The 72,089-nt window shown below is 35.3% G+C and overlaps 1 non-coding gene across 1 annotated transcript; it reads right to left on the bottom strand.

The window, feature by feature from the left end:
* Window positions 1-61,077: 61,077 nt before the first annotated feature.
* LOC129483626 (U6 spliceosomal RNA) lies at window positions 61,078-61,182 on the bottom strand. The gene has a single exon (XR_008658141.1). It is a non-coding gene; the product is annotated as a U6 spliceosomal RNA (small nuclear RNA).
* Window positions 61,183-72,089: the final 10,907 nt, after the last annotated feature.

Below are 72,089 nucleotides of genomic sequence, written 5' to 3'. Positions count from 1 at the left end.
TTCTTGACTTTCATTTGAGTTATGTACACCTGAAAGGTGTATAGTAATGATAATAAAATACTTTATTTGCATAACACCTTTGAGCTTAAAGGACACCAAATGCTTTCATAAACACAATTTCATTACTTCTAATGGAAGCCACAAATATTATCACAGAGGAAACGGAGGGAAGATCAGACAAGCCCCTTATCCACATTATGTCAAGATTTCTTTCATGACTTCTAAATATTATGATTTAACTTATCTCGTTAATTACCCTAATGAAAGAGGAATTTGAGTATATCCTAGAATCTAAGCACATTATTAGAGAATAAATGGTATCTTTTTTAAAAAAACAAAATAGACTTAAATTGCTTGACTCTGTTGGAAATGAAGTTATTGAAAAAAAGTGTAAGAATTTAAATAGCATATTTCCTGGGCAAAACTCATAGTACATGTTTGGTGTAGTATTCACAATTAAAAGAAAAAGCGAAATAAATGTTCTATGTTTATTTTTATTCTGGAAGGAAATTTAATGGTTTAAATAGATTAATATTAGCAGTTAAAGATATTTTATAATATCTCAAATTTTTTTAGTGGCATTTATATATGTAGATAAAAAAATTGTGAAATAATAATAGTCATGTGAATTTTTTTAACACTGGAATCACCAGGAAGTAAAGTTGAAAAACTAAAATTTTAAAGCAGGTTGATAACAGGTTACTAGAGAATAAATGTTACATTCTTCTTTATTATGTTTATTTGGCTATGCCATCAATCAAAGACACTTATGTAAGGTTGTGATGATGTCACTTTCAATAACAGGCTTGACAGGAAAAATCTTTATACATTGACATGACATCAATTTAGGTACTCTCTGATTTTTCAGCCTGTCACTAGAAGAACTTCACATTTCAAAAATTATAGCATTCACCACAGTAAATGCTTTAGTCAAAAGTAAAAGACAACTACCTTCATCTATACTGTTTTGGCATAATCTTATTAAGTACTTATGTTTTGTCACATATTGCTTTTGTGCACATACAATTTGGTGAGGCTGTATATAAAAGACTTTTGACCACTCGTGATGGTTAATATTGAGTGTCAACTTGACTGGATTGAAAGATGCAAAATGTGTTCCTTGCAGGGCTTGCAGTGAGCCAAGATCGCCCCACTGCACTCTAGCCTGGGCAACAGAGCAAGACTCCATCTCAAAAAAAAAAAAAAACAAAAAAAGGGTTCCTTGGTGTGTCTGTGAGGGTGTTGCCAAAGGAGATTAACATTTGTGTCAGTGGACTGGGAGAGGCAGACCCACCCTCCACCCAGGTGGACACCATCTAATCAGCTGCCAGTGTGGCTAGAATAAAGTAGGCAGAACATGGAAGGATTAAACTTGCCGAGTCTTCTGGCTTTCATCTTTCTCCTGTGCTAGATGCTTCCTGCCCCTGAACAACAAACTCTAAGTTCTTCAGCTTTTGGACTATTGGACTTACACCAGTGGTTTACCAGGGCCTCTGAGGTTTTTGGCCAAGACTGAAGACTGCACTGTTGGCTTCCCTACTTTTGAGGTTTTGGGACTCGGACTGATCCACCACTGGCTTCCTTGCTCCTCAGCTTGCAGAGGACCTATCGTGGGACCTCACCTTGTGATCCTATAAGTCAATTCTCCTTAATAAAATCCTTCAGATATACATATATCCTATTAGTTCTGTCCTTCTAGAGAACCCTGACTAATACACCACTCATAAGACAAGCACAACATAACAGACAGAATAAAGTCTCAAAAACATAATCATCATATCCTTGGTAAAATAAAAAATTAATTCAAAATGGCCAGAAAAAAAATGAGAAATTGGATCTGCTAAATCTATGATACTGCTAGAGAATCCATTATTAAATAATACGTAGTTTATATATTATTCTTCCTAACTGAAATTTGTACCTCTCTTTGATTACTTTCTTTTATTTTTCCCGTTACAATTTACATTTCTAGGTTTTGTTTTACATTTTTAGTATTTTCATTTATTTAATTTAATTTTTTTCTGTATAGAACCATAAATTTTTCATGTGAAATATGCTATATGAATCCTGTAGGTATACATAAATACTAGCTTTTCAAGGTAATTTGTTAGAGTGTATTTCACACACTGGGAAATATCCAGACTTGTATATTTAATGGCACCATTAAGTGTTTCTGTATGCCATTTAATGAAATTACATTTCACTATGAATGTAAAATGAAGGGTGGAGATCCCACGACATCCTCTGCTGCAAGTCATGTACAATATCCAAAAATTAATTCCATGAATAATTATTAAAAGTTTACTTTGATTTGCATTTCTCTAATAACCAGTAATGATGAGCTTTTTTTCATATGTTTATTGGCCGCTATTTCCTAGGTTTTCTTCTATGGTTTTTATGGTTTGGAGTTTTACATTTAAGTCTTCTTTTTTTTTTTCTTTTGAGACGGAGTCTTGCTCTGTCCCCCAGGCTGGAGTGCTGTGGCGCGATCTCGGCCCACTGCAAGCTCCACCTCCCAGGTTCAAGCCATTCTCCTGCCTCAGTCTCCCAAGTAGCTGGGACTACAGGCGCCCGCCAACACGCTCGGCTAATTTTTTGTATTTTTAGTAGAGACGGGGTTTCACCGGGTTAGCCAGGATGGTCTCTATCTCCTGACCTCGTGATCCGCCCGCCTCAGCCTCCCAAAGTGCTGGGATTGCAGACTTGAGCCACTGTGCCCAGCCTACATTTAAGTCTTTACTCCATCTTGAGTTAATTTTTGTATAAGGTGTGAGGAAGGGGTCCAGTCTCAGTTTTCTGCATATGGCTAGCCAGTTTTCCCAGCGCCATTTATTAAATAGGGAATTATTTCCCCATTGTTTATTCTTGTCAGGCTTGTTGAAGATCAGATGGTTGTAGATGTGTGGTGTTATTTCTGAGGTCTCTGTTCTGTTCCATTTATCTACATGTCTGTTTTGGTACCAGTATCATGCTGTTTTGGTTACTGTAGCATTTTTTTAACAGTGAATTCCAGAAAAGGAGTTAGGTTTTATTATTGTAGGTTAGAAGTCTTAATTGGATATCCTCTGTATTTTTTGATAAGTTCTTATTTTAAGTGACGATGTAACAGGATCTGGGATGTAATGTGAGGTCTTTGTCAAAATAGAAAGCATGTATCATAGATTTCTAAATAGTCCAGCAAAGCAGCTAAGATATGCAAGAAACTTGCCCAGCAACAACTGTGTAATTTTTGCTAACCATATGGTATTCTTTCTCCAATTGCCCTTCCTATTTTGTATTCCAAATGATTAGCTAATAGTTTATAATTGTTTATGTTAAGTATTCATTTCTTGGTCTAAAAATCTTAGTAACTTAGAATTTGATAATGTTACCGGCGGGAGAACAAAAAAGAAATATATATTAATTTTCTCTTTGCTTTATGTCTGTTTTAAATAATTTTTGAATGCAAAATCTGCCCTTGATGATTAGTTGCTTTGTATTAAGAGTGCTTTAGTGGTCTTTTATTAAGCTTTATTAAAAATGGTCTTTTGGACTCTTTAATAAATTTTTTTTTCTGATTTCCTAATGAGGTCTTCCCATGTAGCCAATCGTTTTCCAAAAGGCCTGATTTAGTAGTCACCCACTTCTCTGAATAATTATTCAATTTAGCCAGGTGCAGTGGCTCACGCCTGTAATCCCAGCACTTTGGGAGGCCGAGGCATGTGGATCACCTGAGGTCAGCAGTTTGAGACCAGGCTGGCCAACATGGCAAAACCTTGTCTCTACTAAAATACAAAAATTAGCAGGGTGTGGTAGTGCTCGCCCGTAGTCTCAGCTTCTGAGGAGGCTGAGGCAGAAGAACTGTTTGAACCTGGGAGGCGGAGCTTGCAGTGAGCCAAGATCGTACCACTGCACTCCAGCCTGGGTGACAGAGCAAGACTCTGTCTCAAAAAAAAAAAAAAAAAAAATCAGTTTACATGTGTGTGCTTTATATAAGCTTTGTAGAAAAAAATTAAATAACATTTATTTCTGACAGCCTTTTATACTCAATGATTTAAAAATAAAAGAAAAAATTATGAATTTATTTTACATTAGTTTATAGCAAGCCATGTAGTATTACATTGTTAATATTTCACTTCTCCAGTCCCTTTACATAAGAGACGTGCTAAAATAGCTGAGTCATGACTTTAAATAATAAAGAAGATTTCGCTGTTGGATGGTGCCAATTTCGGTAAGACAAATTGGTGAAATTGGAGGATTTACTTGTGGTCAGCCTTTGTTTTTTATTTATACTGATTCTGTATTCTCATTTTTGATGTTTGGTTCCTATTAATAAAGATCACTAATAATTTTATCTTTTGATCTTTTGTGGAAATAATTGAAGAACAACCAAATAAGAACAGGCAAAAGCTATTTTTGAAAGTTTGTCATAGCAAGGGAGTCATTACCCTCATCTGCACTTTGGCAGAGACCCAAAGATAGACAAAAGAGTGGAAAAGCTTTATAGTGGAAAAACGGAAAGCTTCAAGCGTGCCCTGATTGGAGGCTGTTAGCGTGGGGGAGCTGTAGGCAGTCTAACTAGAGGCAGGGCATCCCCTGTGATTGATTAGGAGTGTATATTTGGCTTCCTCTGTCCTGTCTGATATTTGAAGTAGAGACAAAAATTTGGGAAGCTGTCAGTTATGAATCAATTCCTAGAAATTTTAGGCTTATTGTTACAGGGGTTATTGTTTCTTTTCCTAAAATATTTGCTAGAGATAGTTGTTTTACTTCCTGAAAGTTTAACTAGTGGATATTAAATAGTTCAGCTTAGTAGATAATAGTTTGCCTTTCCGGGCTGGTTATTCTAGATGACAAGTTGATTTCTTGGGCTGCAGATTTGTGAGTCAAATTTCTATTTTTTTATATATGGCCATTGTCCATTGGTTTATCTAGTCTCAGTTTTCATAGGTAAACTTAAGACATTATTGCCTAAAAGTTTATGTTAATTCTGGGTTGATGAGCAAAGTAATGGTGATAGATAAGTACACCTTTTTTAATCTGTTTTTTATTATTATTATTATACTTTAAGTTCTGGGATACACGTGCAGAACGTGCAGGTTTGTTACATAGGTCTACACATTCTGTGGTGGTTTGCTGCACCCGTCAACCCGTCATCTACATTAGGTATTTCTCCCATGCTATTCCTCCCATAGCTCCCCACCCCCTGACAGGCCCTGGTGTGTGATGTTCCCTTCCCTGTGTCCATGTGTTCTCATTGTTCAACTCACACCTATGAGTACGCCAAGGGTTAATTAAGAAAATAGCATTGATCTAAAATGCATTTGCTATCTTTTTGTGTTTGTCATATATTATAGAAATATTTGTTATCACTTGAATATCTATTGTCAAACTCCTGTTTTTCAAGACAAGACTTTTAAACAGTCTAACTCATTTTGATCGGATTTGCAAGAAAAAAAATGGGCTTTCGACTTTGGGAAATTTCTAGTCACTTCAGCTGATGGTCTGTAAAGGGAAGGTAGCATTCATTGATGAATAACCATGTTTATCTTAGATTTTGGTCTTTTATTCCCGAGGGTGATGTTTAAACTTCTTCAAATTCTGAGGAGAATGAAATGCATTCATACAAATATTTTTGCCATTTATTGAATTTCTTTTATATACTAGACAATTTCCTACCTTTATATATATTTTTGCAATGGCATCTCTAGTGAGCAGTATGGATACACTTATTTTTTCACATAAAGAAAATGAGACTCAGGGAGTCTCTACATTCTGGCAGCTAGGGAGAGGGAATTCAAAGTCCTAACTTCATTATGCTTTACAGTTCCTCAATGATGTAGTTTTATTTTGTCTACAAATTATATGTCTCTTAAAGTGAAACTATAAATTACATGCAACATCGAATGTGAGAGGAACAGAAATTATACTGATCTGGAATAAAGTCTGATCCTTTCTTAAGTCCCTGAACCGCTAATGCCACAACTACTCGGTAATGTAGAATCATTTGGGAGAATAACTTGGACTTAAAATAATGTTAGAAAAATATAATTAAAGAAATAACATAGGAAGTTAAAATAGAAAAGCATGCTTAATTTTTGCAACCCATTATCATAGTTTAATAAAATTTAAGCACTTTTAAAAAAATAAGTAACAGAAAAATTAGAAACAGCCTAAATATACATATTAGGGGAGTGATTCGATAAGAATTATCCATCCATACATTGGGTCATCATGTGTTAATTGAACATTATGTTTTAATTTGTGATATTTAGCAGGGATTTATTAAATAAGACCCGTTAGTGTTTTTGATAGACAAAATAAATAATTTTTAACTCTATCTGCATATTTAAATATTGATTGTTTTATGGTAGCATTATCTAGAATATTGTAGCAATATATTTACCTGATTTTCAGTTGCAAATATAAATAATTTCCATTTTTTTCACTCAATACTCAAGATAAAATGAATGTTCCTTCTTTCAGCTTTGTCATGATTGAGCATTTGTAATTGTTCAGGACATAACGGCTGAGTTGAACCGTTGTGTTCTGGCAGTAGGCACTGTCAGTAGCCCAAGTAAAAAATAGTGTCAGTTGGTATTTTTGTCTTTTTCATCACTCTTGTATGGCAGATGAGTGTTCAACAAGAAGCTCAGCCTACTAGCCTGACAAATGACATATTCATTTCTATCTGGAAATGTTTTGCCATCATGCGTTTATATAAAATACATATAATAACATAATCATTTAAAATGTCTTTAAGTTTAGCATGATCTATTTGCATTTGCTTTGTTTTCACTTTGAATTCAAAATACATATGGTTATTTTTCTTAGATACTCTCATATAGCACATTATACATAACTAAAATTTTCACAGATTCATTCAGGTTGTATGAAAAGGTGTATTTTAACATTTAACTTCTGTCACTGAATCCTGTCTATAAAGAATAGTATAATTCCATTTATACTTTGCATATTCCACTGTTATATTTTACCATTAAAAATTAAAGTTTATAAGACAAACTTCTAAACAATAACATAAAATGCAATAATTTTAAACTTCTCATTTAATATCATATAAATAATCTACTGCAATGATTTCACAATTTGACCAATAGATTCTCCAGAGACTCCTCAAATCCTGCAGACTAGAATTAAGTTGGTCAAAATTACAACATATCAACAATGGGTTGGTATTTATTTGGTTTTTGCTTTCTTCTAAAATGGGTTTAATACTTCAAATTATAATCTATCTTTAAAGAAAAAAATGACTGTGGTAATAATGTTACCACACACAATAAGGGAAAAGTTTCCAGGTTTCTGAGAATGCTTTGTGTTTTTCTTTATTTTCGAGACAAATAGAAGCCCATTTGGGCCTCTTGTCACCTTGTTCTCTAAATTTTAGATGTTTGGGAGACATTCAGTTTCACATACTGTCTTCAGAAAGTGTGTTTCAGAAAAAAATTATAACTAAAAGTATGTCACTTAACACATTGTCTTGTAATATGTTAACTTATGCCCTTATGTCCCGTTAGAACAAGTGTCTCAAAGACAATATCTATGTCCTGCAGATCTTTTATTTTCTCTGGCTCAGAGCCTATAATAATTAGATAAGTTCTTTTTACTGAATATTTAGATGTATCTAAGTATCTGATCTTTTGATCTTATTTTATTATGGGAGAACTTTCCAGCACTACAGTCACTTGATCTTCCTCCTACTTTCAGACCTGCTTTTCCTCCATACTCTTATAGGAACTCTTTGCCTATTATAATTCTAAATTCTGATGTTCCTCCAGGGTTCTGTCCTCTATGCTTTCTGTATATGATGACTCCCTTAACTATATTCCTAGCCCCAGCGTACCCAGAATATTCTGTTCAAAGTAATACACACACACATACATACACATATGTGTGCACACATGCATGCACACACAAGCACATGCACACGTGCACACAAAGTCACACATATATACTCCAATTGGTTTCTTATAGACATCTTATTTATTTAATTATTTATTTAATCAAGAAGAGCTGTTGAGCGCCTACCTCAAGATAGCATGACAATCATCACTCAAAATTAACAAGGCTAAGCCAAAACAAAGTTTTTTATTACTCCTACTCCTACCTACAACATTTTTTTCTTTTTAAAAGTCTTCCCTATTTACATAAATTATTACACCATTCATACCTTGAACACATTTTTAAATTACTTTTTTACCGTAGTTATATACATACAACATAATATTTACCATTTTAACAGTTTCAAGTGTTCAGTTCAGTGGTATCAAAGACATCCGTAATGTTGTGCAGCCATCACCACTAACCATCTCTGTAACTTTTCATCTTGTAAAACTAAAACTCTGTCTTCATTAAGCAATAACTTCTCATGCCCCTCTCCTCTTCTACCCTTGCCTTTGGCAACCATCATTCTACTTTCCGTCTCTATGATTTTGACTACTCTATCTCACACAGTGGAATGATATAGTATTTGTCTTCTTGTGACTGGCTTATACCACTTAGCATAATGATCTCAATGTTTATCTTTGTTGTTGCATATGTTAGAATTGCCTTCCTTTTTAAGATTGAATACTATTTCATTGTATTTATAGTTCATACTCTGTTATGCAATCATCTGTCAACAGACACGAGCTGCTTCCACATTTTAGCTATTGTAAGTAATACTGCTGTGAACATTGGTTGTACAAATAACTCCTCAAGACCTTGCTTTCAATTCTTTTGGGTATATGCACAGAAGTGAAACTATTGGATCATAGACCACATTGTTTCTGATATATGCTCAGGCCTGAATTCTTCTCTGTTTCTTTGGTAGTTCTCATACTATCTGGGACTCTCATCCTTTTGTAATCTATGATCACTCCAACTGTAGTCTCCAGACTAATATCTCTACCTCCACTCTTGTTTTCCAGTTCTCTTTACATAGAGCAATCATAGTATTAAAGCATAAAATAGTAAATTAATTCCATCCTGTCAAAAAAGACAGATGGCAATTAAAACAATCCCGAATTTCTCATAATCTTCTACAATGCAGGTATGAAAATATTTGGCTTCTTAATTTTACATGACCAAATATATGTATATATATTCCTTGCCCAACATACAATTTCATGTATCTCCTAAAAATACAAACAATACAAATGTCTTCCAGGACATTTGCAACTTTTTAAAAAATTTATGGTATTTATTTATTTGTTTTCAGATTGGAAAGTCTCTCAAATGTTCACATGCCTGACATTTCTCTTCATTTAAATGCCATCTCAAATGTCCCTTTTTCATTATGGATTTCTCTCATGATCCTAGGCAGGGGACTCATCTAGTCACTTTCACATTATGCCTAATCATATTACATTTTCTTTTTGTTCTTATCACTATATGAAGTTATCCAATTCATTTGTTTGTTTATAGTAGATTAGAGATAGAGGGCTTGTTTATGGCAAAATGAAGTCATGAAATATCCACCACCTTCTTGTGTCTCCTGTATCACAAAGCCAAGCAGGACAGTACAGTGTCTTTACCTGTTAACTACTACCCCTGGCCTCATGCTCGGGGACTAGGGATTTTATAGTGACTTCAAGATGCAGACATAAAGCGCCAAGATGATGTAAACTTGGTATCCTGGGGTGATAGTGGACCCCACACCATAGCATTACAACAGATTTTTGGTAACCAGAGGCCTTTAGGATTTCCACATGACTGTGAATGTTGGTGTGAATAAATGGCAATAAGCATGAGATTAGATAAATGGAAGAATATAGTCCCAAATGGAAGGAGGCAGAGGCAGCATCCTGAATTGACTGAGTTACCATAAGTGACTTGGGGAGGAAAAAATATCTGGAAATGACTGAGATATATTTGAATTGATTATGTAATAGTATCAACTATAGAAACAAACTTGAATTTCCAGAACTAAGTCTAAATTCATTATAAACAAACAAACTTCCAGTTTGATAGCACAGCAAAATAATTAAAATACATGGTCACTAACTAAGAAGACATGTACCTTTAAAAGCAGCAGAGGATATTGGTCCTTGATCCAGGTGATACTGAAGCACATGGGTCACTGTTAGGAATTTCTAATGGAATAGAACTGAGTGCGAATATTTTTACAAGAACAAAACATGGAAACAATTGACTAAGGTTTTCCATCTTATTAGAATCTGTCTTGATCATATGAGATAGTCACAAATCATGACCAACCAGGCTACACTAAGAAAAAATTGCTTCTGTTATATTAAATTATAAGTGAAAAACTCTTCCAAAAATACTATGATATTTTGTATTAAATATTTCCTTGGCTCTTTAACATTTAATTCAAGCAGAAGGTTTATTTCCAATATGCAATTGGCAATAGAAAAATATGCAGGAACTATATCAAATTATATGTGCAACTATGAACAGAGACAGAATACATATGTAACAAGGGTTTAAATAAGTTTAGCATTTAGCAGGTATAATCGCTGAAGAAAAAGAAAACTAAAAATATTTTGAGGAAAAGAGAATTTATGTCAGCTTATAGTGTTCTCTCTTTTCTTCCTTTCTTTCCTATAGCATTTTAGACTAATGGAAGGCTTAGAATGATTGAGCAAGTTGATGTTTGTGTTAGCTGAAGAAGAGTGCAAGGCAGGGCGAGAGGAGTTAACCAGTGGGTATCTCAATATGAACCTTACCATTAACTTAAATGAATAGTCCAGAACCTTTATCACACTCATAATTCACTTTCATATGGGATATATTTAGTTGTCTCTCCTGGAGAAATGATATTGCACCATACAAGATTAATATAGCTTGGGCCCCGGTGGCCATTATGTTGCCACAGGTTTATGGTTTTTCTACAGTACTTTGATTTATGATACCTTTCCTTTTAATAGAGGTTCATTATTTGTACATTAAGGTTGTAACTTACTCCATCATAGGGGGACTTCTATTAATCAGGGATCCTATGTAGTTCAGGCTGACATTACTGTCCTTTTTGACAGTATTGCTCAAGCTGAGTCATTTGTTAAATGTGCAGGCCCTTTGTGGCTTAAGATTCACTTCAGCAGCTGGGGAAACATTTTCATTCTGATGCAAAATGACTCTTATGTGTCATTTCATATGTCATTTAATCTAGGTGATAGACGCTTCAATTTAACTAACTCAGTATTATCTATTTATTTTATTTTATGAGCTCTCCTTTAAATAATTCAAAAATACAAAGTTACGTTTTATCCCAGGCTTATCATGTCACTTGTTAAGGAAGTAAATAGGCATAAATAGAATAATACTATTCTTTTGCCTTTAGCTCATAGTACTGAAAATCTCTTTTCCACAGATGTTATTTTATCAGAGAAAGACAGAGAGAGAGAGAGAGAGAGAGAGAGAGAGAAAGAGGTATGTTTAAGGTTAGATTCAATATTTATGAGCTTTTTAAAGTTCTGAAATTCCACACACTTTTAATTCATTGTAGGTTTGTAGATATTACAGTTCTATGTAACTTTATATATTTTGTTTCAGAACTCCATATTTCAAAGAGAAAAGAATAATTCTGATGAGATTTATTTGCTAAGGAATATTAATAGTGAATTTTTGATGAAATAATACCACTGTGCAAACTCTACTTAGTGATTTGAGATTTAGGGAGACTTTATTTGAAGTTTGAATTTACATAGTAAGTTCAGGGAATATAATGCTTCATGTCAATATATGAAGGGTAAAATGATAACTAATAAGATGTCTTGGTTCAAGATATATATTAGCAATACATATTTACCATGCAAAATATTTAAGTCCTCATGCTAGAATAGGTATACAGAATTTTCCAGAGGCCGGACAGGCAAATACAGATTAAAGTTATTTAATATTTAACATATTAAGGGTAACCACAACCATAAGGAATTGAAAATTTGACTTTTGGAGTCTTTTAAATTTTATATTGTGTCCTAATTACTGTTTAAAGTTTGAGCACAGCTGCCATTCAAAAGTCTTGTTTTTACTATTTTATTTTACACTTGAAAAATAGAATATATTTTTACTTATAAGTGGGAGCTAAAAAATGTGTACACATGAACATAGAGTATGAAATATAGACCCTGTAGACTCAGAAGGTGGGAGGTGGAGGAGAGGGGCAGATGATGATTTAATGGGTACAGTGTACCTTATTCAGATGATGGGCACACTAAACGTTCTAGAGCCTGTTGACTACATTAGAATTATGCAATAAAAGAAGGAGACACAAACATTTGGGAAGAAATATTGCCAATTTTGGTTACCTAGGTTAAAGTCAATAAATAGAGCTGATAATTAAATATTGCTAAGTACTTGAAAATATCTATTACCTAAGAGGAGATGTAGCAGAAACAAATATCAAAGGATTTATATGACCTAGATTTTGAAATTATTATGATCAGATTACAGAAAAATGAGATGTTAAGAAAGATTATAAAAATTATGTGTGGACTTTTAACAGTTAAATACAGAGCATATTAGAAGTAGTTTAAGAGAGAATCAGTAAGATGTAAGCTGAAGTATATAGAAACTATACTTATAGCAAAAAGGAGATATTATAAAGAGGAATATAAAATAAAATATTAATAGATTTAGAGAACAAAATAAAATTGTCTGAAAACACCTTTAATTAGAGTCTCATAGGAAGAGAAGAGATGGAGTAAAGAATAGGCAAATTATCGAAGAAAATGCTTGCTAATTTTCTGAAACTAGTGAAAAACATAATTCTACATATTGAGAAATCACAATATATAAAAAGAAATGAATAAGAATAAATCTACATTTACTCCATTAATTGTATATTACAGTGTAGCAAAGATTAAAAAGGACATTAAAAACAATTAGAGAGCTATTCCGTGCTCTAGGATGCTTGGGGATATAGATCAAATCGAGAGACATTTTCCAAATGTACACAGTAGCATCACCAGTAGTGATCAAAAAGAACATTTTGCTATGTATATGAACTTTACAAATATAAGATTCACTTTAGCAACAAAAGAATAATTTCATTTTTATGCAAAATGACTTATGTATATTTTAATATGTCAATTTGCATGGTTAACCTATTATGAGTGACTCATCAAGTAATTTGAAAGATCAGGATAGAGAGTACTTTTGTATTTTTTTTTATTTAAAGAAAAATCCTACATAATTTAGTCTAATGGGTGATTAAATTAGGCTGAAACTCCAAAGTGAGGCATATAAAGGGAAAAAAGACTAAGAAAAGTCAAAGGAGTCTGTACATAGGAAAATATCAAGCAGGTTTAGTATATTTGTAATATAAGATCTAGAAGAAAGCATAAGGCAAAAAAATAACTTTTTATTTCCCCTTGAAATTTTATAAAAACTACACATTTATTTATTTTAAAAGATTGTTTTATCTTTTTTTGATCTTTCACACAGGCAGGAGTGCGGTGGCACAAACGCAGCTCATAGCAGCTGCAACTTCCTGGGCTCAAGCAATCTTCCTGCCTCAGCCTCCCAAGTAGATGGAACCACAGGTGTATGCCACACTCACCTAATTTTTAAATTTTTTGTAGACAAGAGGTCTTGCCATGTTGCCCAGGCTGGTCTTGAACTCCTAGGCTCAAGTGAATCTCCTACCTCAGCCTCCCATAGTGCTAGAATTACAGGTGTCATCCACTGCACCTGGTCAAAACTATAAATTTAGAGATACCTAAAGCTCAATTAAGCCTCCAAAAAAACTAATGTCAGGCATTTCTGCAATGTTTCCTTCTAGTAGTTTTCTCCAAGTTTTACATTTAAGTCTTCAGTTTTGAATTGATTTTTGGGTATGGTGAATAATGGAGTCTAGTTTCATTCTTCTGCATATGTGTATAGCAGACACACCTATCAGCAACAACTTAAGAATACCCTGAGAAAGGCCCTATGACCTAAGAAGAGCTCTGAGTTAAGGACCCCAGGAATAGCCAACCTGGGGATAATCTTTATTTATGAAGGACATCCAAAGCCCTGACCCATTCTTTGGAATGCAGGCTGTACAGGGGATTGGGGCCCTTTGTTTTGAGTTCAAAGATTGCTAGGAGGAGGATACTAAATAAAATTTGCTAAATAAACTGCATAGTTTTTACAAAAAGTAGTGGTTCTCCTGTCCAGCCCACCAGCACTGGACTGCTCCAAAATGTAAATTTTCAATAAAACCTATGTCTCATTCACTTGCTCTAGGTCTCTTCTTCAAACTCTCAGACTCTGTGCCATCTGGCACAACAATAAGGATATCCAGGTTTCCCAGCACCATTTATTGAAGAGACTATACATTCCCCAAGATGTTCTTGGTACTCTTGTTGAAAACAAACTGGGTATAAATGTATGAATTTATTTCTAGGTTCTCTATTTTCTTCCATTAATCTACGTGCCTCTTTTAATGAGAGTACCATGCTGTTTTCATTACTATTGCTTTGTAGTATATTTTGAAGTTAGGTAGTTTGATGTCTCCAGCTTTGTAATTTTTGCTCAGAATTGCTTTGGCTATTCAAGGTCTTTTGTAGCTCCATATAAATATTAGGATTTCTTTTTGTATTTCTGTGAAGAATGTCAATTTTTTGACAGAGTTTCCATTAAATCTGTAGATCACTTTCAGTAGTATGGACATTTTAACAATATTAATTCTTCCAATCAGTGAACATGGACATCTTTCTCTTTTTTGTGTGTTTTCTTAAATTTCTTTCATCAGTATTTTGCAGTTTTTCTTGTAGACATCTTTTGCTTCTTTGGTTAAATTGATTAGTAAGCATTTTATTTTTTGTACCTATTGAAATGGGATTGCTTTCTTGATTTCTTTATCAGATTGGTTGCTGTTGACATATAGAACTACTAGTGATTTTTGCATGTTAATTTGGAATCCTGCAACTGTACTGAATTTGTTTATCATTTCTAACACTTTTTTGGTGAACTCTTTAGGATTTTCTGAATATAATCTCATGTATTCTGAAAACAAGGGCAATTTGACTTCTTATTTAATTTGGGTGTTCTTTTTTTTTCTTTTGTCTAATTGCTCTGGCTATGATTTCCAATAACATATTGACTAAAAGTAGGTGAAGGGAACATCTTTGTCTTGTTCCAAATATTAGAGAAGAGGCTTTCATTTTTTTCCCCATTTTGTATGATATCAGCTATGGGTTTGTCATAGATGGCCTGTATTATTTTGAGGTATATTTCTTCTGTACCAGTTTGTTGAGAAGTTTTATGATAAAAAATGTTAAATTTTATCAAATGCTTTTAAAATATATGTTGGAATAATCGTATGTTTTCTGTTTGGGCAAACTTTTTTTGAGTAAGACCTCAAAAACATAGGCAAAAAGAGCAAAATTTGACAAAAGCTATTATATCAACCTAATAAGCTTCTGTACAGCAAAGGAAACAATAGAGTGCAGCAACTACCTACAGAGAGGGAGAAAATATTCTTAAGTTATTCATCTCTCAAGGGATTAATAAACAGAATATATGACAGTCAAACAACTCAATAGCAATACAAATAAAAATAATGAAGTTTAAAATAAGCAAAATACTTGAATAGACATTTCTCAAAAGAAGACATATGAATGGCCAACAGGTGTATGAAAATATGTTGAACATGTCTAATCATCAGGCAAATGCATATCACAACCACAAGGAGATATTATCTCACCCCAGTTAAAAATGAATATTGTCAAATACACAGAAAATAACAGATGCCAATGGGGATGGGGGGAAAAGAGGGAAAAAGGAATACTCATGGACTGTTGGTGGGAATGCAAATTAGTACAGCAACTATGAAAAACAGTAAACAGATTCCTCAAAAAACTAAAAATAGAATCGCCATATGATCCAGCAATTTCACTGCTGGATATGTATTCAAAACAAAAGAAATTAGTTTATTGAAGAGATATCTGAATTCTCATGTTTACTGCAGTATTATTCACAATAATCAAGATATGGAATCAAATTTAATGTCCTTCAATGGACAAGTGGATAAAGAAAATATGGTATGTGTACACACTGGGATATTATTCAACCATAAAAAGTGAAATTCTGTGATTTACAGCAACATGTATAGAATCAGAGGTCATGTTAAGTGAAATGAGCCAGGCTCAGAAAGACAAACACAACATGCTCTTACTTATATATAAAGCTAAAAAGTTGATCTCACAAAATTACTGAGTGAAATGGTGGTTACCAGAGACTGGGAAGAGAGTACAGAGGGAGAAAAGAAAAAAGGTTGGCTAATGACTATAAAAATACAAGTAGATGGAATATGTTCTAGTGTTTGATAGTACAATAGGGTGACTATAGTTAACAAGAATTTACAGTATTTCAAAATAGCTAGAGGAGAAGATTAGCAATGCTCCAAACACAAAGAAATCATTTGAGGTGATGGATATTCTGCTTACCATAATATGATCATTACGTATCATTTGTGTCCATAAAAATATTACGTATACCCCATTGTGTTAGTATGTTTTGCATTGCTGTAAAGGAATACCTGAGGCTGGATAGTTTATACAGAAAGAGGTCATTTGGCTTATGGTTCTGCAGGTTGTACAAGAAGCATGGTGCCAGCATCTGCTCAGCTTCTGGTGAGGCCTCAGGAAGCTTTTATTCACGGAGAAAGGCAAGGGGGAGTCAGTGTGTCACATGGTGAGAGAGAGAAAGAGAGAGAGAAAGAGGGGCCAGACTTTTTAACAATCAGATCTCATGCTAACTAATAGAGTAAGAGATCATTATTACTGCAGACAGACCACAAAGCCATTAATGAGGAATCTAACCTCATCACCCAAACACCTCCCATCTCCAATTTTGGGAATCAATTTTCAATATGAGATTTGGAGGACAAATATCCAAACTATATCACCCATAAATAGGTATTAGTATTAATAAAAAGTAAAGTAAATAAATATAATTCGTTTTAAAAAATAGAAGAAAATAAACCTAATGCCAGGAATTTTACAATCATCTTTCTGAAAGACGTGATAAACACAATTTTTTCAAAGATGCTTCAGAAAATAATAGAACACTGCATATAGGGGAATGAATATAATAATTACAACAGATTTATTAGAAATAGTACATGCAAAAAACATTGGAGAATATTTTTTGAATGCTAGAAAAAGGACTATCAAACTAAAATTCTATATCATGTGTTTATATGTGTGTGTGTAAAAATATATTTATACAACATAGGTAAACAAGTGAGGTAAAGACAGTTTTAGAGAAAAGAAAAGCTAAGAGAATTACTACCAGCTTACCTACAGTACAAGAAAAAGTAAAAGAAATTCTATAGGCAGAAATTAAATGATTAGATGGAAACTTGAAACCTTATAATGGAATGAATACTGCACTAGATTTTATATATATGTATATATATATATATATACACACATATAATTTGTATTTTTTTATTTTTAAAATAATTTTTTTCTGTCAGCATAGTAACACCATTTCATGTATTTATAATACGTGATAACAATAGCAAACAGGAAAAAAATAAGAAGAAGGAATATGAAAGGATGTTGTGGAAAAGTGTTTTCATTGAGTGAGTGCTATTTTGTTTCTTGGGAATAGATTTTAAATATTGAAAATACATATTGGAAAATCAAGCACTATAGCTAATAAGAGAGTAATTATAAAACAATACATTTTAAAAAGCTAACTTATTCCCAAATGAATTAGGAATGGCAGGGGAAATGAACAATTAATACTGGGGCAAATAGAAAATAAATAGCAAGATGCTATATTTAAAATCAATACTATCAATAATTACGTTAAATGTAAGTGGGCTAAATAATTCAATTTAAAGGTCAATATTATCAGAATGGGTAAAAGAAACTAGATCCAAATACATGCTATTTGCAAAGAAAAGACTATTTAAAGGCACAATTAATATTATAGTGAAAGATTCAAAAAGATGGGTGATAGGAACACTAATTTTTAAAACACTGGCATAGTTATATTATTATCAAAATAGGCTACCAATAAAATAATAATGTCCAGATAAAGGGAAATATTTTATTATTATAAAATGGCTACTTGATTATGAAATTATGTTTTTCAACCGTCTACGTAATAATAGACTTGAAATATGCAAGTTAAAATTTCATAGAAATTGAAGGAGAAATCATGATAGAGACTTTGGAACGCTAAATTTAACAAAAAACAGCATGGTTACGAGTCAACTGGCACTCACATACATTGCTGGTGGGAAAGTAAAATGTTACAGCCACTTTGGAAAGTAATATGTTTGTCTCCCGTAAATGTAAATAAACAACATTTTACCAAGCTATTTCGCTTCTATAGGTATCAATCCAAGAGAAATGACAATCTTTGTCCACACAAATATTTTATGTCAAATATTTATAGCAATATTATTTATGATATCTCCAAATCAGTAATAATAAAGTAATTATTAACTGAAAAATTGATAAACAATTTGTGGATACGCAATGAGGTACTGCTAAACAAGTAAAAAGGGAGAAGGAGGGAGAGGGACACGGGTTGGAAAACTAACTATTGGATGCCATGCTTACTACCTGGTAACTGGATCAATCGTATCCCAAACTTTAGCATCACACAGTACACCCATGTAAGAAACCTGCACAGGTATCCCCTGAATATAAAATAAAAGTTGAAATTATTTTAAAAAAATAAAAATAAGCAAATTACTTATATATGCATCAATGGAGAAACTTTTACTAAGTAAAATAAGACATGTACAAAACAGATAAGCACAAACAAAAACTGTTTATATGTATGATGATTCCATTTGTAAGGCATTTTGCAGAAGACAAAACTAAAAATAAGAGTGACTTAGTGGTTGCAACTGGTTAAAGGTGGAGGCAAGGTTGGACTGGTTGCAAAGAGCACAAGGAAATGTTTTTTACTGACAGAAATTTGTTATATTTACATAGGGCGATGGTTATATGATTGCATACATTTACCAGAATATATTGACATCTCTACCTTTAAAAAGTCCATTGACATCTGTGTAAATTATACCCCCAAAAATCTGGCCCCCAAAATTAAATATTTTTGTAAGACTAATATTCTTTTTACTACTTCTTTTTCTGGGCTGTAATTTTGTGGGTTTTTCTTTCATTTTTTAATTTTTAATTGTTATTGGTACCTAATAGTTGTATATATTTGTGGGGTATATGTGATGTTTTGAAACAAGCATACAATGGGTAATGATCAAATCAGGGTAATTGGAGTATCCATCACCTCAAGCATTTAACATTTATTTTTGTTGGGACAATTCCAAATCTCCTCTAGCTATTTTGAAATATACCCTAATTCTTGTTAACTATAGTTGCCCGATTTTGCTACCAAACACTGAATCACATTTATTCTATCTAACTGTATTTTTGTACTTGTTGGTTTTGGCATGTACTTATAGTAGTCCTTGCTTTAGGCCCACCTGATAAGCTAACTATGAGAAAAATTAGAGGATAACCCTTTGTCTTTATAGATATCATTATGTCATTCATATAATAGCAAACATCATGCATTTAATATCTTTAAAGATGATTCTTGCTTAGGAGTTATAGTCTTTTCAACATTTGATTAATATGATGCCATTTCTGGTTTATATTAATATTATATTAAATGTAGAGTGCTAAAACAATGAAGTAAAATGGCATTTCTAATATTTGCTACACATGCATTATCTTCTCAAACTAACCAAAACATAATCCTTGCTATTTAGTTGTACTGAAACAAAGCAGTTATCCAGTTCAACTTTTATGTTTTATAGATGGAGAAAATTCACACAGAGATATCAGACATTTTTTCTTTTTTTTTTTTGAGATGGAGCCTTGCTCCATCGCCCAGGCTGGAGTGCAGTGGCGTGATCTTGGCGCACTGCAACCTCCACCTCCCAGGTTCAAGCGATTCTCCTGCCTCGGCCTCCTGAGTAGCTAGGACTACAGGCATGCGCCACCATGCCCAGCTAGTGTTTTTGTATTTTTAATAGAGATGAGGTTTCACCATGTTGGCCAGGATGGTCTCGATCTCTTAACCTTGTGATCCACCTGCCTTGGCCTCCCAAAGTGCTGGGATTACAGGTGTGAGCCACCACACCTGGCCCAGACTATTTTTGTAACACTTGGAATAGCCTTTGGAAACTAAATGATGTATATCAAAACTCAGTTCATATATTGACATGCTGTGGGCTTGATCCCTAAACATCAGTTCATATAATGTCTCTTTGCCTTAGTTTATTCATAAGTTCCAGGTGCTTTTACTATATTTCTCTTCAAAATTTACCATTGATAGACATATAAAGACTAAATCCTTTAATTTACAACATTGAGCAACATACAATTAGACTTCAATTTTCATTCCAAGTCTGTAAATTTCTTCAATCTCTCACAACTCTTCTATTCATAATAAACACAGACATTTCTTATGATTTCCTTGAATTATTATTTTATTAGTGCCATTTTCTTTACATTTTTCTACCAATTGTTTTTCAAATTTCAGACATATTTTAAGGAACACTGAAGTCTTAGATTCTTTGGAAAGCATTGCTTTGCGTTTTTTTGTTCTTATTCAAAAAATTGTCACTGTAACCAGAAGTGGATTTACCATGAGGCCAAGAATGAGTTGGAACTCTATAAGAAGTCGCAGTCATTGCACCAACCCTGGGAAGGGCTTTAGCAACATGTTCACCTGATCATATGCTTTGTACATGTTGCAAAAATTAAATATAATAAACAAAATTTCTTAACATTGCAGCCTTTTCCACTGGAACTTTCATCCTTTGCTTTTCCCACCTTTAGCATGGGCAATTTGGGCATTAGAAAAGGGAAACGTGAATTGAGTGTATATTTAGTATATTTAGTTCAGGTTTAGTGTAGTTGTAGTCATTTCTTTAAATTCCAATTGAATTTACTTTGTATCTCTAAATTGTCAAACAAAAATTGTATAGACTGATGGTGTAGCTCATGATGAGATATATATGTGATAATAACCATAATCAGCATGATATGTAATAGATCTCTTACATTTATTTCTCCTGTTTAACTGCAATTTTATACCCTTTGACCAACATTATCCCAATCTGCAACTCCCCAGCCCATGGAAACCACAGTTCTAGTCTCTGCTTCTATGAGTTTCACTTTTTTAGATTCTGCATATAAGTGAGATCATGCAGCATTTCTCTTCCTGAGTCTAGCTTTGTTCACTTAACATAATGCCTTCCAAGTTGATCCATATTATCACAAACGATACAATTTCCTTATTTTTAAGGATAATTTATACTTTATTTTGTATACATACCCTATTTTCTTTTTCCATATAGCCATTGATGGACACTTGAATTGTATTGTGAATAGTGCTGCAATAAACATGGGAGTTTATTGAATTGTATTGTGAATAGAGCTGCGATAAACAATGGAGTGCAGACATATCTTGAACATGATGGTTTCTTTTTCTTTGTATATATACCCAGGACTGGGATTGCTGGATCATATGGTTGTTCTATTTTGAAATTTTTGAGAAACATCCATAATGGTTGTACTAATTTACACTTCCACCAATAGTATACAGGAGTTCTCTTTTTCCACATTCTTATCAACATTTACTTGATTTTGTTTTTTTGATAATACCCATTCTATCAGGTGTAGAGTGACATCTGATTGTAGTTTTAATTTGCATTTTCCTGATGATTAGTAACGTTGAACATTTTTTAAAATACACCTATTGGTAATTTGTATGTCATATTTTGAGAAGTGTCTATTCAAATCCTGTCCTTTGGTTTTTTTCCTACAAATCAAGTTATTTTCTTACTATCAAATTCAATTGTTTTTATATTTTTGCACATTAACACTTTATCAGAGATATGGTTTGCAAATGTTTTGTCTTATATTTAGGTTGTCTCTTCCCTGTGTTAAGTGTTTTCTTGGATGTGCAGAAGCTTTTTAGTTTGATGTAATGCCATTTGTTTAGTTTTGCCTTTGTTGCCTGTTCTGTTTGAGTCATATCCGAAAACATCTTTGCCCAGATGAATATTATGAAGTTTTTCTCCTGTTTTCTTCTACTAGTTTTACAGGTTTAGGTTTTACATTTAAGTCTTTAATTTATTTTGAGTTGTTTCTATATGATGTCAGATAAAAGTCTAACTTCATTCATCTTCATGGGAATATTTAGTTTTCCTCAGACCATTTATGGAAGAGACTCTCCTTCCTCCGTTGTGTGTTTTGGAATCTTTGTCAAAAATCTACTGCTTGTTAATGTGTGGATTTATTTCTGGTCTCTCTAATCTGTTTCGTTGGTCTATGCATCTGTTTTTATGTCAGTACTATGCTGTTTAAGTTACTATTGATTTCTCATATATTTTAAAATTAGGTAGAGTGTAATGCCTCCACCTTTTTTTTTTCCTCAAGAGTTTCTTGGCTACTATTCCATATGAATGATATAATTATTTTTTATTCATATGGAAATGGCATTGAAATTTTGATAGAGTTCTTTCACCACTTTGGTTGTTTATTTCCAAGTAGTTTTTAAGCTATTATAAATGGGATTGTTTTCTTAATTTTTCTTTTGTATAGTTTGCTGTTAGTGTACAGAAATACTACTAATTGTTGTATGTTGATTTTGTATCCTGTGACTTTACTTAATTCATTTATTAGACCTAACATTTTTTTTTCTGGAATCTTTAGGGGGTCCTATATACAAAATCATGGGGGTCTGAAAAGAAAGAGAATTTTGCCTCTTTCTTTTCAATTTGGATGCCTTTTATTTCTTTTTCTTACTTAATTTTTCTTATTAGGACTTTCAGAACTATGCTGAGTAGACATAGCAAGTGTGGGCATCTTTTATCTTATTTTTGATGTTACATGAAAATCTTTCAACTTTTCACCTTGAGGGTAATTTTATCTGTTGACTTGTCATATGGCCTTTATTGTGCTGAGGTACATTTCTTCTACATATAAATTTTTAGAGTTTTTATTATGAAAGGATATTGAATTTTGCCACTTTTTTTGCATCTATTGAGATGACAACATGGTTTTTGTCCTTCATTCTGTTAAGGTAGTGTATCATATTTATTGATTTACATATGTTCAACCATCCTTGCCTCCCAAGAATAAATCCCACCTGGTCATGGTGAATGATCCTTCTAATATGCTGTTGAATTCGGCTTGTTAGTATTTTGTTGAAGATTTTTGCATTCATGTTCATCAGAGATATTGGCCTGTAGTTATTTTGTAACCATATCTGCATTCAGCTTTGGTATATAGGTAATGCTGGCCTTGTAAAATGAGGTTGGAAGTATTCCTTCCTCTTTACTTTTTTCTTTTCTTTTTTTTTTTTTTTGGAAGAGTTTAAGGATTAGTGTTAATTCTTCCTTAGAAGTTTAGTAGAATTTAGCAGTGAAGCCATCAGGTCCTGGGCTTTACTTTGATGGGAGACTTTTTATTACTGGTTCAATTTTCTTGTTCTTTATCAGTCTGTTCAGATTTTCTGTTTCTTCATAACTTATTCTTGGTAGGTTGCATGTTTCTAGGAATTTATTCAGTTCTTCTAGGTTATCTAATTTGTTGGCACATAATTGTTCATACTTTGTTTGTAGTTTGTAAACATGAAACTGTTCACTTACATTTTTAGCTAAATTGTGACTGGTTATCCAGGTGCTATTACTGCTCATGGTGTGCGCTCTTTCTGCCATTTTGACATGGAGCTCCAGGGTCAGAAGTTTTGTGAGAATGTGTCTTATGTGAGTAGTTGAGGTGAAAAAAAATATTTTAAGTTCACAGACACAGATGTCAATCTGTCAAAAATTCTTTCAGATCATTTATTTTATATGCGATGAAGGCACAGTAGATAAATTTGACAACAATCCCCAACTCTTACATTGTTATCAATAATAGATGAGAAAATAAATCTGTCAATAAAAAGTCTTGCCAAATCTAAGATATTTTTACTTTGTCTATAAAGATGCTATTACAAAATCTTTATCATGTGAGAAAGATCAGGGGCAATATAGCCAAAAATACATATAAAATATGTTATTACAGCTATGTGTCCAGCAGTCCTTTAATAAACATTAAAAGATATGCTTCTGCTTTTGGTAATTTTTATCTTTTTTAAAAATGTGTACTTAATTATGTAATTAATCATTTTTTCTCTCAAGATAAATGTTCATGTTTTAATCTAGTTTTGCAATCTTAATTTTGTATTTTTTTAAGTGGAAGGCAGAAGTGTATAAGCTTCAGGTCCTATAAATCCTAGGTATGCCTATATACCATCTAGCAGATGATATCTTTGTATCCTTTCTTTTCTAGCTTAGAATTAAATAGACAAGGATAAATGTATATTTAGATCCAAGTAATTAACCAAGGAACTACTATGTTCTAAACATACATTAAAGTCTTTCACAAATTGTTTATTTAGTCCTACAACAAGCATATTGTAATACTCATTTTAAAGATAAAGAAACTGAGACTCAGTGAGTTGAATTGTGTTCCAGTATCACAGAAGAAGAGTATCACATGCAATAAGAATGGCAAAGCAAGTCATAATATATAACATTTTTTAAGAGTTCAAATGTACCCAATACTACACTGGATTCAGATCACATTTTTTAAATGCTCATTCTCTAGTAAACGACACAAAATTTTAAACAAATAAACACACTGACATCACAAGTACTTTAACAGAACTACGTACAAGACATAGTAGTGGTATAAAGACTGAAGTATTTAACCTAGGGGCTAAAGTCAGAAAATGTGTGACAGTAGTAAATTTTTTTGCACTATTCTTATAATATGAATAAGATTTTAATGGGTATGAAGTTGAAAATTATCAAACCTAATAAAGGAAACAGCAAAATTGTATTAGGTCATATGGTATTTTTTGGAAATATTAAGCTCCTGGCTATAAGAGCAGAGGGTAGGCCGGGCGCGGTGGCTCACGCTTGTAATCCCAGCACTTTGGGAGGCCGAGGCGGGCGGATCACGAGGTCAGGAGATCGAGACCACAGTGAAACCCCGTCTCTACTAAAAATACAAAAAATTAGCCAGGCGTGGTGGCAGGCGCCTGTAGTCCCAGCTACTCTGGAGGCTGACGCAGGAGAATGGTGTGAACCTGGGAGGTGGAGCTTGCAGTGAGCCGAGATTGTGCCATTGCACTCCAGCCTGGGCGACAGAGCGAGACTCTGTCTCAAAAAAAAAAAAAAAAAAAAGAGCAGAGGGTAAAACTTTGAGGGTTTTTAGGAATGTAGGAGTAGAAATGAGCAACAACTTGGAGGATGGTGGGCTAGATACGGTCAAAGAAAATGAGGTGCAAATCGTTACAATTTTGGCCAACAAAGTCAGTGACAGAAGCGATGGACCCACACAGAAAATGATGTTGCCCTGTCCTTACTCTTAGGGAACCCATGCAGGCAAGCATGAAACAAAGAAAGTGGGCAACATGGGTCCTCATTGTTATGAACTGAATTTTTTTATTATTATTATACTTTAAGATTCAGGGTACATGTGCATGATGTGCAGGTTTGTTACATATGTATCCATATGCCATGTTGGTGTGCTGCACCCATTAACTCGTCATTTAGCATTAGGTATATCTCCTAATGCTGTCTCTCCCCCCTCCCTCCACCCCACAACAGTCCCCGGAGTGTGATGTTCCCCTTCCTGTGTCCATGTGTTCTCATTGTTCAATTCCCACCTATGAGTGAGAACATGCGGTGTTTGGTTTTTTGTCCTTGCAATAGTTTACTGAGAATGATGGTTTCCAGTTTCATCCATGTCCCTACAAAGGACATGAACTCATCATTTTTTATGGCTGCATAGTATTCCATGGTGTATATGTGCCACATTTTCTTAATCCAGTCTATCGTTGGACGTTTGGGTTGGTTCCAAGTCTTCACTATTGTGAATAGTGCTGCAATAGACATGTGTGCATGTGTCTTTATAGCAGCATGATTTATAGTCCTTTGGGTATATACGCAATAATAGGATGGCTGGGTCAAATGGTATTTCTAGTTTAGATCCCTGAGGAATCACCACACTGACTTCCACAACGGTTGAACTAGTTTACAGTCCCACCAACAGTGTAAAAGTGTTCCTATTTCTCCACATCCTCTCCAGCACCTGTTGTTTCCTGACTTTTTAATGATGGCCATTCTAACTGGTGTGAGATGGTATCACATTGTGGTTTTGATTTGCATTTCTCTGATGGCCAGTGATGATGAGCCTTTTTTCATGTGTTTTTTGGCTGCATAAATGTCTTCTTTTGAGAAGTGTCTGTTCATGTCCTTTGCCCACTTTTTGATGGGGTTGTTTGTTTTTTTCTTGTAAATTTGTTTGAGTTCATTGCAGATTCTGGATATTAGCCCTTTGTCAGATGAGTAGGTTGCAAAAATTTTCTCCCATTTTATAGGTTGCCTGTTCACTCTGATGGTAGTTTCCTTTGCTGTGCAGAAGCTCTTTAGTTTAATTAGATCCCATTTGTCAATTTTGGCTTTTGTTGCCATTGCTTTTAGTGTTTTAGACATGAAGTCCTTACCCATGCCTATGTCCTGAATGGTATTGCCTACGTTTTCTTGTAGGGTTTTTATGGTTTTAGGTCTAACATGTAAGTCTTTAATCCATCTTGAATTAATTTTTGTATGAGGTGTAAGGAAGGGATCCAGTTTCAGCTTTCTACATGTGGCTAACCAGTTTTCCCAGCACCATTTATTAAATAGGGAATCTTTATCCCATTGCTTCTTTTTGTCAGGTTTGTCAAAGATCAGATAGTTGTAGATATGAGGCATTATTTCTGAGGGCTCTGTTATGTTCCATTGATCTATGTCTCTGTTTTGGTACCAGTACCATGCTGTTTTGGTTACTCTAGCCTTGTAGTATAGTTTGAAGTCAGGTAGCGTGATGCCTCCAGGTTTGTTCTTTTGGCTTAGGATTGACTTGGCAATGCGGGCTCTTTTTTTGGTTCCATATGAACTTTAAAGTAGTTTTTTCCAATTCTGTGAAGAAAGTCATTGCTAGCTTGATGGGGATGGCATTGAATCTATAAATTACCTTGGGCAATATGGCCATTTTCATGATATTGATTCTTCCAACCCATGAGCATGGAATGTTCTTCCATTTGTTTGTATCCTCTTTGATTTCATTGAGCAGTGGTTTGTAGCTCTCCTTGAAGAGGTCCTTCATGTCCCTTGTAAGTTGGATTCCTAGGTATTTTGTTCTCTTTGAAGCAACTGTGAATGGGAGTTCACTCATGATTTGGCTCTCTGTTTGTCTGTTATTGGTGTACAAGAATGCTTGTGATTTTTGTACATTGATTTTGTATCCTGAGACTTTGCTGAAGTTTCTTATCAGCTTAAGGAGATTTTGGGCTGAGACAATGGGGTTTTCTAGATATATAATCATGTCATCTGCAAACAGGGACAATTTGACTTCCTCTTTTCCTAATTGAATACCCTTTATTTCCTTCTCCTGCCTGATTGCCCTGGCCAGAACTTCCAACACGATGTTGAATAGGAGTGGTGAGAGAGAGCATCCCTGTCTTGTGCCAGTTTTCAAAGGGAATGCTTCCAGTTTTTGCCCATTCAGTAGGATATTGGCTGTGGATTTGTAATAGATAGCTCTTATTATTTTGAGATATGTCCCATCAATACCTAATTTATTGAGAGTTTTTAGTATGAAGGGTTGTTGAATTTTGTCAAAGGCCTTTTCTGCATCTATTGAGATAATCATGTGGTTTTTGTCTTTGGTTCTGTTTATATGCTTGATTACATTTGTTGATTTGTGTATGTTGAGCCAGCCTTGCATCCCAGGGATGAAGCCCACTTGCTCATGGTGGATAAGCTTTTTGATATGCTGCTGGATTCGGTTTGCCAGTATTTTATTGAGGATTTTTGCATCAATGTTCATCAAGGATATTGGTCTGAAATTCTCTTTTTTGGTTATGTCTCTGCCAGGCTTTGGTATCAGGATGATGCTGGCCTCATAAAATGTGTTAGGGAGGATTCCCTCTTTTTCTATTGATTGGAATAGTTTCAGAATACCTCCTTGTACCTCTGGTAGAATTCGGCTGTGAATCCATCTGGTCCTGGACTCTTTTAGGTTGGTAAGCTATTGATTATTGCCACAATTTCAGAGCCTGTTATTGGTCTATTCAGAGATTCAACTTCTTCCTGGTTTAGTCTTGAGAGGGTGTATTTGTCGAGAAATTTGTCCATTCTTCTAGATTTTCTAGTTTATTTGTGTAGAGGTGTTTGTAGTATTCTCTGATGTTAGATTGTATTTCTGTGGGGTCAGTGGTGATATCTCCTTTTTTCATTTTTTATTGCGTCTATTTGATTCTTCTCTCATTTTTTCTTTATTAGTCTTCCTAGCGGTCTATCAATTTTGTTGATCTTTTCAAAAAACCAGCTCCTGGATTCATTAATTTTTTGAAGAGTTTTTTATGTCTCTATTTCCTTCAGTTCTGCTCTGATTTTAGTTATTTCTTGCCTTCTGCTAGCTTTTGCATGTGTTTGTTCTTGCTTTTCTAGTTCTTTTAATTGTGATGTTAGGGTGTCAATTTTGGATCTTTCCTGCTTTCTCTCGTGGGCATTTAGTGCTATAAATTTCCCTCTACACACTGCTTTGAATGTGTCCCAGAGATTCTGGTATTTTGTGTCTTTGTTCTCATTGGTTTCAAAGAACATCTTTATTTCTGCCTTCATTTTATTATGTACCCAGTAGTCATTCAGGAGCAGGTTGTTCAGTTTCCATGTAGTTGAGCGGTTTTGAGTGAGTTTCTTAATCCTGAGTTCTAGTTTGATTGCACTGTGGTCTGAGAGACAGTTTGTTATAATTTCTATTCTTTTACATTTGCTGAGGAGAGCTTTACTTCCAACTATGTGGTCAATTTTGGAATAGGTGTGGTGTGGTGCTGAAAAAAATGTATATTCTGTTGATTTGGGGTGGAGAGTTCTGTAGATGTCTATTAGGTCCACTTGGTGCAGAGCTGAGTTCAATTCCTGGGTATCCTTGTTAACTTTCTGTCTCGTTGATCTGTCTAATGTTGACAGTGGGGTGTTAAAATCTCCCATTGTTACTGTGTGGGAGTCTAAGTCTCTTTATAGGTCACTCAGGACTTGCTTTATGAATCTGGGTGCTCCTGTATTGGGTACATATATATTTAGGATAGTTAGCTCTTCTTTTTGAATTGATCCCTTTACCATTATGTAATGACCTTCTTTGTCTCTTTTGATCTTTGTTGGTTTAAAGTCTATTTTATCAGAGACTAGGATTGCAACCCCTGCCTTTTTTTGTTTTCCATTTGCTTGGTAGATATTCCTCCATCCCTTTATTTTGAGTCTATGTTTGTCTCTGCACGTGAGATGGGTTTCCTGAATACAGCACACTGATGGGTCTTGACTCCTTATCCAATTTGCCAGTCTGTGTCTTTTAATTGGAGCATTTATCCCATTTACATTTAAAGTTAGTATTGTTATGTGTGAATTTGATCCTGTCATTATGATGTTAGCTGGTTATTTTGCTTGTTAGTTGATGCAGTTTCTTCCTAGCCTTGATGGTCTTTACAATTTGGCATGTTTTTGCAGTGGCTGGTACCATTTGTTCCTTTCCATGTTTAGTGCTTCCTTCAGGAGCTCTTTTAGGGCAAGCCTGGTGGTAACAAAATCTCTCAGCATTTGCTTGTCTGTAAAGTATTTTATTTCTCCTTCACTTATGAAGCTCAGTTTGGCTGGATATGAAATTCTGGGTTGAAAATTCTTTTCTTTAAGAATGTTGAATATCGGCCCCCACTCTCTTCTGGCTTGTAGAGTTTCTGCCGAGAGATCAGCTGTTAGTCTGATGGGCTTCCCTTTGTGGGTAACCCGACCTTTCTCTCTGGTCGCCCTTAACATCTTTTCCTTCGTTTCAACTTTGGTGAATCTGACAATTATGTGTCTTGGAGTTGCTCTTCTCGAGGAGTATCTTTGTGTCATTCTCTGTATTTCTTGAATCTTAATGTTGGCCTGCATTGCTAGATTGGGGAAGTTCTCCTGGATAATATCTTGCAGAGTGTTTTCCAACTTGGTTCCATTCTCCCTGTCACTTTCAGGTACACCAATCAGACGTAGGTTTGGTCTTTTCACATAGTCCCATGTTTCTTGGAGGCTTTGTTTGTTTCTTCTTATTCTTTTTTCTCTCAACTTCCCTTCTCACTTCATTTCATTCATTTCATCTTCCATCAGTGATACCCTTTCTTCCAGTTGATCGCATTGGCTACTGAGGATTCTGTATTCTTCACGTAGTTCTCGAAACTTGGCTTTCAGCTCCATCAGCTCCTTTAAGCACTTCTCTGCATTGGTCATTTTAGTTATACATTCGTCTAGTTTTTTTTCAAAGTTTTTAACTTCTTTGCCATTGGTTTGAATTTCCTCCTGTAGCTTGGAGTGGTTTGATCGTCTGAAGCCTTCTTCTCTCAACTCATCAAAGTCATTCTCCGTCCAGCTTTTTTCCGTTGCTGGTGAGGAACTGCGATTCTTTGGAGGAGGAGAGGTGCTCTGCTTTTTAGAGTTTCCAGTTTTTCTGCTCTGTTTTCTTCCCATCTTTGTAGTTTTTTCTGCTTTTGGTCTTTGATGATGGTGATGTACAGATGCGTTTTTGGTGTGGGTGTCTTTTCTGTTTGTTAGTTTTCCTTCTAACAGACAGGACCCTCAGCTGCAGGTCTGTTGGAGTTTGCTAGAGGTCCACTCCAGACGCTGTTTTGCTGGGTGTCAGCAGTGGTGGCTGCAGAACAGCAGATTTTCGTCAACCGCAAATTCAGCTGTCTGATCATTCCTCTGGAAGTTTTTTCTCAGAGGAGTACCCGGCCGAGTGAGGTGCCAGTCTGTCCCTACTAGGGGGTGCCTCCCAGTTAGGCTGCTCGGCGATCAGGGACCCACTTTAGGAGGCAGTCTGCCTGTTCTCGGATCTCCAGCTGCATGCTGGGAGAACCACTACTCTCTTCAAAGCTGTCAGACAGGGACATTTAAGTCTGCAGAGGTTACTGCTGACTTTTTGTTTGTCTGTGCCCTCCCCCCAGAGGTGAAGCCTACAGAGGCAGGCCGGCCTCCTTGAGCTGTGGTGGGCTCCACCCAGTTTGAGCTTCCTGGCTGCTTTGTTTACCTAAGCAAGCCTGGGCAATGGTGGGCGCCCCTCCCCCAGCCTCGCTGCTGCCTTGCAGTTTGATCTCAGACTCCTGTGCTAGCAATCAGTGAGACTCTGTAGGTGTAGGACCCTCCGAGCCAGGTGCGGGACACAATCTCCTGGTGTGCCGTTTTCCAAGCCCGTTGGAAATGCGCAGTATTAGGGTGGGAGTGACCCGATTTTCCAGGTGCTGTCTGTCACCGCTTTCTTTGACTAGGAAAGGGAACTCCCTGACCCCTTGCGCTTCCCGAGTGAGACAATGCCTCGCCTTGCTTCGGCTCGGCTCGCGCATGGTGCACTGCACCAACTGTCCAGCACCCACTGTTTGGCACTCCCTAGTGAGATGAACCCAGTATCTCAGATGGCAATGCAGAAATCACCCGTCTTCTGTGTCGCTCACGCTAGGAGTTGTAGACTGGAGCTGTTCCTATTTGGCCATTTGGCTCCACCTCTGAACTGAATTTTGTCACCTCCAGAGTCCTAGGTTGAAGTCCTACCTCCAATGTATGGTAACTCTACTTGGACACAGGGCCTTTAAGGAGATAAGGTTAAATGGTATAATAAGAATGTGACCCGTATCCAATAGTACTTGTATCCTTATAGGAATAGGAAGGGTGTGCCAGGCATGGTGGCTCACACCTGTAATCCCAGCACTTTGGCAGCCTGAGGCAGATGGATCAGTTGAGCTCAGGAGTTTGAGACCAGCTGGTCAACATGGTGAAAACCTGTCTCTATTAAAAATACAAACAATTAGCCAGGCATGGTGGCATGTGCCCATAGCCCCAGCTACTTGGGAGGCTGAGGTGGGAGGATAGCTTGAGCCTGGGAAGCAGAGGTTGCAGTGAGTGGGGATCGCACCACTGCACTCCAGCCTGGGTGACAGAGTGAGACCCTGTCTCAAAAAAAAAAAAAAAAAAGAGCAGGAAGAAATGCCAAGAGTGCATGCACATAGAGGAAAGCCAGGTGAGGACACAGAAACAGAGCAGCCATCTGCAAGCCAAGGAGAGAGGCTTCACCAGAAATCAATCCTGCCCACACCTGGATCTTGGTCTTCCAACCTCTAGAACTGTGAGTAAATACATTTCTGTTGTTTAAGTCACCCAGTCTGGGATTTTGTTATGGCAGCCTTTGATGACTAATACACTTATCATGATCATTCTTTTTTTCTTGATATAAATCCTATAATACTGTTTATATAATTTCTAAGATGCACCAATCTACTCAAATAACAATATGACCTGTACAATTCTATGGCTTTGATTGACATGCTGGATAGGAATAGGCTAGGAGGAAGGGAAAAAGAGAATGGTATATTCCCTTTGTCCATGCCAGTTGAGTCTTTCCTTTCTGTCTTACACTATTTGGGCTGCTAATCACAAAACAGTATAGACCAGGTGGCTTGCAAACAACATCAATTTATTTCTTATAGCTCTGGAGTCTGGGAAGTACTATATTAAAGTAACAGCAGATTTGGTGACTGGTGAGGGCTTACTTCATAGATCACCACTTCTTCTTGCTTAGTCCTCATGTGGCAGAAGGGTGAGGGTGTTCTTTGAGGTCTCTTTCATAAGGGCACTAATCACATTCATGAGGACTCCCCGTAATCACTTCCCAAAGGCCTCACTTATACATATTGTCTCATTGGGGGTTAGGATTTCAACATATGAATTATGAGGAGACACAAACTTTGAGTTTATAGCACTTTTTAAAATAAAGACAAAAATACATGTCTTGAAGCCCAGCTTTCATCTTACTAACCATCCATCTGATAACCCAAGCTGCAAAAGAGTCTGAAGAGGTCATATGAACTCAATGAGGTCATGGCCTTTAACTTGTTTATTATGGCGTCCCAACGACTATGGTAGTTTTTGGAAGGTAGTAACTATGCCAAAAACATATGCAAACAAATGAATATATGAGCTTTCTTGTCTCCCGCACAAAAAAGTGCATCTGATTGTCAAGAACAAGGAAGAATATTTGTGTATGCCATTAGCAGCAGCATACATGTATTTCCTTACTGCCCTTTAATTTTAAACAGCATTCTATATCATGATTCAATCATCACATATATCTAGGTATTCATGGTGGACAAGAAGACTACCTATTGAAAATCTCTGACTCATTTTATGGAAGATGAAGTCAAGGCCTAGCAAAATGAGTTGTTCACCGTCATATGACTAGTTAATGGCAGTCCTCAGAGAGGACTCCAACTAGAGTGTGCAGACCCCCATATCATCCTGTGAAGAATAGAAAAAGTGTGTATATCACCCTAATCCAAATAGCAGTATACCTCTCATTTCTTCTCGTCTACTTAACTGGAAAATTACATTTCCTTATCTTTAGCTTGCCAAGTGTCCTTGATTCTCTCTCCAGCTTCCAAGCTGTGTTGTAGTTAGGTGAGAATGATGCTTTGCATTTGCAACCTTCTTGGGCTACATGATATATATATTCTCATATATTTTACAGCTTCTGCTTTATTAGCTTTCAGCAATGTTAAAGGAACTACAAAGATATCATTGATGATTATTTGCTGATTTTGACTTGGTCTCCTCAGCTCTAATATTTTTAATATATCTGAGTAGAACTGTGATTTCTATATTATCCCACAGGAAATGTCACTAAATAGATTTATGATGCTGTTCATTTCCTATTACTTATGTCAAGCCTAGTGTAAAGATCTGTAGGGTGACTACTAACAGAAAATTTCTAATTACAGTTTGGATTGTACCAAAGTATCAGTTATATTTAGAAGAAAATGCACATGTTTTGAAAAATATTAAACAACCAAATAAAACTTTCTATCACTTCTGTCACTGACTTAGGTGATTAATAAACATAAAATGTATAAAATTATATAGTAATTTTAGTTCTGAATTATGTATTTGGCAGAGATTTTGACATAGATATTTCAGATTTTCCCTCCAAAGAATATAACTTATCTTAATATGAAATTTTGAGATACTAAACAGTCTCGTGAGTGAAAGAGGAGAAACTTGGGCAAAACTTTTCAGTCTATTTCTCTCTTTAGCACTGCCATTTGAGAATGCAAATCTGGGCAAATGTGGGCTCCCCATCTCTGTGCATAATATCACCAGTAAGTCCAGGACTTAATGGACAAGCAATCAGAGATCAAGTCGCATATAGTTTTAAAGAACCATTCTATATTATTTCAACAGAATATGTAATCTGAAAAATTGATACATTGCAGGACAGCAAAGGTAGAGTATATTCAGCCTTTCTAATCAAATCACGTAACTATCCAACCTCAGTGGAATATGGCTTTCTCCCTGTACATAGTGTTCATTAAGGTAAATGAATAGCTTTCAGAGCATCTCTCATAGAACTACATTATATATATGTACATATCATGTATGCGTATGTATCCATCGTATGTATGTATGTATGTATATATCCATCCATATATATGTATGCATGTGGATGGGTATATATCCATCACAAATCAGAAGTCCCCAGAAGTGCAGCATTCCATCCCTAGTGGCAAGGCAAAGAAAACAAAAAAGATAAACAACAGAAGATCAAGGTAAAGAAAATAAAACATAAAAAGCGATTTCTCTCTATTTTTCCTGGAAATTAACATTGGCCACTGGTTCAAAGATTAGAGAACCAGGCCTTGGTGTAGGAAGAATTCAACTTCAGTAGAGTGGGAATCAATAACTATCCTTATGCCAGGAAATAAAAGCTGGACTAGTGACTTAATTAGGAAATTTCACGTTCACAAGGGTGAAAAATGGACATGGAAGAGAATATGCACCTTCCTTTTTGGAAATATAAAATTATGTTCTTTTAAATGATTTTTTCTAAGAGAGGTTCAACGAATTACGTCATTAAAGGAGTCAGTGAAGTTAATATTACTTATGACATATCGTAACTATAATAAAATACTTACTTGTTCTGTGTCTGGTCCTAATTCCAAAAGCTGGATGCCAATAAGTGTTTATATTACTGGGATTATTTAGACTGCATTACAGTTATACTCTCTCATCTCCTCATGACCAATCTTCTCAAATCATATGCCCCAAATTGACTCAGTTTTTATGTCTTAAACCAAAATCAGAATATGTGTTCAAAACTCTACAGATGTAAATTCTGAAGAAGTCCCAAGACTATATTTATATATATAAGCAATATGTGTTTTAAATCCACATATTCAACACTTTAAGCTGTAACAAGCCTTGAAATCCTGTGTGTGTAGGTGTGTGTGTATACACGAATGTAAAATAATGTCAGTGAACACTGATGTGTTAGTGTAAAGACAAACAATATTGAAACCAAAAGTATAAAGATCGATTCAAAGTTCCCAAATAAAGCATGCGGAGTAAATCTGGCTAAAAGCATTAAAATATATATATATTCTGGAAACTATGTGAATACACATCACTAAGAAAAAATATTCTTTTGTTTTGAGCATAATGCCAAGAATTTATTATATTTATTAAAATGTGCGCATTATTTTATGTATCTATTTTGATTGTTTATGAAACAAAAAATAGAAAGTAACAGTATGTGATTTACCAATCTTTAAACAAGCAATAGCATTTCTGCATGTTTATTATAAAATACTACTAAATTGTGAAACCTCTCAAAAAATCTAATGAAGTATATATCCAGAGAGAGGCATTATTGTTTTAATGTATGTAAAATTTATTAGATGATATTTTAAACTATGGCTGTAAGCACAAGCTACTTTGTTTTAAAATTATGTCAGATAAATTTTAGCACACTTTTTTATAAGTTGAAAGTACGTGAACATGAAATTTTCTATTAAAAATACCTTTGATTGTATTTTAAAGTGAAAGTAAAAAGTAATACAAGTACACTATTTAAGAGAAAAAAGCGGCAGCAACAGGCACTGAATGAGGCAGGTTTGCTCTACTGGATTGCTAGGGCTTCGTCCTAGTCTGTTGTCTGTTGCTTATAACAGAATACCTGAAACTGGATCATTTATAATGAAATGAATTTATTTATTACAGTCGTGGAGACTGAGAAGCCCAAGGCTGAGGGGGCACATCTGGTGAGGGCCTTCTTCCTGTGGTATACTCAGTGTCTGGAGGCAGCCCAGGTCATCACATGGTGAAAGGGTAGAGTGGGCTAACATGATACCTCAGATCTCTCTTCCTCTTCTTATATAGCCTCCAGTTTCCCTCCCAGGTTAACCCACTAATTCATTAACCCATAAATCCATTAACCTATGAATGGGTGAATCCATGAATTAATCTATTCATGAGGGCAGAGACCTCACGATCCAATCACCTCTAAACACCCCTTCTCTCAATATTACCACACTGTGGATGAAATTTTTGTGCAAGTATTAGAAGGAACAAATGTTCCACCCAAAGAAGTCTTCCATAATAAAACACCACAGACTGGTGGATTTAAAAACAGAAATTTATTTTCTCACAATACTGGAGGTTAAAAGTCCAAGATCAAGATCATCAAGAAGGGTTGGCTGCTTCTGGGAACTCTTTCTTTGGCTTGTAGATGGCAATCTTCCTGTTTTTCCACATAGTCTTCCTCTGTGCTTGTCTTTTTCCTAATTTCCTCTTCTTAGAATGATACTGGTCATATTAGATTAGGGCCCATGCTAATGAACTCATTTAACCCTATCGCTTTAAATATCTTTTCTCCAAATAAAGTCATATTCTGAAGTACTGGGCATTGGGATTTCAGTATAGATGAATTTGGGGTGACACAATTCACTTCATAATAGCGGTGGTGAAGAAGGGGTGTCAGGTGCTCTTTGGCTAAGCAACAACCTCACAGAACCGAAATGCCTTACATGGATTTATTATTGGACTATGGCAGTGAACAATCTCTTCACCCTCCAACATCTTTGGTAAAACACAAAAATACTTTGGAAAATCACAAAATACTGGTGGGATTAGATTTCTGGTTGATGACTTAAAGCATTTTATATTCAGGCTAATATGGTACTTCAAGTAAGCCCATTTCTGAGTTTGCAGGAATAACTGAAATATGAATTAAAACACGATTTTGGTGAAGAGATTAAGTTTCATGGTTTACTAACATCAGGTAAGGAATTCTACCATTGCATTTATTTTCTTTACCTTTTTTCTATGTATCTGCATTACCATCCTAATACTTTCATCCTTACAAATGAATGCCACTTCTATATACCTTCTTGGCAATATTTTAAAAATAGAACCAATATTTTAAAATAAATATGTTATTAAAGTATTAAATATTTTATAATGTTATAATCAGGAAAATAGACATGTTTTTAAATGTGATACATTAGGGCAAATTATATAGTAGGTATTAAGTATGAGAAGTATACAGATAGAAAATTTCTATTTCCTGCCCACATATCTAAGCAAAGACAGAAACAAATTTATTATTTATCATAATCAACCAGTTAGTGAACAGAGGTTAATATGACCATATATAATATGGAGCTTTATAAGATAATTAGGTTAATAGCTATATATAAAATAGAATATCATATAGCTGAAGAACTGCAGTTTTAACAAAAATATTACAATTTATTCAGGAGTAGTCTGGAGACATTCAAGTCCACTACATTGATATACAGGGTGTAAAAAATGCTACGTTTACTTAAGTAAATAGCACTGTGGTCATGTTGATGTCTCTTCTGACAACTTATATTCATTGAACCATGGTTCATTGTTTATTCAGCCTTCATTTTATATAGCAATCATCTTAAAATTTTAATTACATGAGAAGAGCAAGCATTTTAGTATATTTCATGTAATTGAAAGTTAGAATAGTAGCACTTATTTATTAATATTACCATAAAATCTTGAAACTTTTAAAACAATTATGCCACAGACGAATTTGATTTTTATATAATGACTCCTCTCTGTACCATGAGGTGAGGATGAAATGTTTGAAAGGATGAAAACGATAAGAGAATATTTTCTACTGATTAAACTGCATGTTGTAAAACTGTTTTCTATGATCCTTTTTCATTAACTGATGAAGGATAAAAGAATATTACATTTTCTCATATGAGTTATAAATTTTGCACTTATTCATTTTAAATGGACGTAAGAATATGAGGCATTTTATCTTGTGTAGCTTAAAAGTGCTAAGTTTACCTCATCCTTGGCAATGAAATCATGAAGGACAGTGAATGTAATCAAGGATAAATTCATGCTAAGAATTACTATTAAGTCTAGGATAGCTGAAATTGTAGCAATGAGGCTGTTTTGTGGACTGTATATAAAAGAAAAATTAATGTCAAATTTAAAAATGAATAGTGGAGTCTTAACTTTTTCATTTTTAAAAAGAGATTTTGGATAGAATAAACAAATAATTTTTAAAAAATTCAAATGAAGTATTTGGCATTAGATTTATGGTCACATTCACAGCAAAGCAGCTCTTGAACTTAATCCATAGATTGTGAATTTAATATTATAATTAGGAACTTGGCTGGGGTACATTTAATTCAATTTTATAGTCACACTAATTTATACCATTAAATATACATGATGACAGAAAATATTCGTTTTTTTAAGAAGTACATACCTAATATAAACAGTTTTAGAAACTGTTCATTGAGAACTTTTTCATCCAGACATTGAAGAAAAATTATGTAGGAAACCATTGTTAAATTAGGGTGAGTGTCAAGAAATGATATCTGGTATAAAATAAAATAAGGAATTAAGTTTTAACTTGTGCAAAAGTTATAATTAAAACTAGCTTCATAAACTAAATTATTTAAAATAGAACTTTGATTAAAATTAAATTCATAAGCTTTCACTTTCCACTATGGTGAAGGAACAGGGACCAATATACTCTCCTGAACTGAACAACTATAAAGCAGATGAAGTGGGCAGATCATGAGGTCAGGAGCTCAAGACCAGCCTGGCCAACATGGTGGAACTGTGTCTCTACTAAAAATACAAAAGTTAGATGGGTGTGGTGGTGTGTGCCTGTAGTCCCAGCTACTCCAGAGGCCAAGGCAGGAGAAATGCTTGAACCCAGGAGGTGGAGGTTGTAGTGAGCCAAGACTGCACCATTGCACTCCAGCCTGGGGGACAGAGCAAGACTATGTCTCAAAAAAAAAAAAAGCAATAATAATAATCAGACAAAATATGTGAAACAAAGATTTCTCAATGCTGGATAGTAATCAATGCAGAAAAGTAATTCCTAAGAGAACTTGATAAAGGAAATCTTATGATTACTCCAATTTACTTTCTGAAAGGAGTGTCTATCCATCAGCTCAGGGAGAGATAACATCAAGATTATCGTTCTTGCTAAGTTGAGAAGACAGGTATCACAGATAAGAGAGATCAAGGTGACCAGAAGTTTTGGGTAAAACAAAAGAATGGAGGAAGTGAATCAAGTGGAAGCCAAAAAGAGAGGAGATCCAACAATTTACAGCAGGGTCTTCTCAAAAATACGAGTATAATAAAATTAACAAATAAATATGTTAATGCATCTGCTGTAAATATAATGGTTATGCTTCTGTAGGTAGATAAAACATGAACCTGATGAGAAAAAAATGAAAAGTGCTCAAAAAATTCTAAAATCAAATTTCTGGAGGAGAAACATAAAATATCTAAAACAAAAAATTTACTGAAAGAGAATAACAGCAAATTATATACTACAGGAAAAAATAAAATCAGTGAATTGGAAGACATAACTATGGTAATCATCCAAAATATGGCTGGAAAATATTGAAGAACAAAAAGAAATCACAGAATCTCAGTGACTTATGGAAGAACTCATTCAGTTTAATGTATTTCTAACTGGAATCCTGAAACAAGAAGAGAAAGAAGAAAGAAATAAAAAACATAGTGGAAATCATGATGGCTGAAAAATTTTCAAATATGATGACAATTAAAAACCCACACAAGAAGATTAAATAACACAAGCAGAATAGTGTAAGGAAAACCACACAAGGCCCATCATAATTGTTGAAAACAAGGGATTTAAAAAATGTTAAATGCTAGAAAAAATTAAAACAATAATGTTTGTGCCACAATGCTAAGAATAGCAGCTGACTCCTTATCAGAAACCATGTAAACAAGAAAACAATGGAGTGAAATGGAATGATGGAGAGGCACAATTAAAGTACTAAAGAGAAGACAACAACATTCAAACCGCCCAAATTTATTTTTAAAAAATGTTAAAAAAAAGACATTTTCAGAGGAAAAAGCTGAGACATTTCATCACTGTTAACCTTGCACTAGGGACATAGTCTGAGACCAAAGTATCTACCAAGAAAGAAGAATGAAAATCACCATGAATGGCAAATATGTGAATAAATGTAAAATACATTTTTATTTAAAATAAATGATGTAAAAAATAATTTACTGTCCTAAGCAAAATAAACAGTGCATTATGGAGTTTAAAACGTATGTGGAGTTAAATTGTAGGACAAGAGAACAAAGAACAAGGGGGATGTGGAAGGATATTGAGAATACTGTATAAAGTTTAAAATATACATGAAATGGCAAGATGCTATTTGAAGTAGATTGTGAAAAGTTAAAGATGTATATTGTAAATCTTAGAGAAACTCCTAAAACAGACCCGTAAATGATATTGCTAAAATGTCAATAACAGAGCTAAATTAGGATCATAAAAATACTGAAATTAGTCTAAAACTCAGCAAGAATAAAGGAAAGAAGAGAGGACAAAGAGATAGGCAATTAGAAATCAAGCAGCAAGTTAATAGGCTTATTTCTGAATAAAACAATATTAAAGATAAGAGGTCTGTACCTGCAGTATCTTCATAGCCAGTAGTCATATGTGGCTGTTGAGCCCTTGAACATTACCAAGTTCCAACTGAGATGTGCTGTAAGTGTGAAATAGACATAGGATTTTGAAGACTTAGTATTAAACATAAAATGAAAATGATCTTATTGATAATTCATTTAATATGTATCACATTTATTGCCTTTTTTCTTTTTTAACTTTTTAAAATCTAACCACTAGAAAATTGAAAAATGACACATGGAACTGAAATTCAACTCGTATTAGGCAAACCTACCCAATGCACACCAATTCAAAGGCATCATATATGCAAGACCTGTGCCCTGAAAACTACATTGTTTAAAAAATTAAAGGAGATGCAATTAACAGAGAGATATGCCCTGGTAATGGATCAGAGGACTCAATGTAGTTAAGATCTCAAATCTCCCCAAATTGATATATATAGAAGCAAAGCAATCCTGATATATGTCCCAGTAGAGTTTTTTTCAGAATTTAAAAAACTCGTTCTGTAGTAGGTATGAAAATACAATGAACTATAACAGTTTTTTTAAAAGAGAGTATTTTTAAAAGAAAATGTTTAGAGAGCTAACCTTTACTCATCAAGGTCTAACATACCTTGCACATATGACATTTGTATTTTCTATAAAAAAAGATATATATGATATATATAGTTATATAAATAAAATATAAATTAATATGAATATATAAATATAAAAAACTTATGTAAAAATACAGAAAAAAATGAAGGGTAGACAACATAGTTTTGACATGGTAAATAATTAAATAAACCAATAGTATATACAAACACTTTTCACTAAATTAGTTTAGTTTATGGAAATATAATGTGCTGTAAATGAATTAGGTTTTTTTTGAAAATCTTTGGCTCATTCTGTTTTATGTTTTATAATATCTATTGATCTTTAACAAAAAATGATTATTAAAAGTCTTTTGAAAGTCACATAAAATGTCGTTCTTTTCAAAGTGAATGTCCTATTATGAAAAAGTGTGTCATTGACATATGTAACTTTTGTATTACATGAATTTTTCTAATAATAAGAGCATGTATTTTATCTGAACACTTCTTTGTTAGAAATTTTATTATTTGAGCATAATGGAGAAAGGAAATTATAGACCAGTAATACTCAAAAGAAACATCTCTCTATATATAGCAAATATTTGCAGATGACAGCAGATGACAGTAAAGTATGAATCTTAATAATTGGAAAACTGTTATAAATTTTACAATGTGAAGTAGGTGTTTGTAAAGCTAACCTAATCCTGAGAATAGCCAGAAATGGTAGCTAAAGAATCATAAATAAAAAGTGGCAGTCAACTTGTTGGAACACCTGTACACACAGCATGTGTACACACACACACACACACACACACATCTGGAAGCCCCCAAAACTGCTTCCCTTCATATTTTCTTATTCTCTAAAATTCAAGACCACCAAAATCCTGTCGCACTGAATTGTCAAGGAATATCTATTAACTATTTCAGAATTACCAGTTTTGTAATTGTGTTTAGAAAATTAAGAATAAATGGAGAATACATATATTTGCACGTCTTTGTTTTTAACCCACCAATGAGGAAATTTTTGTACAAACTTGAAAATTCCTGTTTCTTCCATAGTGGGTCTTAATGTCTTTGTCTTCAATTTTATTTTCCTCTCATTCTAGAGCAATCTCTTGAAATATATATGACTTTTGTTTTTAATTTTATGCCACTGAATTACAAAGGTTTTAACTCCAGTCCACACCTCTTTTCTAACCTCTGAGATTAACTGCCACACCCTTGGGGCACTTCTCTTCATACCACACTGAGTATATTAAACGACTTTCATCATATTCTCCTAGAACACTAGCCTTTTCCTTCATTGACCTTATCACATTTGCAGTTGTATATTTTATTTTATGATTATTTGATTTATAGTATCTACAATTCTGCATGCCAAGTGAAGGCAACACTATTGTGTGTGAGTGTGTATGTTTCCTGTCCATCATTTATCTGCCACTCTTAGCACATTACCTGAAACACAGTAAATGTTTAGATTTTTCTAAATATTTAGATATTATGAATTAATTAGTTAAGACTTTCTTTTCATCAAATTATGTTTAAAGTAGTTGGTAAGAAACATTCTGTCTCAAGAGAAAATACCAGAGGTCTTTTGTTAAAGGGCAAGTTAATAAATAATAAAGTTAATAAAGCACAAGTTAATAAAGTTATTTTAATACTTGCTTTAAGACTTTACAAACAGGCCTTATTTCATTGGAAAAAATAAACGTGTCCCATTTTCACCTACCTATAATAATGTCCTTTGAAATGTCACTTTGAAGCTCCTCCCATAAATAACTGGAGTGTTTCCTAATGTTTCATGGTTGGTGTATGGACCTGCACTGATTGTTCAATAGAGTGCGATAAAAGTGACAGCATGTCAGTTTGAAGACTTGGCTTCTAGAGCACTACGTCCTTACTCTCATACCACCGGAATCTTGAAACCAGCCAGTAAACTGGTGAGGCTCCCTCCTGCAGGCAAAGCAGCTGTGTGGAACAGCAATGAGTCTTCCCAACTAACTGACAATCAGCCCCCAGTTGATCTGACAGCCGACCACTGACCCATAAAAGCAGCCAAAATAGCTCTGTCCATCCCAGAGCCCAATTCAGTCTACACTGGGTTTATTTGATTTAATAATAAATTATTAAATCAAATTTATTTGATATAATAAATTATTAAATCAAATTTATTTGATTTAATAAACAACAGAGTTATTGTTTGAAGTCATCGTGTTTTAGAGAATAGCACAATAAATAATACCAAGAATGGTAATACCAAGACTGATAAATTATAAATGAATATTTGTTGAATGAATATAAAAGTAAACTGAAAGATATTTTGTATTTGTATATAATCTGGTTTCAGTCAGATCTCATTTGAATGAACACCAATTCAAATGCCAAAAGTAACTGAAAGCAAGAAAATTTCATCTATGTATGTTTGAGTAACACGGAAAGGAGGGTAGTACATTTAGTATTTAGTGGAGCATTTAAAAATTCATAGAAACTAGTAAAAATGTATCTTCTCTCTCAACCCTCACTATCCCCTTCCTCCACATTTTGCTTCTCATATCTACCTGTCAAAAAAGCCTAAAAACTTTACCTGATCAAAAACTAGATAAATTGGCAGTAAGATATCATTGGAGATAGTAAATAACTTTATATCTTTGGTTTTATGTTCTCAAGAATTCCTCAGAAAAGCAATACCATATCTTTTGAAATTTTTATTTGAAAAATTATTTTTTATAAAAAGACATGTAAATTGGAGCATGGGTTATTTTATTTTTAGACTATCAGTAAGTTTGTCTTGCTACTGATATTAAATGTTGCTTTAGATTAAAAATAACAACATGCAAGATCTTACAAAACAATGAAGATTTTCTCTTTATTTTTTGTCACCATCATTTCCTAGGCCTTCTTTTCTTTTAATAAAATAGAAAATAATCACCAGAATATTTTTCAACAGTTATAGGTAAAACATAATTTTAACTTAACTACAAGTACGCACAAGTATGGAATATGTCAGGATAACCTTAACTGACACTGCAGAGTTGTTACCAACTTTTCCAGTGGCTAAATAAATTAACCTAATATATTCTTAAAGCTGAGCGCAAAAATCTTGGCATAGTGATCATCAAAGCACACACGTACAAAAATGTTAGCTTCAATTCATCAGCTAGGTAAAGAATACAATCTATTCCATTTTATAGGTTGTCTTTGTTCATAAACACAGATACAATCAAGAATCATTTCCAAAGAGTGTTCATTCAATTTTATGAACTACTATGCTTATGATCAGTTCATGAACTTTAGGAGAACACTTTTATGTTCAGAAGCATGTCTTTTGGCATCGTATTTTGATAAATGATGTATTAAAAAAGGTAGAGATCAAAACACTGGAAAGGACCAGTACCACAGTCACATGAGACGAGCTAGAGTGTTTCTTCAAAAACTCAGGCATCTAAGAGGATAAGAAACATATTTAGAATTTTTAAATACAAAATGGCCCCCTTGTCAGCATTATAGGTTTATTCAGTCTTTTTATGATTACGGTGACATGTATTTTCACTGTCTCAACGGCAAAAGAAAGAAAATAAACGTATCTATTTGTGACTATTCTGCTTAAAATATCAATAATTTCATTAATAATTTACAAATCTTTCTAAAATATCTTTAATACTAAGTACTCAATTCTTTGCATAGTATACAATTTATATCTATATAGGTGCATATATGTATATGTATGTATATGCACCTATATATACTCAGAAGAACACTTAAGTATAGCAAAATTATCTTTAATACTAAGCACTAGCACACTAAATATCTTTAATACTAAGCACTCAATTCTTTACATAGTATACAATGTATATCTATATAGGTGCATATATGTACATACATATATGTATATATGTATGTATATATGTATATGTATATATACATGTGCACCTATATATATTCGGAAGAACACTTAAGTATAGCAAAAAATTAATATATGTTGACTAAAAAATAAACTTTGAGATTTATAAATATTTATAATTAATAATTTTATGGTGATAAAATTCTGCTTCTCTGCTCAAATTTTGAGGCATTTGTTGGGGGACTATTAAAAAACAAGACTATCAACTGATAAAATAAGCTCTGATAATATAAATGATAATTATAATAAAGACAATAATTACTAAAATAGCTAACCATATGCCTCTCATTTATATTAAATATTTTCATTTTTATAAAATATATAGAGAAGTAGGAACTAAAGTTTCCACTTATTCAGGTGGAAACTAAGAAACAAACAAATAAGCAAAAAATAATATTAATAATAATAACCTTACACTAAAATAAGTGCTTTTATTTCATGTTTAGAAAATTATTTTTCCTCTTCTATAACTCTTTAATCTTTCTGATCCTCAATTTATCAACTGTAAAGTAGAAATAAAAAATCAGTCTACCACATGGGCTTACCGTGAAGATTAAATAAAATATAAAATAATAAGCACAGTATTTTAGCAGTCAATAAAATAGATTTTCTCATTAACATTATCAGTACTATTTGTATCATTTTTCATAGTATGCTTTTTTAACAACAAAAATTTTTAAATTAAATAATACAATCTTTTATGATTCCTTAATTTTTACAAATCTCAAAAGCAAAATACGTTTCAATTTTGATTGCCTTTTTAAAAAACATCCATGGTATCTTGTATAAATATCTGTGACCATCACTATGATTTCATTTTTATTATTTATTACTTATTCTTATTTTTATGATTTAATGGTTTATTTTGTGTCTCGTAGGACAATCTCATGTTATCCATGGAAATAAGCCAATATATCAGTAAGAATCTTCTTTTGGCTAGGTTAAAAAAAAAACAAAAAACACAAAAACAAAAGAGTTTGTTCTCTCTCACTTCAATGAAGCATAAAAGTAGATTTCCAGGTTAGCATAGTCACTCTATCGTGTCATGGGCTCCTGGTTGTTATCTGTTTAATCTGCGCCTTCAATCCAGAAGGTTAAACAGAGGATAATGGAGCTGCTGACTTCTATCCTGAAGGTCAAGTGGTTGTGAATGAAACAGGGAGAAACGTGGATGAAGGGGCAAGGGGAATTTCCTAGGAGCTGAATTAGAAGGTAACAATTTTCAGGGATTTCCTGGAAATCACCTCAAGGTCTTTTTTTTTTTTTTTTTTTTTCCTATTTTTTTTTCAATAGTCACCTGTAGTGCAAAAGAAGTTTGAAAAAAAAAAAAAAAAAACCTTGGAAAGATACATTGAATATCACGTATAAATTCAGGAGTTTGTTACTAAATACAAAACAAATAGTGATTAAGCCGCTAGATGTTCTGTCAAAGTAGAAAATAAATGAGAGAGAAAGTGTCTTTACATAGAAGCCAAACCTGTGCAATACAGACCGCTTTTCTATAAAAAGATTCGTGAAACTGTTCTCCTCAGGAGAATTCCATAAAAATTGCAAGAGATGCTTCTCACCGTATGCCTTCTTTAATTTATTTCTCTGGTGAGCTTAGCAACTTGTGGGTGGCATGCAGGAAGCGAAGATGTAACACCGTGTGCTATGAATCTGTGAGTAAAGGTGGGCAAGCAAGTAGTGATGTTATTTTGAGATTAAGTAATCAGCTGAAAATTTCTTTTCTGCACTCTGGAGGTGTGTCTGTGAGTTTTTGATTTGCTCAGTGATATAGGACTTCAACATTTTAAATACAGTCATATTATAGAACCCATGCAGACAGCTCAGATGCCCTGTCCATACATTCTGATTAACTGCTGCTCATACTGGTATCTTATATCAGGTTGTGCTGGAAAAATGTTCTAGCACTGTTTGAGTTCATTTCACTGTATTTTAAGTTATTTTGTCAACTAGTGACTTGCTATTCTTAACAGATTTGGAATCTGAAAAACTCTTAGCAGCCTCTTCAAGGGCATTTTTTTGTTCACATGTTTTCATCAGTTTCAGTTAAACTACTGGGTCTTGGGATATTCTCATTTAACTTTCTGAATAAGCATTTTTGCATAGTCCTTAAACCTCTTGCCAATATCTCGATTCCACTTGTCAGTCAGCAATGTTTACCTGGCTGTTATAGTAAATGTGACACTTACTGCTGTTATTTAAAACTATTATAGTTGTTACTGGAATAATGAAATTATTCTTTACTCCCTGTCTTCCAAGAAAAGAGTGAGAATCGCTGTAGGTGGAACATTTTCTCTATTGCTCACTTTTTCTCTCACTCATTTAGAGACTCTAACATGCTTGAGGAAATAATACCCCACTGTAGAGATATAATATTGTACAAGAAACAAGCTCCCTACTCTTTGGGTCTGATAGTCTAGCTATGGGGAGAATACAAGATAAGTAGGCAAATATTTACACAAAATCATTTGGATTAGTGACAAAGGCTATGAGAAAATAATACAGAATTAGTATGGCATTCTTCAGGTTAGAGAGTCAGAAAAGACCTTAAAAAAGGTTAACATTGAGATGCTATCTGATTTACCTTTCACACGTAAAGGTCAGAAGAAGGATTGTTCCAGGCGGAGAAAATAGGCAATGCAAAGGCCTTATGGCCTGGAAGGAATTCCACAGTTTTACTGGGCATAAAGTTGGCCAATCTAAGACCAGAATCATGAGTGAGCAGGAGAGAAATACAGGATGAGGACAGAATGGTGACTTGTTAAGATGTGTGATTACTTATCTAAGTGATTAAAGAGTATTAGCAAGGGCTGATAGGAACTGACATCTATTTTGGGCATTTACGACTAGTAAATTTGAAACTTTTGACCAATCTTTAATTAGTGAAGAGTCCATGTCCCTGGGTCGGTTAATGGCTGGGTTGAGGGTGGAAAGTCTGGATGAATTGCTAGAGAGAGGAGTTTGTAGTCTGGGCTGAGATTATTCTTTGTGGATGGGAATTGGATTTTCCAAAGTTGAATACACACCCACTTGATTTTAAATTAAGAAACGCTGTTTAGAAACGCATGAATCTAAAAAGGGGAGTGAGGATAGGAACTAGAAATGGCCTTGAGAAAAACCCACACCTCATGAAGGTTTGACTTTTTTTAGTATTTTCTTTTGTACTATATGAAAATAAATCTTATTTCACATTATTTAACAATTTTTCCTCCTTCAGAATAATTAATTTTAATGTAATCAGAAAGGTGATAAAGCTTGATATATCTTCTTAATAATAGCTAGAAATAAGGGAAACGCTGTAAGAAAATGTGACCTACCTTATGTTTTTTAATCACCCGTGGGGAAAGAATAGCAGTCTATCCTGTGAAGCTGAACTGAATGACAATGATGGCAGTGAGAGGTGGTGCATGAGAGGTTAGACAGGAACAAGAGGATCAGTTGAAAGTGAGGTAACTACTGTAAGAATAACTAAAGAAGGACACTAGATAAAATCTCCCCTTTCCCTACACTAGTTTGTAAAGAATGGAGCCAGTAAGCTTACCTGGAATCATCTTTCAGTTGTATAATATACACTTAGAGCACATAATTGCATTCAGCAATCATTTATAAAATAGAAATCGAAAGTTTATTTTATTTCAGGCAGTGGAATAGATACTGGTGTGAAGAATATACACGATCAAGATCCTGATCTGACTGAGCTCACATGCTACTAAGGAAACTAAACTAATGGGTAACTTTTATAGCCTCATGTGATACGTATACTAATAGATGATTAGATGGAATTCTTCAATGAGATCCCAGGGAAAGATCAAGTTAAAACAACAACAAAAAACTTTATGAGATGTGATTTGACAAATGAATAGAAAGATGGAGGGAAGAGCATTACAATCTTACAGAACAGAATGTATAAAGAACTGACCACAGTGGCACACATTATCTATTAAATAGTTAAAGGTGGCCGGGCGTGGTGGCTCACTCCTGTAATCCCAGCACTTTGGGAGGCTGAGGAGGGCGGATTGCCTGAGGTCAGGAGTTCGAGACCAGTCTGGCCAACATGGTGAAACCCCGTCTCTACTAAAAATACAAAAAAATTAGCCAGACCTGGTGGCATATGCCTATAATCCTAGCTACTCGGGAGGCTAAGGCAGGGAGGTGGAGGTTGCAGTGAGTCGAGATTGCACCACTGCACTCCAGCACGGGAGACAGAGTGAGACTCCATCTTAAAAATTAATAATAAAATAAATAAAAAATAAAGGAAATCAGGATGCCTGAGATATATGGTGAAAAGCAGGGAGTGTCAACATATAATGGTGTAAAGTTTAGTGAGTAATACTTGAAAATCATCTGAAACTCCAAAGAGTTCAGACTTTAGTCCAAATATCATGGGCAAAGTTAAAAGATTTTAGCAGAAAGTCAATATTCATTTTTAGAAAGAAGTACTACCTAACCTATTGTTTCTTCTTGTAATTCTGGTGTACTCTCTAGCCCATTGTAAAGGAAAAATAAAATGATGCTAGTGCCTAGCATATAATAAATGAAAAATAAAGGATTTGTAAAGTGATCTACTCTAAATTTCTTTATCTTTTTTAAAAGTTTTGTTTTATTTTATGTTCCAGGATACGTGTGCAGGACATGCAGGTTTGTTACATAGGTAAATGTGGTGTTTTACTGCACCTATCTACCCATCACCTAGGTAGTAAGCCCCACGTACATTAACTATTTATCTGGATGCTCTGCATCCCTCCAACCCTGAAACAGCAATGTGTGTTGTTCCCCTCCCTGTGTCCATGTTGTCTCATTGTTCAGTTCCCTCTTATAAAGTGAGAACATGTAGTGTTTGGTTTTCTGTTCTTGTGTTAGTTTGCTGAGGATAATGGTTTCCAGCTCCATCCACGTCCCTGCAAAGGACATGATCTTGTTCTTATTTTATAGTCACATAGTATTCCATGGTATATATGTACCACATTTTCTTTATCCAGTCTATGATTGATGGGCATTTGGGTTGACTCCATGTCTTTGCTATTGTGAATAGTGCTGCAATGAATATACAAGTGCATGTATTTTTATAATAGAATGATTTATATTCCTTTGGGTATATACCCAGTAATGGGATTGCTGGGTCAAATGGTATTTCTGGTTCTAGATCTTTGAGGAATCATCACACTGTCTTCCACAATGGTTGAACTAATTTGCATTCCCACCAACAATGTAAAAGTGTTCATATTTCTCCACAGCCTCACGAGCATCTGTTATTTCTTGATCTGTTGTTTCATTTTAATAATCACTATTGTGACTGGTGTGAGATGGTATCTCATTACCTGACTTCAAACTATACTACAAGGCTACGATAACCAAAACAACATGGTACTGGCACAAAAACAGACACATAGAACAAAGGAACAGAATAGAGATCTCAGAAATAAGACTGCACCTCTACAAACATCTGGTATTTGGCAAAACTGACAAAAAGAAGTAATGGGAAAGGATTCCCTATTTACTAAGTGGTGCTGAGAAAACTCACTAGTCATATGCAGAAAATTGTAACTGGACCCCTTTCCAACACCTTATACAAAAGCTAAAACAAGATGAATTAAAGACTTAAATGTAAAATCCTAAACTATAAAAACCCTAGAAGAAAATCTAGGCAACACCCATAAGCATGGGCAAACATTTCATGACAAAAACGTCAAAAGCAATTGCAACCAAAGCCAAAATTGACAAATGGAATCTAATTAAATTAAAAAGCTTCTGAACAGAAACACACACACACACACACACACACACACACCTACCACCAAAGTGAACAGACAACCTACAGAATGGGAGAATATTTTTGCAATCTATCCATATGACAAAGGTCTAATATCCATAATCTACAAGGAACTTAAACAAATTTACAAGAATTAAACAAATAACCCCATTGAAAAGTGGGCAAAGGACAGACATTTCTCAAAAGAAGACATTTATATGGCAAACAAACATATGAAAAAAAGCTGAACATTACTAATCATTAGAGCAATGCAAATTTCCTTGTTTTTAAAGAAATTTCTGTTGGGCTGTCATCCATTGCTGCAAAAGAAACATATATTTAGGAATCACTGCTTGATTTTCAGCTCCCTCAATTTATTGTTAGAGTTAATTAGGTTTTCCCAGTCTTTTTGCTTATTTCACAAACAAAATAAACTCTATAATTTTTTAAAGGCATATGTCTTACTCTTCACTGCCCCTTGAATTTCTCTGTACTATAAGACTTAAAAAAAGCAAACTTGTTTCTTAAACCTCTTTAAAATTACTTTTTGGGAACATAGATTTTTGTTGTCTAACATCCATCCACATTCTGCTTTTTATTTTCTTAGCTCTATTAGTTCCTGGTAAATTTTGTGCAGATCACATCAGGCAGTTCTCTTGGGTGCACAAGAATCAAATAAAGAGGCTTAGCCACCCATGTCTATTCCTCTGCCTTTTGCGAAAGACAATCTTTCCTAATTAGCAGGTGTCTGGTTGGTTTAATTCCCCTGTCACTGCCAAGTTCTGTACCTTGGCTACCAAGAAACTGTTTCTTGAAGAGATTACTTTCTTTGACTATTACTGTAAAATACATAATTACTAGCTTTCTTTAATCTGATTAATTTTCTCCATTGATGTCTAATTGTTTATGTTTCTCTACTTTTTGGCCTGAGAACACATATATAGTAAATTTGTTTTAAATCGATGTGTTCCTGAATATATACTTTGTAAGAGTAACTGGGTAATACATATATTTTTAAATATGTGTTTTCCCCGCCTCCACCTACCCTTATTTAATCATATATTTATTGTCTCTCTGGTTAGCCTAAGATAGCCATTGCATTATAATTACATTATACACAAGAAAGGCTCTGTTGAGAAAAAAAGAAGTTGTTCACTACTCTAAAACTCAGAATTTACCCATAGCAACAATGTCATCATTCATGGTGATCTAGCACCAATATATTTATTCCTGAAGAATTAGGAGAGTAAATAAGCATGGTCAGGTAGCCAGCTTTCCTGGTTTGAACTCTTCATTTCTTTCATGGTGTGTATGCAAAGTTGAGAATTGTCAGACTTGACTTGTAATTCCCTGTGGCTGAGGCACTGTTGCTAGGGACACGACAACCTGGACCAAGAGCCAAATTGAGTGTATGGTATAAACTCACAAGGGTCTTTATCATGAACAGGAGGTGACAGGAACCTGACCCACCTAAAGTCAGTGTCTTTGCTCTGACTGAGCTGAGAAAGTGGAGATGGCAGGCTGACCAAACACAGGCATTTGAAGGGCTTGCCAGCAGAGTGTCAATGGTTTCTGACAACGTTAAGCACGGCCTGAGCCTTGTGCTCCCAAAACACAGGAACAGTCAAGAATCTCCCAAATATTTGGGGTTCTCTGACATGGCTGACTGCAAAGAACCAGTGTTTGCCACATGACTTTGATAAGACTCATGAACGGCCCCTGTTTCACCTAAGACAAGTCCAGACAGGACTCTCCAACTCCCATTCTTTGTGTTATAAATGATTACTTGAACAGTTTTTCACCACTAACCAATCTAGACAAAATGCCTGCTAACGACCAAACAATAGTCAGGTTTCTCTCCTACCCTAGTCTCCTGAAACTTTATTCCATTTTAACCATTGTAATGCTAAACAACCGTTCCTTAATGGTCAACCCCCACCCTTGCCCCAGAATTGGCTGACCTACCTCAGGAAAAAATATTTCCTAATCAGCTGCCCTTTCATACTACCATATATGCAACTCTTTGACACCAGGTTATTTCTAGCCTTATTTACCACTCCCTGAAAAAGGAAGCCCCTTTTCAAGGTCATGTGATACAGTTGTAGCTCATCTCCTATTGAAGGGTCTTCATATGGCAATAGTCCCCAGTTCCTACTGCAGAAATCCTTCTGCTCTATTACCATAGTCTCCATCCTTTATTGAAACAATCATTTTGAATAAGGTTTCTTTTTACTGACATCCAAAATGGTTTGCATTTAACAGTACGTACTCAAGGACTAAACCTGGAGATTAGGCAAGAGACGTGCCTTTCCTCCAATGACTCAAAGTCATGAAAGTTCATTTCTCATATCTCTAATGACAACCGTGAGAGGAGCAAGGGAAGATGGAGACACCTTAAGCATGATTTATGATCCCAAAGACATTAACTTTAACTTCCAGATTCTATATAAATTATTGGATCAAACTAAGTTTTAAATTAATCTTTGCTAAAATTATTTTTATTCTATACCCAGGTTTATCGTGAGGAGAAAGCTCGTCAAAAAGAAAGTTTAGACAATTAAATAAAATATTTACTCTGTAAATCTGAGTGCCATATGAGTAAATTTGTGAGCTGACTAGTCACATAAATTTTGGAACTTGAAAGTTAGTCCTTTTGTACTTAGCTTCTGTTGCTTATTTTATGAATCTTTTCCTGAGTCCTTCAACCTAGCCTTTTATATATTTCACTTATTATCTTGCTTTGTTTTCAATTTTAGTTTTTTGATGGTTTAAATACCTTGTTTTTCTGAGGCAATTTCTCGTTAACAGCAAAATAGGAAACAAAAATGGCTCCCTGTGAAAATTATTTTATTCGTTGAAGAAAGATGAGATAAAGGAATCTATCACCTTTTGCCTCATTCCTGGTCCCTTTCTCTAACACTCCTGTGCCTTGCTCTTACTATATTCTAGCCACGTTATTTTTTTTTTATTTGATTTTGTTTTGTTTTATTTTTAGTTAGGGTTTTTTGTTTTTTTTTTGTCTATTTTCATGTAGCAAGTGAGGGTACTGTCTACTTCGTAATAAAAACTTGTATGTCATTTTAAATATTTTTACATAAACAAGAATTAGAATTTTGTTTAGCTCTACGATCAGAAAGTTTTTAGGACCACATATGACATTTAACCAATTTCCTGGAATTTCGTTTTCAAAAAAATGGAGTATAAGCTAATTTTATAATATATTCACAACATTATTTGCTCAGCTAAGTTCCTTCCAAGCCCTGTAAATTGTCCTTGATCTACAAAAGCACTCTTCTTGATTATTTATGAATGTTATTTATACAGTAAAATGCAATGGCAATGCCAAGCAACCTACTTTACAGTAGGTTAAACTCTACAGAGAAAATATATTTTTAAACATTCAATCTTGACAGGCATACATTACACAGGGGCAAATGTCAGGCATGAGATAATTCATGCTGGTAATTATTTTAAAACAGCAGGAAATAGAACATTATTGTTACAGAAATTTGCCAGGAGAAGCTTGATTTTTAATAGACGATGTGGAAATACATAACGATTTAGGATAGAACATTGAAAATTTTCGAAGGCAAAAGAAACAAAGTGGGTGGTCAAAAGGAAGGTTGGGTTGGATTGTAGAGGCTGGAGAAGGCATGCTGAGACAAGGGCGTAACGGCAGCAAAGTCCTTCAGAAGCGTGAGAACAGGTGTATAAGGGGCTATACAAAATGACTTAATGAAGAGTAGAAGAGAAAGTAGAAGGGGAAATTGTGTTCTTAATAGCAAATGAAAGCTGTTAAGGAAATTTGCACACAGTACAATTCATACAATGTCTATGCCCACTAAATTGTAGACTTTACTCTGTCAGACATGGCTGTATTTGTTACTTAATTTGAGGCAATTGAAAGTTTGCAAAAACAAAAACATTTTCCTTGCATGTCCCATGCTCACTGAGGGGATATAGAAAACCAGAAAGCTCAAATGGCACAGCTCAAGCTCTGATCTTTTCTGAAGATGATCTTTTCTCTACCTATTAATCTTTCTTAGAAATATTCACCTAGAGAGGAAAAATGCTTTTTCTTCCATCACAAAAGAGGCAAGCCTTTGAACACCAGTCTTTGTTCTTCACAATGTGAACTTGTATAATGTACAAAGAAGTCTCTCTGAAGCCCATAAACAAAAGAACACCTTGCTGTACACAAGTTATCTGTTTAACTAAGAGCCCTTTCTTCTCCTCCTCTGTCCTGATTTAAAGTATTTCAATGTGCCACAAATCTAAGATCTAAACATCGCAACACTTGGCAAAGGATTCCCACTGAGATTTTAGAAAAAAAGCATCATACAATTTTATGTTAAGATGGGCTCCAAAAGCACACTGGAAATTGGTTAGAGATTATTTGTTTACTTTTATCATTAAAAATATTTAAGATAATTAGATTTTCAGTGAATGATATGCACTGCTTTTAGAAATAGTGTTTATAAGTTATCTGCCAACATAAATATTTTTAAATGAAGTTGTAGAATGTACATGTTAATCCATATAGTTGACTTGTGCTATTATACCTGAACCAGAAGCACTGATCAAAAGCAATTGTTTATATCAAAAGTATACTTTTTTTGTTTTCTTTAACTGTGGGAAGAAATTTTGACTTGTGGAACAGATAGACTTTTGCTATCATCCTAAGTTGAAAGTTCTAGCCTGCCAAAAATTTAAAGCATTTTGCCCTATGTGAACTTTACCCATCCTTGTTTTTGTGTATCTGTAATATTCATATAATATATAAAATATATGTAATTTTAGAATTAAAAGGAATGAATTACTGATACGTGCTATAAGATGGATAAAACTTGAAAATATTATAAGAGAAAGATAAGTCGATCACAAAAAGACCGCATATTATATAATTTCCTTTGTACATAATGTCCAGAATAGCCAAATCAATAAAGACGGAAACTGATTTGCTGTTGCCTAGGGATAGAGGGGAGGGGAGGAAGTGATTACTAATGGGGATGTGGTTTATTTGCTGGTTGATGAAAATTTTCTAAATTTAAAATGTGACAATCGTTATACAACTCAGTGAACATACTACAAATCACTGAGCTGTACACTACACATGGGTGAATTTTATGATATGTGAAGTATCTCTCAGTAAGAATGTTTAAAAATTATGAGTACGGAAAGTCATTTTGGCCAGATGCAGTGGCTCATGCCTGTAATCTTAACATTCTGGGAAGCTGACACGGGAGGGTTGCTTGAGGCCAGGAGTTTGAGATCAGCCTGGGCAACATAATGAGATCCCATCTTCATAAATACATAAAAGATAAAATAAATTAGCTGGGCGTGTTGGTATGTGCCTGCAGACCTAGCTACTAGGGAGGCTGAGATGGAAGGATCTCTTGAGCCCAGGAGGTTGAGGCTGTGGAAAGCTGTGATCAGGCCAGTGCACTCCAACCTAGGTTATCGAGCAAGACCTTGTCTAAAATAAATATAAATAATATAAAGAAGATAAAAGTAATTTAAGGTGAATAACCCAAGAAAAAATTATGCAACATTTATCAAAATGAGATATCTCATTAAACTCTCATCTAAGAAACTGAAATAATTAAAATTGCTTCTGATATTCATATAAAAATGAACGTGTACTCATACATAAGGAAAATAATACTAAAAATAAATGTGTCACAAAGGAGAAATCCTTTTACATGATGACCTAGATGATAGAAGCAGAATGAAAAATAGTAACGACAGAGTAGATAAGAAATAAACAAAATCTCTCCTTTCCTCTGCCCTGCTGTATGTGTGGAACCACCAAATACAGCTGTGGATTCTTCTCCCACACATGAAAAGAGAATGAAGCTGCTCATGAGTGACGTTTAGAATCAAAGCACTCTGAGTATGAGAGACGTCATTTAATGATGTGACCCTTCCCTTAAATACCTGTAAAGAAGGTAACTGGTCAGTCAAATCAGTATACTGCACTAAGAAAAAGCATGTATTTACAAACACACACTCAAATACATACACAGACAGACACACACAGATGGACACACATTTTTTTTTGTTTGTTTGTTTGTTTGTTTGAGACTGAGTTTTGCTCTTTGCCCAGGCTGGAGTGCAGTGGCGCGATCTCGGCTCACCACAACCTCCGCCTCCCGGGTTCAAGCAATTTTCCTGCCTCAGCCTCCCGAGTAGCTGGGATTACAGGCAGGTGCCACCATGCCCAGCTAATTTTGTATTTTTAGTAGAGACGGGGTTTCACCATGTTGGTCAGGCTGGTCTCAAACTCATGACCTCAGGTGATCCACCCACCTTGGCCTCCCAGAGTGCTGGGATTACAGGCGTGAGCCACTGCGCCGGGCTCATTGCTTGGTTTTTGTTTTTGTTTTATATAGTGTTATGGGCATAATAGAATTCCCTAAAACCAACTATTGGACCCAGAGGGATGCATGGAACCCACCTTTACAACCCCTGCTCTGCACACTGGAAAAGTAGGAATACCTAGTAATCCAGAGACATGGAAGAATTATACTTACAAGGTTTCAGTTTGGCCAAAAACAAGGCTTTTGGGGGTGTTATTGGCTACAAGTAACTGACCACATGAAGTAAATGGAGTTAGGAAGTAGGTGTGCAATGTAGACCAACACACTGGAACATGGGGCATAGACTGGGAGCAACAGAGGACTACAGTAGGAAGAACAGAGTCAATGTAGCCTGAGTTCCTATTGAATGTTTGCTATTTAAGACTTGTTAATCACAGTTTTTAATTGATTTACTTCTCCAGAAAAAGCAGAAAAATATCTATACCATATTTTTGCTATGAGTACTAAATAAAATTATGTATGTATAGCAGGTACTACAGTACCTAGTGCTAAGTGGGTACACAGAATATGATTATCTGTTTTGTGAAAAAGCCTTGATATTTCAGAATAGAAGCATAAATACTAGGACTTGAGCTCCACCTATAAAATTACAGGGAGTGTTAAAGCCTAAATCCTGAGATTAAAGAGAGCCATTCATCACCCAAAGAGAGTAGGAAGTGGAATTTAGTTGCAGAAGCACAGAAAGTTAGAGTAATAGGTTGTGTGGTACTGACAACAAGGCTATCTTCATTCAGGGTTATCTTCTGAGACAGTGGTTCCTTTCATATGCCATAGAGGGTGAGGACTTGGATATTCCTGAAGATAGAGCTGAGCTTACATTAGAGGGCACTTTACACACCCAAACCCACCAACAGCTGAGCTGTGCAGAGTCGAAAACCTAGTAGCTTGTGGCTGGACGTGGTGGCTCATGCCTGTAATCCCAGCACTTTGGGAGGCTCAGGCAGGCTGATCACGAGGTCAGGAGTTCGAGACCAGCCTGACCAACATGGTGAAACCCTGTCTCTACTAAAAATACAAAAATTAGCCAGGCATGGCGGCACACACCTGTATCCCAGCTACTTGGGACGCTGAGGCAGGATAATTTCTTGAACCCAGGAGACAGAGGTTGCAGCAAGATGAGATCACGCCATTGCACTCCAGCCCGGGGCAACAGAGTAAGACTATGTCTCAAAAAAAAAAAAAAAAAAAGAAAAAAAGAAAAAGAAAAAGAAAACCTATTAACTTGTGATCATCACTGGTGGGCTGGTGATGGCTTCTTGAGTCAAGAATAAGAATTAATCCATTACCTGTAGCTTGTGACACTGGAAACACTATATTCGTTTCACTCTCATTTATTTACCTTAAAACTGGATATACACAGGGATTTGGAAGGCATTCTGAGAAGATCAGAATGATTAATGGAAGCAACTCACTGAGTTATGAAGAAAGATTGTAGGAAGTAAAAATGTATTGTTCACTTAAGGATTAGTTGTCTAAAGATATGTTAATAGTCTCCCAGTTCTTGAAAGGTAAAAATAACATGCTGTCCTTCATAAGCAAATTTAAAATTACTAGCCCATCAACAGTAAAACACGTACTTAAAGTTATTTTTCTCAGGGATGAGAATAGCTTCTAGCAAATTTAAAAAAAGAAACCCTTCCTTCAATTCCTCTTATAAGCAATAGAATTCATGTAATGAGGCAGCATGGATGATGCTGCTTGTAAAAGAAAAAAAGATAAACACTCTAACTTTAATAGAGACTGTCTTTGATCTTTTACTGTTGAAAGTTTTTTGTCCCCCTCACACCAACTAATTCACCAATTCTCTGATTCTCCAACACCAACTAGGTTTCAACAATTCAATTCAATTTCATTCTGACACTGTCTGACACTAGAGTGTCAGATCATACATGTTAAAGGGTCAAGACTGCCTCCACTTCGGACACTAGTTACAGTTACACCTGTGCTTCTGACTAAATGACTGTAAATTGAGAGTTCCCATGACCCCATCCCCACATTTGATTATTTGCTAAATGGCAACACAGAATTAAAAAAAATTTACTTACATTGACCAATTTATTATAAATACTACAACTCAGAACAGCCAAAAGAAAGAGACACACATGGCAAGATGAGGGAGGAAGGAAACGTGGAGCTTCCATGCTCTTTCCGGGTGCACACTTCCATTACTTCGATATATTCACCAACCCAGAAACTCTAAACCCTGTCATTTAGGTTTTCTTCAGCCATTGATGAATAGCTCAGTCTACAGATCCTTTCCCGTTCCTGGAGGCTGGGGAAAGTAGGGCTTATTGTTAACCAATTCTTGGTCTTTTTGGTGATCAGCTTCTGCCCTGAAGGTATGTGCCCACCCAGAGTTTCCTCATCAGGGCATAAAAGACTCCATCACCCTTTTCACTCAGAAAATTCCAAGGGTTTTCGAAATTCTGTGCCAGGTAGCAGGGACAAAGATTACGTGTTTTTTTTCTTTTTTCCTTTTTTTTTTTTTTTTTGAGATGGAGTTTTGCCCTGTCACCCAGGCTGGAGTGCAGTGGCATGATATTGGCTCACCGCAACCTCTGCCTCCCAGGTTCAAGAGATTCTCCTGCCCTAGGCCCCTGAGTAGCTGAGATTACAGGCACGTGCCACCACGCCCAGCTAATTTTTTGTGTCTTTAGTAGAGATGGGGTTTCTCCATGTTGGCCAGGCTAGTCTCAAACTCCTGACCTTGTGATCTGCCCACTTCAGCATCCTAAAGTGCTGGTATTACAGAGGGGTCAAGTGTTTTCCTACGATACCACAACCGTCTACCAACCCACGGAATTAGATTATCACAAACAAGGTGAAATACTAGGCCACCAATTAATATACTTCACACACACACACACACACACACACAAACACACACACGTATCTTGTTGTAGCTCTCCATCAAACATTCACGTTTGCCCATTTCTTACAGTTTGTTTTGACCATATAGCCAGATTTCTCTATTCCCCACAGGCACTTGAACTTTGGCTTATTCCCATACCTGAGGAAGCGCTAAGATGCAGAATATACCCTGTTCATTAGGTCATCCCAAGAATCAGCAGACTACCCCAGGTACATTTCCTGTCGTGGTGCCTGTCATGCTATGTACTCACTCCTCATTGCTTGCCTAATTTCCCCTTAGACATTTCTGCAAAGTTCTGCCTACTTCTATAAAAGAAAGACTTTTTTTCTGTTTGATTTTGCATTTCTTTTCATTTGACACTTCTTAAAACAAGTGTTAATAATGCTAAAATCACTTCAAATGTCAACATCAGCATCAAGTCTATCCAGACAAAATGAAACTAATAATTAAACAATTATATCATAGACTTAGGCAATGCAAAATTGGCAATCTGAAGTCTTTTGAATTTATAAAGGTGCTTTTTGTAAGGTGCTTTTTACAAACTGGGTTCTACAGTGAAGGAAAGGTAAAAATACATCATTTTAAAAATAACATTTGACTACATACCAGGGAAAATTTTCTTAAAATTTCATTACTTCGTTTTTATGAGTTCTCATTTACACAGAATTACATTATTTTTATCTCATCTATAGCTCACTTATATAAGCCAAATCAGACATCATCCCACCCAATCTTTTCTAAAAAATATACAAATACATAATTTTTATTAGAAAATAAAAATATGGAATGCTTCACAAATTTGCATGCCATTTTTTGCAGGTATATGCTAGCCTTCTCTGTATTATTCCAATTTTAGTAGATATGCTGTCTAATTGAACACAGAATTTCTTTTTATGATTATTACAAGGATAGTTGAGATTCAGGGGCTACATTGAGAGGACGGCCAGTTAATCACCTCTTTAAAACAAAAATAAATCTTTGCATTACCGCCCAAAAGCCATCTGGATGGGGAAAAAAATGAATTATGTCATGAAAGTGACATTTTTTACCATTGGAGCTTTGCATGATAAAACAATATGGTGAAAGAGAATGTTAACTTTTATATGGATTTTATTTATGTAAATGGATTTAGCAACTTTATTTGAGGAAAGTGTTCCATTTACTAAACTAATATCGATAAGTTGATTACTTGAAAATTAAATATATTAATGAAACAAATATATTTTCTGATAATGTTTATTTAATGACAACAGACAATTTTACATATCTTACAAATGCAAAAACAATGAACAAATACCTCCATTTCTTCTTGTGCTATCTTGTTCTTATTACAGTCTTTTCTTTAAAACAACTTTGTCCAGGCAAAAAAGTTAAACTAGATGAAAAATCCACAGTGTTACTTTTGGACTTAGTAAAGACACTGTGCATTGTTTGCACCAAAACAGCAATTGTATATTGATAGCAGAAAACCTAGACTCTGCATTGTAAATGGAAACATAAGTAGAAAAACAATATCATACTAATGCATGTGCTTTGATTCTATTGCAGAATTAAATAGAAAGCATGAACAAGATTCCATTGCATAACTAAATAGTACACATGAACAAGATTCCACTGTATAACTACATAAGATGCATGAACAATGAACAGCAAAAAATGTTTGTAAACTTTATAAATAATTGATCAGATGTGAGGTGGATCTGGCTGCCACATGGGTCACCCCATTGATTGCCAGGTTGGCCTGGTTGATCCAGCTGGCTAGGCCAGTGTCCCCTGCCTCCTTCATGGCTCCACGTTGCATGCTCATGGAGGATGAGGATGATATGCTCATTAAAAGACTGTTCTTCTGTTAAGGGTATAAATGATTAGTTACTAAAATGTATGAATAAAACAAATACACAAAAAGTCAATTGAATTGCATAAACATTTCTCATATAACATGGCTAAAAATGTCCTCTCTTCCTAAATGGACTTTATGTCCTGTGAAATTCTTCTAGCTCATTTGCATTCATAACTTCACCACTGGTTGTAATTCACATATTATTGCTAAATCAAACAGTCATTAAAAAAATATGGCCAGAAACTAATTTAAGAAAGAATACTTGTCTTTTTTATATTTTTCAAAAGAATATTAAGTATAAAGAAAAACTCACTGAAGCTTCTTAAATGAGTGTTATTTTCAAAGTTAAACTATTCAGATTTATTAGTGATTCTGTCAGTTGTTTATAAAATCACACATTCTGGTTTCACCTTCATTCTAAATTTTTAACTTAAATAAAAGGAGCAGCTCTTCTGAATGCAAAAAATATGCTATTATAAACCATCTGTATTTCTGTTAATGGTGAAAAATATGAGGTAGAATAAAAGAATTTGCATATAGATACAAACACATTTCATTCTCACTTTTAACTAAATGAGCTTATTTTGGTCAGTTAATTCACTGGGAGATATTCTGAGTTGTGTATATCAATCAACTTTAACGCAAGGAGTCTTGCAGAAAAAAAAATGGCCCCATCTACCTTTCACTTTGCAGGAGGAACTTGAGCTTAGATGGACTCTTTGATTAGAAGATCAAAATGTTTTTTTTTTTTTTTTTTTTTTTTCTTTTTTTTTTTTTTTTTTATTATACTTTAGGGTTTTAGGGTACATGTGCACAATGTGCAGGTTTGTTACATATGTATCCATGTGCCATGTTGATTTCCTGCACCCATTAATTCGTCATTTAGCCTTAGGTGTATCTCCTAATGCTGTCCCTCCCCCCTCCCCCCACCCCACAACAGTCCCCGGAGCATGAAGTTCCCCTTCCTGTGTCCATGAGTTCTCATTGTTCAATTCCCACCTATGAGTGAGAACATGCGGTGTTTGGTTTTTTGTCCTTGCAATAGTTTACTGAGAATGATGTTTTCCAGTTTCATCCATGTCCCTACAAAGGACACGAACTCATCATTTTTTATGGCTGCATAGTATTCCATGGTGTATATGTGCCACATTTTCTTAATCCAGTCTATCGTTGTTGGACATTTGGGTTGGTTCCAACTCTTTGCTATTGTGAATAGTGCCGCAATAAACATACGTGTGCATGTGTCTTTATAGCAGCATGATTTATAGTCCTTTGGGTATATACCCAGTAATGGGATGGCTGGGTCAAATGGTATTTCTAGTTCGAGATCCCTGAGGAATCGCCACACTGACTTCCACAATGGTTGAACTAGTTTACAGTCCCACCAACAGTGTAAAAGTGTTCCTATTTCTCCACATCCTCTCCAGCACCTGTTGTTTCCTGATTTTTTAATGATGGCCATTCTAACTGGTGTGAGATGGTATCTCACTGTGGTTTTGATTTGCATTTCTCTGATGGCCAGTGATGAGGAGCATTTCTTCATGTGTTTTTTGGCTGCATAAATGTCTTCTTTTGAGAAGTGTCTGTTCATGTCCTCTGCCCACTTTTTGATGGGGTTGTTTGTTTTTTTCTTGTAAATTTGTTTGAGTTCATTGTAGATTCTGGATATTAGCCCTTTGTCAGATGAGTAGGTTGCAAAAATTTTCTCCCATTGTGTAGGTTGCCTGTTCACTCTGATGATAGTTTCTTTTGCTGTGCAGAAGCTCTTTAGTTTAATGAGATCCCATTTGTCGATTTTGGCTTTTGTTGCCATTGCTTTTGGTGTTTTAGACATGAAGTCCTTGTCCACGCCTATGTCCTGAATGGTATTGCCTAGGTTTTCTTGTAGGATTTTAATGGTTTTAGGTCTAACATATAAGTCTTTAATCCATCTTGAATTAATTTTTGTATAAGGTGTAAGGAAGGGATCCAGTTGCAGCTTTCTACATATGGCTAGCCAGTTTTCCCAGCACCATTTATTAAATAGGGAATCCTTTCCCCATTTCTTGTTTTTGTCAGGTTTGTCAAAGATCAGATAGTTGTAGCTATGCGGCATCATTTCTGAGGGCTCTGTTCTGTTCCATTGATCTATGTCTCTGTTGTGGTACCAGTACCATGCTGTTTTGGTTACTGTAGCCTTGTAGTATAGTTTAAAGTCAGGTAGCGTGATGCCTCCAGCTTTGTTCTTTTGGCTTAGGATTGACTTGGCAAAGCGGGCTCTTTTTTGGTTCCATATGAACTTTAAAGTAGTTTTTTCCAATTCTGTGAAGAAAGTCATTGGTAGCTTGATGGGGATGGCATTGAATCTATAAATTACCTTGGGCAGTATGGCCATTTTCACGATATTGATTCTTCCAACCCATGAGCATGGAATGTTCTTCCATTTGTTTGTATCCTCTTTTATTTCATTGAGCAGTGGTTTGTAGTTCTCCTTGAAGAGGTCCTTCACATCCCTGGTAAGTTGGATTCCTAGGTATTTTATTCTCTTTGAAGCAATTGTGAATGGGAGTTCACTCATGATTTGGCTCTCTGTTTGTCTGTTATTGGTGTACAAGAATGCTTGTGATTTTTGTACATTAATTTTGTATCCTGAGACATTGCTGAAGTTGCTAATCAGCTTAAGGAGATTTTGGGCTGAGACAATGGGGTTTTCTAGATATACAATCATGTCATCTGCAAACAGGGACAATTTGACTTCCTCTTTTCCTAATTGAATACCCTTTATTTCCTTCTCCTGCCTGATTGCTCTGGCCAGAACTTCCAGCACTATGTTGAATAGTAGCGGTGAGAGAGGGCATCCCTGTCTTGTGCCAGTTTTCAGAGGGAATGCTTCCAGTTTTTGCCCATTCAGTATGATATTGGCTGTGGGTTTGTTGTAGATAGCTCTTATTATTTTGAGATACGTCCCATCAATACCTAATTTATTGAGAGTTTTTAGCATGAAGGGTTGTTGAATTTTGTCAAAGGCCTTTTCTGCATCTATTGAGATAATCATGTGGTTTTTGTCTTTGGTTCTGTTTATATGCTGGATTACATTTATTGATTTGCGTATGTTGAACCAGCCTTGCATCCCAGGGATGAAGCCCACTTGATCATGGTGGATAAGCTTTTTGATGTGCTGCTGGATTCGGTTTGCCAGTATTTTATTGAGGATTTTTGCATCAATGTTCATCAAGGATATTGGTCTGAAATTCTCTTTTTTGGTTATGTCCCTGCCAGGTTTTGGTATCAGGACAATGCTGGCTTCGTAAAATGTGTTAGGGAGGATTCCCTCTTTTTCTATCGATTGGAATAGTTTCAGAAGGAATGGTACCAGTTCCTCCTTGTACCTCTGGTAGAATTCAGCTGTGAATCCATCAGGTCCTGGACTCTTTTTGGTTGGTAAGCTATTGATTATTGCCACAATTTCAGAACCTGTTATTGGTCTATTCAGAGATTCAACTTCTTCCTGGTTTAGTCTTGGGAGGGTGTATTTGTTGAGGAATTTATCCATTTCTTCCAGATTTTCTAGTTTATTTGCATAGAGGTGTTTGTAGTATTCTCTGATGGTAGATTGTATTTCTGTGGGATCGGTGGTGATATCCCCTTTTTCGTTTTTTATTGCATCTATTTGATTCTTCTCTCTTTTCTTCTTTATTAGTCTTGCTAGCGGTCCATCAATTTTGTTGATCTTTTCAAAAAACCAGCTCCTAGATTCATTAATTTTTTGAAGGGTTTTTTGTGTCTCTATTTCCTTCAGTTCTGCTCTGATTTTAGTTATTTCTAGCCTTCTGCTAGCTTTTGAATGTGTTTGCTCTTGCTTTTCTAGTTCTTTTAATTGTGATGTTAGGGTGTCAATTTTGGATCTTTCCTGCTTTCTCTTGTGGGCATTTAGTGCTATAAATTTTCCTCTACACACTGCTTTGAACGTGTCCCAGAGATTCTGGTATGTTGTGTCTTTGTTCTCGTTGGTTTCAAAGAACATCTTTATTTCTGCCTTCATTTCATTATGTACCCAATAGTCATTCAGGAGCAGGTTGTTCAGTTTCCATGTAGTTGAGTGGTTTTGACTGAGTTTCTTAATCCTGAGTTCTAGTTTGATTGCACTGTGGTCTGAGAGACAGTTTGTTATAATCTCTGTTCTTTTACATTTGCTGAGAAGAGCTTTACTTCCAACTATGTGGTCAATTTTGGAATAGGTGTGGTGTGGTGCTGAAAAAAATGTATATTCTGTTGATTTGGGGTGGAGAGTTCTGTAGATGTCTATTAGGTCCACTTTATGTAGAGCTGAGTTCAATTCCTGGATATCCTTGTTAACTTTCTGTCTCGTTGATCTGTCTAATGCTGACAGTTGGGTGTTAAAATCTCCCATTATTATTGTGTGGGAGTTTAAGTCCCTTTGTAGGTCACTGAGGACTTGCTTTATGAATCTGGGTGCTCCTGTGTTGGGTGCATATATATTTAGGATAGTTAGCTCTTCTTGTTGAATTGATCCCTTTACCATTATGTAATGGTCTTCTTTGTCTCTTTTGATCTTTGTTGGTTTAAAGTCTATTTTATCAGAGACTAGGATTGCAACCCCTGCCTTTTTTTGTTTTCCAGTTGCTTGATAGATCTTCCTCCATCCCTTTATTTTGAGTCTATGTGTGTCTCTGCACATGAGATGGGTTTCCTGAATACAGCACACTGATGGGTCCTGACTCCTTATCCAGTTTGCCAGTCTGTGTCTTTTGATTGGAGCATTTAGCCCATTTACATTTAACGTGAATATTGTTATGTGTGAATCTCATCCTGTCATTATGATGTTAGTTGGTTATTTTGCTCGTTAGTTGCTATAGTTTCTTCCTAGCCTCGATGGTCTTTACAATTTGGCATGTTTTTGCAGGGGCTGGTACCGGTTGTTCCTTTCCATGTTTAGTGCTTCCCTCAGGAGCTCTTTTAGGGCAGGCCTGGTGGTGACAAAATCACTCAGCGTTTGCTTGTCTGTAAAGTATTTTATTTCTCCTTCACTTATGAAGCTTAGTTTGGCGGGATAGGAAATTCTGGGTTGAAAATTCTTTTCTTTAAGAATGTTGAATATCGGCCCCCACTCTCTTCTGGCTTGTAGAGTTTCTGCCGAGAGATCAGCTGTTAGTCTGATGGGCTTCCCTTTGTGGGTAACCCGACCTTTCTCTCTGGCTGCCCTTAACATTTTTTCCTTCATTTCCACTTTGGTGAATCTGACAATTATGTGTCTTGGAGTTGCCCTTCTCGAGGAGTATCTTTGTGGCATTCTCTGTATTTCCTGAATCTGAATGCTGGCCTGCCTTGCTAGATTGGGGAAGTTCTCCTGGATAATATCTTGCAGAGTGTTTTCCAACTTGGTTCCATTCTCCCCATCATTTTCAGGTACACCAATCAGACGTAGGTTTGGTCTTTTCACATAGTCCCAAATTTCTTGGAGGCTTTGTTCATTTCTTTTTATTCTTTTTTCTCTAAACTTCCCTTCTCTCTTCATTTCATTCATTTCATCTTCTATCAGCGATACCCTTTCTTCCAGTTGATCGCATCTGCTACTGAGTCTTCTGCATTCTTCGCGTAGTTCTCGAAACTTGGCTTTCAGCTCCATCATCTCCTTTAAGCCCTTCTCTCCATTGGTTATTCTAGTTATCCATTCTTCTAATTTTTTTTCAAAGTTTTTAACTTCTTTGCTATTGTTTTGAATTTCCTCTCGTAGCTCAGAGTAGTTTGATCGTCTGAAGCCTTCTTCTCTCAACTCATCAAAGTCATCCTCCATCCAGCTTTGTTCCATTGCTGGTGAGGAACTGCGTTCCTTTGGAGGAGGAGAGGTGCTCTGTTTTTTAGAGTTTCCAGTTTTTTTGGTCTGTTTTTTCCCCATCTTTGTGGTTTTGTCTACTTTTTGTCTTCGATGATGGTGATGTACAGATGGGTTTTTGGTGTGGATGTCCTTTCTGTTTGTTAATTTTCCTTCTACCAGACAAGACCCTCAGCTGCAGGTCTGTTGGAGTTTACTAGAGGTCCACTCCAGACCCTGTTTGGCTGGGTGTCAGCACCGGTGGCTGCAGAACAGCAGATTTTCGTGAGACCACAAATTCAGCTGTCTGATAGTTCCTCTGAAAGTTTTGTCTCAGAGGAGTACCCGGTTGAATGAGGTGTCAGTCTGTCCCACTGGGGGGGTGCCTCCCAGTTAGGCTGCTCAGGGGTGAGGGGCCCACTTTAGGAGGCAGTCTGTCCGTTCTCAGATCTCCAGCTGCGTGCTGGGAGAACCACTACTCTCTTCAAAGCTGTCAGTCAGACAGGGACATTTAAGGCTGTGGAGGTTCTTGCTGAGTTTTTGGTTGTCTGTGCCCTGCCCCCAGAGGTGGAGCCTACAGAGGCAGGCGGGCCTCCTTGAGCTGTGGTGGGCTCCACCCAGTTCGAGCTTCCTGGCTGCTTTGTATACCTAAGCAAGCCTGGGCAATGGCGGGCGCCCCTCCCCCAGCCTCGTTGCCGCCTTGCAGCGTGATCTCAGACTGCTGTGCTAGCAATCAGCAAGACTCTGTGGGCATAGGACCCTCCGAGCCAGGTGCGGGACACAATCTCCTAGTGTGCCGTTTTCCAGGCCCGTTGGAAAAGCGCAGTATTAGGACGGGACTGACCCGATATTCCAGGTGCCGTCTGTTTTCCCTTTCTTTGACTAGGAAAGGGAACTCCCTGACCCCTTGCGCTTCCCGAGTGAGGCAATGCCTCGCCCTGCTTCGGCTCGCGCACAGTGCGCTTCACCGACTGTCCTGAACCCACTGTTAGGCACTCCCTAGTGAGATGAAACCGATACCTCAAGCAGGAATGCAGAAATCACCCGTCTTCTGTGTCGCTGGGGCTGGGAGCTGGAGACCGGAGCTGTTCCTATTCGGCCATCTTGGCTCCACCCCCAAAATGTTTAACAAACATAAATGCATGTTCTGGACATTGCAGTACCTCATAGTGCTATAATATCAGGGTCAGCAATAAACTTGTTATAACCAGTTGTTTTCAAATATAAGTTAGATATTTGGCACTCAAAGATAGTCCACAAGCAAGAATATCAGCAACAGTTGAAAACTTAACAAAAATGTAAAATCCTTTATTAAACTTATTAAAAGTGTCTTTCCTCCAAACTACTAAATTGGAATCTGCATTTTAACAGACCTTTTGTATACATATGAAATTTGAGAAACACCAGGTTATGTGCTTTAACAGCACAGAGGGATGCATTAAAAGGGACCTTCTTGTATATGGAATTGATCTAGATGTTCAATTAGTTCTTCCAATCCTGAGATTATATGGGATCTCTGAGGGGATAAAAGAAATGAATCTTAAATTTTTACATAATCTGCCAATTTCTTGTCCCATAACTTCTCTAATTTGAGGGAAAATATTATTTCATTCATTTGCTCTTCTGTATTAGTATTTTCTCTCAGGAAACCAAATTTAAAAAGTACAAAAGGAATTTCTCATTTTCTGTCATTTTCAAAGTATAAGTCAAATCTTGATCCAGGCAACAAAAGACAGTTTAATAATTGACAGCCAGAGATATTTTGCCTTTAATGTCCAAAATACAAAGCCACCAATTTCTTCAATTTTCAAGAAATTTTTGTTAACATTGGCCCACAGTGAATTCTTTCATACTTCTTCCTGTTTTCCATTCCCAATACTATTCTGCTGGTGTACACGATAATGATTACCATCTCAATTCCCACAATACTAACTAGTTTCTGAATTTTCACACTATTCTCTCTGATCCATTTTGTATAGTGTAGCCATAGTAAAATTTCTGAAATAGGAAACTGATCATGTTATCACCTGCTTGAAACTCTGCAAGTGTTTTCATTTTTAGGAAAGAGCTCAAACTCCGCAATAGCCTTCAGTAAATATCCCTGGTGATCATAGCTTCGCTCTCCTTTGGCCTAGTCTCTTTGCTTCCCTCTCTTGTACTCTGCACTCCGCACGCTATGCATATCAAATGCCTGTCACTTTCACAAGCTCACCTTTTCAGATTTGGTACCCTGCTACTTCAATTGAACTCTTTCCTTATATTACATATAAAATAATATATACTGCATATGTGATGTCCAATATAACACGTAGTTTCTTTTCTCATCCTAAGTGCCACTTCAACTAGGAAGCCCATCATAATAAAATACATCTTATGTAGATTTCATGGCACCCTGCAATTCTCTACCTTCACACATACTGCACTATATTAAATCACCCAATTACTTGTAGAACTTCGTGAAAATATTGTTTACCTAATCTTAGCAGATTACCTCTTAAACTGTCCATTTTATTAAAAACCTGTCTGATTTAGGTGATTATAGAACAATGAATAAAAATCAGGTAAACTGCAATGATAAAAAGTGAACAGGAATTTGTGGCAGGACTAAACACCAAAAGAGAGGAGAATATCAAAATAAAATAGAGGCCTAGTACTGATTATCTGGAGATAGACTTTATGGAGACAGTTGACTATCTTTTGAGACTTAATGAAATTTCTTTGAGTTTCCTAAGCTATGTCTTATGAAAAACTCAATACCTTTCTCCAAATGCTGTGTGAATTGCCTCTCCCTGCAATTTTTTTCCCATGTCTGTTTCCTAGTTCCTTCTTCTGCTGAAAGTTATACATCTGATTTTCACAACTCTTTTCTCTTAGCTTTCTATCAACCCATTTGTAAAATGTTAGCTTTTATCAGTAGATATAGTATATTTTAGAAATTTGGAAACAACAAATGTCTTTTTCACTGAACAACTTAAACGAATATTAAATACCTTATTATGATTATAATTATTATTATTTTGCAAGAACTTTGTTCTTGATGAAGACTTGTTCTAGGTTGGGCATGGTGGCTCATGCCTATAATCTTAACACTTTGGGAGGCCAAGGAGAAAGGATCATTTGAGTCCAGGAGTTCAAGACCAGTGTGGATAACATAGGGAGACACCATCTCTACAAAAATAAAAATAAATAAAAAATTAAAAAATTATATCCTGGTGTGGTGGTGCATGTCCATGGTCCAGACTACTTAAGAGGCTGAGGTGGAAGGATCACTTGAGGCTGAGAGGCCAAGGCTGTGTAAGCTGTAATCATACCACTGAACTCCAGACTGAGCCACAGAGAGAGAGACCGTGTCTCAAAAAAAAAAAAAAAAAAGCATTTCTATACCAATTTGGTCACCATGCAGATCTCATGGACTGGAAGATTCACCAATGTTAAAAATGTTCATATTACCCAAAGCATCTACAGATTCAATGCAATCCCTATCCAAATACCAATGATGTTATTCACAGATGTAGGAAAAAAATTATAAAATTCATATGGAACCACAAAGACCTGACCAGCCAAAGCTATGCTAAATGAAAAGAACAAAACTAGAAGAATCGCATTACCTGACTTCAAATTATGCTACAAAGCTATGTAACTGAAATAGTGTGGCCCTGGCATAAAAACAAACACATAAACCAAGGTAACAGGATAGAAAACCCAGAAACAAATCTGCACACCTACAGTGAATTCATTTTTGACAAAGATGTCAAGAACATACATTGGAGCAAGAACAGTCTCTTCAATAAATGGCGCTGGGAAAAATTCATATGCAGAAGAATGAAACTAGACCCCTATCTCTCGTCATATACAAAAATGAAATCAAAACGAATTAAAGACTTAAATCTAAGATGTCAAACTATGAAGCTACTAGGAAAAAAAAAAACTTTGGAGACACTCTCCAGAACATTGATCTGGGCAAAAATTTCTTGAGCAATATCCCATAAGCACAGGCAACCAAAGCAAACGTGGACGAAGGGGATGACATCATGTTAAAAAATCTTCTGCACAGCAAAAGATACAATCAACAAAGTGGAGAAACAACCCACAAAAATGGGAGAAAAGATTTGCAAACTACCCCTCTTACAAGAGA

The sequence above is a fragment of the Symphalangus syndactylus genome, chromosome 5 (genome assembly GCF_028878055.3).
Source record: "Symphalangus syndactylus isolate Jambi chromosome 5, NHGRI_mSymSyn1-v2.1_pri, whole genome shotgun sequence".
Lineage (NCBI taxonomy): Eukaryota > Metazoa > Chordata > Mammalia > Primates > Hylobatidae > Symphalangus > Symphalangus syndactylus.
Note: the sequence above shows the minus strand (reverse complement) of the source record. Positions and strands in the feature narration are given on the sequence as shown.